Raw genomic sequence first — 69,993 nt, 5'->3', positions numbered from 1 at the left:
CCCGACATCCTTCCTCATGGCACATGCCCCCCGGCCTCTCCCTAGGTACACCCATTCTCCAGAGGCACCAGGCCACCCCCTTCCTTCCCACCGCAACCCCCAACACTCCCCGATCAGTCCCTCCTGTGCCCCCACCACTTGGGCAAGCCCCCTTCTTCCTCACAGCCCCCACCCCAGGCAGGGGAGAACCGACCCCCAGCACAGGATGGGCAGAGCCTCCCCCCTCTGGAGAACAAAACATCCCATAAACCAGGTGGGTGGGGCCTCCTCACCAGGCGTCGATGGCGGCCTGCACCTCGGGCCAGCGCTCGATGCGTTGCCCGCACTGCTCCGTGACCAGATGGATCCGCGGCCCCAGGGCTCCGGCCTGCTCCCGGTCATGGTCCCGCAGGGCCTGCACCAGGGCTGGGGGAAGAGACGTCGGTGAGGCCTGGAGGAGTTATGGCTTCGGGGGGGCGGGGGGGGTGCTGAGCTGCTGGGTGGATGCCATGGTCCTGCGGCCCCTCAGGCTGGCTTGTGTGCCAGGAGGGTGCCCCTTGCAGACCCTGGGAAAGGTCCTCAGGCGGGGGGGGGCGTCCCCCTGTCCGTCTGGAGCCATGGAGGGGATCTCACCTTGTGCGTCGGTCCCCGGGGAGCCCTGGCGCTGCTGCAGGCTGGCCAGCACCTGGCTCTTGTAGCCCAGCTGGGCACGCAGGGCCAGCAGCTCCTTCTTCAGCTCAGCCATGTGGGGTAGGAGGTGCTCCGGGGCCTGGGCAGAGACAGACAGAGACGGGGGGTGAGGGGAGACAGGGCCTTGCCCCCCCCCCTCCAAGATCACTCCCCATGGGACTCAAGGGAGGTTTAATGCAGAATAAACTAGGGGGGTGCTCCTGCCCCACCCCCTCCTCCAGGGACAACCATCCCATCTCCCCCCAGAAGAGGGTCTCACTCCTGCCCTGTGGGGAGACCTCCCCGTTCCCTGCCCCATTGCTCCACCAAGTGTGCGTCTCACCTTGTAGAGAGGGAAGCCGGAAGCTTGGCACACAGTGAGAAAGGCCCGGTGCTGGGCGAGCGCCGTCCGGCCCAGCCTATGGATGGAGAGCTCGTGGGCCGGGACCTGCTGGGACCTGGAGGCGGGGGACGACTGGGTCAGGGCAGCCAAGGATCAGCCCCTGAATCCCCCACCCTCCGGCAACCCCATCCTCACCAGGTACCCCAGCCCACCTCCTCCCCTGCTCCCCGGGAAGGGCTGCGGGGCCCCGTCGTAACAGCCGCCTGCCAGGGTAGTACAGCATTGGTACCCCAGGGAGAGCAGGTACCAGTGCAGAGTATTAATACCTCAGAGAGTATCAATGTTCCTCTCACCGCTATAGGCTACCAATGCTCCTAGAGCATTATCAGCCCAGAAAGTATTAATCCTCCCACCCCAGATGTCGGGTACCGATGCTCTCAGAGTATTATTACCCTGGAGGGAGTATTCATGCTCCCACCAGAGTATTAAAGCCCCTGCCCCATTCTCAGGGTATTAGCTCTCCTCCCAGAGAACACCGGGTTTTCATTAGTATTCCCCAGCACCAACGCTTCTGCTTGTCTCGATGCCGCTACTGCAGCATTAATACCACTGCCCAAGTACTGATGCTCCTTGCAGAGGACCAGCAACCCCAGCATGGGGCAGAGAAGCAAAGTATCAGTACTGCTCGGCGGGCACCTACCCCCTCCAACCTGCAGATCTCAGGGTGGGTCTGAGCCCCGTTTCAATGGGGCACAGGTGGGGGGAGGGGGGACAAGATCCCAGGAATCTGGCATACCCCAAGTCCAGTAGTGGGGGATTGGGGGCACAGCCCTCCATCCAAGGTACTCCCACCTAAGGCCAGGGGGCTCCCTCCATATGGGGATCCAGCCCCTGGGGCACCCCAAGAGGGGATGGGGGGGGATAGGGCAGTTCAGACAGAGCGGGGGGTGGGAGCCCAGGAGGCTGCGGCGCAGAAGGCAGGGGAGGGCGATGGCCCCCAGCTGCCGGACCTCACACTCCACCCCCCCGTGCAGCCGCTGCGACTCCAGCGTCACGTCCTGCTCCAGGCCCAGCAGCTTCCTCTGCACGAAGGCCTGGACCTGAGAGAGAGTGGGGGGAGACCATGCTGGTGCCCCTAAGTCCCAGCCCTGGGCCCCACTTCCCCAGCCCTGCCAGTGCCCCTCAGTCCTGCCCCACAGCCTCCTGCCCTCCCAGCCCTGAGCCCCACTCCCCCAGCCCTGCCGGTACCCCTCAGTCCTGCCCCACAGCCTCCTGCCCTCCCAGCCCTGAGCCCCACTCCCCCAGCCCTGCCAGTGCCCCTCAGTCCAGTCCCACAACCTCCTGCCCTCCCAGCCCTGAGCCCCACAGCCCCCTGCCATGCCCCCTCAGTCCCAACCAGCAGCTCCCTGCCATCCAAATCCTGGGGCCCACTCCCGCAGCCCTGCCAGTGCCCCTCAGTCTCGCCCCACAGCCTCCTCCATAGTGCGGGCGGGTGGGGGTGTCTCACCTCGGCCTGGTCCTTGCGGAGCTGGGATTTGATGTAGGAGGTGCCTTTGATCAGCGCCCGGACGTGCTGCTGCTTTTCGCGCTGGGTGGATTGGGGGGGCGGGGGGTTTCAGTCCTGGGGCTGCTTCGAGACAGTGTCCCTGCTCCCCCCGTGCCAGCAAAGCACCCCTATATTCAGCCCCGCAATCCCTCCCTTTCCCACCAGAAGGCACCCCCATCCTCCCACAACTTGTCCACTCCCTCCCTTCCCCCATCATCCCCACACCCCTATATTCCCCCCCAGCATGCACCCCCTCTACTTCCTTCCCCCTAGGCCAGCCATGTACCCTGTGGATCCCCCTCCAAGAACCCCCCACCCATGGGACCCTTCCCAGCCAACCCCCCCATATCCTAGTGTGTGCCCTATTGCCCCCCTACCCCCTAGGCAGATCCCATGTCCAGAGGTTGCCCTGCTCTAACCCCCAGATTCCCCCCCCCCCGACTCACCACCAGGTGGCGGAAGTCCAAGATGCGCTGCCGCTTGCTCTGCAAGGCCTGCAGCTCGGCGTGGCGGGCACTCGCCTCCCGCTCCAGCTCCCGGCAGCCCCGGTGCAGCCCATCCCGCAGCCCCGCCAGTCGCACAGCCCGCAGCTCCAGCACTGCCCTGGGGCCGGGCGGGATAGGCCGGCTCAGCGGGCGGATGGGGACCAGCAGGGGGCGCACTCTGTAGGTCTGGGGGTGGGGGGAACCACATGGGCAGGGAATCTTCCCAGCAGGGGGCACTCTCCCAGGGGTGGGTGGTCACTGACTGTGCAGGAGGGACCCTGGGTGGTGGGGATGTCTCCCCAGCAGGGGGTGCTCACCACAGGGCCCCAACAGCACAGGGGGACCCCTGGAGCGGGAAGTCTCCCCAGCAGGGGACGTTCTTCCAGGGGTGGGTGGTCACCAACTGTGCAGGGGTGAGCCGAGGGGGTGGGGTGTCTCCCAGGGCCTGGGGCAGCTACCTGGCGAGGATGGCGCGCTCCGAGCTGTCCGCCAGCAGCCGGTGCATCTCCTGCAGGAGGGAGGCCAGCTGGGCCGTGCCGTGCTGCTCCCGGGCCTGTAGGGGGAGCTGTTGCACCCACAGCTCCTCACACCTGCTCCAGCCTTCCTGCAGCCAGGGGGAAGGAGCAGGTAAGGAGGGGCCAGGGGACACTAGCCAGCTATATCCCAGCCGGAGATATGGCCCTGAGGTCCCCCCGCAGTCCCTGGGACCCCCCAGCACTGAGATACAGCCCCCTCCCCTGCTATATCCCAGCCCCCAGAACCTCCAGCCCCCAGATGTGCCACCCCTCCCCCCGCGCTATATCCTAGCCGTTGGGACTGCCCAGCCCCCAGACGCAGCCCTGCCTGCCCCTCCCCATGTCCCCACTCACCTGTATGAGGCCCCGGACCGAGGGCAGGGCTGCTGGCGGCCCCGCCAGGTCTTCCAGGCGGGCGCTCTCGTAGCGGAACCTGCAGGCCAGAGGGCAGAGGTACAGGCCCCAGCACTGGTGCCATGGGTAATTGCAGCACCGCTGGGGTGACAGCCCCCCAGAGCCCTGACTCTGCCACCTGTAGTACAAACTGCCACCACCAGGGGGCCAAAGCCCCACAGCAGCTCCTCTCCTGAGCTCTGACTCTGCCCCTCCCAAAACAGGCCACCACCACTGGGGGGCGACGGCTCCATACAGCACCATGCACCCACACTGCCACCCCCTTAGTGGTACCCACTTGAGCGCCTCTACGTCGCGGGAAATGTCAATGCGGCTGGTGAGCTCTTGCATCTGCAGGGTGTTCTCCAGGGCCAGGTGCTCCAGGGCTGCCAGGACGTGGCTGGGAGGGTGGGAACCCACGATGTCCTGCATGAGCAGAGAGGCGGGATGAGCCACAGCGGGCCTGGGACAATGTACCCTCCCCATCAGGGCAGGCTCCAATACCACAGTGCGGTGCTAGGGGGCGCTGTGCTGTAGGGAGCAGGGCAGGGGGCTCTCCCTGGGCAGTCAGGGCTGGCCCCGATGCCCCAGCCCAGCATTGGGGGTGCTGTGCTGCAGGGAGCAGGGCGGGGGGGGAATCCCCCCAGCAGTCAGGGCTGCCCCAATGCCCGGCGCTAAGGGGCGCCCAGCTGTGGCTGCACCTTAGCACCAAGTGAGCTGACCCAGCGCAGTGTTATGTGCAGCTGTTCCCAGCTCAGAGGTGGCTGCATCTCTGCACCATGCGAGCCGTCCCCAGGGTCCCTACCCTAATGCGCCTCCCTCCCCCGTTACCTCCACCGTGCTCAGCCAGTGCTGGTAGGATGCGTCCAGCAGCTCCTCGCTTGTCCCGCTGCTGAGAGACACACATGGGGCGGGTCAGAAACAGAGCGGCGGAGGGGGAGGGGAGGGCAGGGGAGCTCGCAGGGTCTTACGGGGGGGCCCCAGACGTGCTGTGCTCGAAGAGCGACTTCAGGAAGTGGAAGCGCAGCTGGCAGGCCGTCCGCACGTCCCGCTGTGGAGAGACGGACAGACACTTGGACGGGTTACCGGGGTGGGGAGGAGACGACGGCCCTCAAGAAAGCTGCAGATCACCAGGAATCACTGGTGGAATCACCAGGATCTACTGGATCCCCCCCTTTATTGGGATCCAGGCACCAGGCTCAGTGAGATCCCTCAGGATCCCAAGTCCTGATTGCCAATGGCCCGACAGACTCCCCCCGGGTCCCGGCACCAGGCTCAGTGAGATCCCTCAGGATCCCAAGTCCTGATTGCCAATGGCCCGACAGACTCCCCCCGGGTCCCGGCACCAGGCTCAGTGAGATCCCTCAGGATCCCAAGTCCTGATTGCCAATGGCCCGACAGACTCCCCCCGGGTCCCGGCACCAGGCTCAGTGAGATCCCTCAGGATCCCAAGTCCTGATTGCCAATGGCCCGACAGACTCCCCCCGGGTCCCGGCACCAGGCTCAGTGAGATCCCTCAGGATCCCAAGTCCTGATTGCCAATGGCCCGACAGACTCCCCCCGGGTCCCGGCACCAGGCTCAGTGAGATCCCTCAGGATCCCAAGTCCTGACTGCCAATGGCCCGACAGACTCCCCCCGGGTCCCGGCACCAGGCTCAGTGAGATCCCTCAGGATCCCAAGTCCTGATTGCCAATGGCCCGACAGACTCCCCCCGGGTCCCGGCACCAGGCTCAGTCCGATTCGCTCCTCCCCAACCAAACCCCATCACCAGATCCCACGGTGAGATCACCAGAGCCCCATGTGGCATTCACAGGGCTCAGATCACCGGGTACCCTGTGTCACTAGATCCTGCCTTGGGATCTCCAGATCCCCTCAAGATCCCAGGACTGGGACCCCCAGATCACCATCCCCAACTAGCACAGGGGAGCAGGATTCCCAAATTCCTCTCTGCCCACCCGGGAATCTACCCCACTGTCCCCTCCCCACTCACCAGTACTTCAGGCTCCACGCCAGCAAGTCCGAGGTCAGGCACCTTCCCTCCCACCGTCAGCTCCACCTTGGCCTTTCTGCAGAGACCAGAGGAGGCCGTGAAAATGGGGTGGGGGAGGGGGGAAGCACAGTTCAGGACATCCCCCCACCCTCACCCCAACCCAGGCCCCATCCCCAGTGGGACTCTGCCATGGAGCAAAGGATCCAGAGAGACGATACCCAGGATGGGCAGTCCCCTATCCCTAATGCCACACACCATGGGACTCCCTCCCAAGGAGCAAAGGATTCTGGGAGTTACTACCCAGCAGAGATGTTCACTGGGTAGTGCTTCGGGAGCAAAGGATTCTGGGAGATGTGACCAGGAGCAGTGGGGACCCCATGCTAAGGACGGAACCACCCCCCCACACACCTGCTGATGTCCTGCAGCTGCTCCAGCCGCCCCCCCGCTGTGTTATGCTGGCCTGCAGCTGCTGGCGCTCCTTGGCCGTGCGGGCCGCATAGGCCTTGAGCAGCAGGGAGCGGCGCTGGGCGTCGCGGATCCGCTCCTGGGCCGCCTCCAGGGAGACCTCTGTGGGGTGGGAGGACAAAAAGTGTCAGGGAAACCCCACCCCGAGCCCCAGACGCTAACCGCTAGGCCCCACTCCCCTCCCAGAGCTGGGGATAGAACCCAGGAATCCTGAGGTGATGGGTGTGAATCCCACAGGCAATTGTCTGGGGAGGGAGCATGGGGGGAAAAAAGCAGCAGCCCCATGGGCCACGGGAACCTTGCGGCTGGGGAAGAGACCACGTGGGGAGATGGTGCCCCCAAGGAGGGCAGGGTAGGGGAACAATCCTGCCCCCCACGAAGAAGTGGGGGGAAATGGATCTGGGCTGCAGGGGGACGGTCCCACTGTGTGCTGGGGGAGAACAGATGGGAGGACTGGGGTGGACTTTGTGCCCCCCACCCCCACAGTGATGGGCTGGGGTAGAGCGCTGGGGGCACACACTATGCTGGCCCCACAGATCCTTGGGGCTCCCCCCTTACCGTTAGCCATGACCTCGCGCTGGGCCATCTCCATCTGCAGGTCCAATTGCTGCAGCTCCCCACGCAGGCGAGCCACGCCCTGGGCCAGCTGCCGGCGCCGCTCCTGCTCCGGTTCCGACCTGCTGGGCTTTCCCTGTGAGGAGGGGGAGACACCGACTGGGGGCGGGGCTTCTCCTGGACAGCCTGAGTGTGTCCCCCATCCACCCACTGCTATAGACCCAGGCATCCTGCTCACCCCATGGCAGGGCCCCTGTTCCACCCCACAGCACCCCAATCCCCCACCCCACTGATCCCACCTCCATTTCCAAGACCAACAGCTCAGCAACAAGGCACCCACTGTCCCCTACCCTATCCCACCCCATAGCAGGGCTCCTCCCAGGACTCCGGCCGCCCTCCCCTCCGGCCGCCGGGGGGAGAGCGGAGCCCCCCCGGGGCTCGCCGCCCTCCTCCCAGGGCTCCGGCAGCCCTCCCCCGCGGGGGGAGGGGAGGGGGGCGGGCCGGAGGCTTTTTTGCCTGGGGCGGCAAAAAAGCCAGAGCCGGCCCTGCCTCGGTTCAGGACTGTATATTCCCCCCCCGCCCCGGCCCTTTTCCTTCTCTCCCCCCTCCAGGCCTGGCTCATCCGGGTAACCTCACAGGGCTCGGGGGTAACATCTCCGGGGCTGGCAGGCCCTTTTCTGGGGGAGAGCGGAGGGGGGGCGCTCTGGCCCCACAGCTGGGCCATAATGAATGGGGCCAGGTGGGGTGGGGGCCATAGGGCAGGGGGGTTGGCAGGGAACCCACGCGGAAGAGAGGTCCGGGGGGGTATGATAGGCGGGGGGGGCGGGGGCAGGAAGGGAGGGAGGTACCAAGGAGAGGGGGCAAGGGGGGTCCAAGGAGGAAGGAGCGAGGCCGCCCCCCAAAGCGGGGACCCCGAGGGAGCAGGGGAAGGGGGGCCGGGGGCCGGAGCCGCAGGAGCCCGGGGAGGACAAGGAGGGAAACGGGAACCCGGGGAACAGGAGACGGGGGAAGTCCCGGGGAGCGGGGGGAGGAGCCGGGGGGATCCCGCGCTGGGGGGCCCGGGGCTCTCACCGGCGGAAGGCCCCGTCGGGGGGCACCTTCGCGGGGGGCAGCCCCATCTCCTGGGCCGCCCAGAGCTTCAGCTCCAGCGCGGGTCCGCCCCGCTCCATGCCGGGACCCGAACAGCCGGGCGCGCCAGCCGCTGCCGCAAAGCCCGATGGGAGCCGCGGGGCCTGCCGGGAGCTGTAGTCGGGGGGAGGGGCCTGCTGGGAGCTGTGGTTCGCGGGGCGGGACCCGCCGGGAGTTGTAGTCCGGGGGGCGGGGCCCGTAGTTACGTGGGGGCGGGACCTGCTGGGAGCTGCAATTTGCATTTCCCCCCATTCACCTGGGTCACACCATAGGCCCCAAGGTGGCCCCTAAGCAATTTGTAACAGCGCCACCTGGAGGCTTCTGGCAGAACAAAGATAAGGCGCAGCTCACGTGCCCTGGAGACTGAATTCCCTCTGGGGTCTTTGCTGAGCCATTCTGTACCCCAGGGGTTCCCAAACTGGGGGTCGTGAGGTTATTACATGGGGGGGGAGGTGTCGCAAGCTGTCACCTCCAGCATTTATTAAAATGATGTTAAAAAATAAATATCAGGGGGTAGCCGTGTTAGTCTGTATCTACAAAAACAACAAGGAGTCTGGTGGCACCTGAAAGACTAACAGATTTATTTGGGCATAAGCTTTCGTGGGTAAAAACCTCACTTCTTCAGATGCATAGCTAAAAATTAAATAGTGAACAGAGTTTGAGCATAGAAGTTTCTGGTTATCAGGGAATAACATACAGATTATCGAGGGTGCAAAGTTTGGTTTAAGATCAGGTGGCATGAGGAATACATAATCTGCAATATCCCCGATTGGGGGTAAAAGGTTGATGGGTCAAAGTACAGACATTGAGATATGAGGGTATGAAGTTCATAGACTGGTTGTGTTCGGGTGTGGAGTATAATGAGTGGATATGATGAGGATGGATTGACCCTCATTTGGTGAGATTTAATGTTTATGGTTCCAGTTCATATGATCCAACGGAGAAGGTCACTTGGTCCCTTTCGCATAGTGGGAGAACGATGTCACTCTGGCTCACGCCTCCTGGTACTGTCGGTGACCGGTGATGTGCTCGATGTAGATGTCCCTGGACCATTGGATGGCGTCTGAGACCATGAGGCGCCGCATGAGACGTGCGTAGCGTCGACCGATCCCGCAGGTCCGCAGCACACGCTCGTTGCAGGGGTCCCAGGCGCCCAGGGCTCCGACAGTCAGGGCGTCCATCTGCACCTCATAGCCCTTCGCTCTCAGGGTGTCAGCCGGGGGCGTACTTTTCCAGCTTACAAGCTCGGGCTTTGCAAAAAGCCAGAGTCCTGTTCTCAAAGGAGACCGTGACATTGACGAGGATGATCTTTTTCTGGGCCTCGTCGGTGACGACCACGTCAGGTCGTAGCTGGCTGTCAGTACCGGCGATGGTGCAGTTCACGGAGATCTTCCCCAGGCGTGGCACGATGGCTTTCACCAGGCGGTTCTGGATGGCATTGTGGTGCAGCTGCCAGGCTCTGGAGTGGGGTTTGCAGCTGCACAGGACGTGGGGCAGGGTCTCGTTGGGGTAGCCGCACTTCCTGCAACGCTTGTCTCGGTTCCCGTGGCGGACGGCTCCGTTGAGCGGGACGCAGTTGAGCCGGGCACGGTGGATGAACCGCCAGTCGGCGAAACGGGTGAAGCCACCCCCGGCGAGGAAGTGGTTGCTGGCGTCCCACTTGCTGGTCAATATAAGTATTCAATATAAAAAAGGTGATTTTAATTTCTAAGGGGGATTGCACTCAAAGGCTTGCTGTGTAAAAGGAGTCACCAATACAAAAGTTTGAGAACCACTGCCATGGCTTCCCTGCTAATGCCCACCTCCCCTCTAGGGGGCAGAGGAGAGCTCTGTCCCCATGGCCTGTTCAGCTAGGGTTACCATATTTAAAAATTTTAAAAAGAGGACACTCCACGAGGCCCTAGCCCCGCCCCTTCCCCGCCCCAACTCCGCCCCTTCCCCAAAGTGTCTACCCCCTCCCCCGAGCACCCCGCATTCCCCCTCCTTCCTCCCAGCCACGCGAAACAGCTGCCCGAGCACTACCGGCTTCACGGTTTGCCGGTCAGCCCCCAGACCTCCAGACCCTGCGCCCCCGGCCGGGCGCTTCCCCAGTGCAGCCAGAGCCCGCGAGGGGAAGCGCCCGGCCGGGGGCGCAGGGTCTGGAGGTCTGGGGGCTGCCCGGCAAACCATGAAGCCGGTAGTGCTCGGGCAGCTCGGCTCTTCAGCTAGACAGAGCTGAGGTGTCTGGGGGGAGCAGCAGCCGCCGCCGCTGCGGGGGAATTCGCCTGCAGCTCGCAGCCTGCCGGAGCCGCTCTAAGGTAAGCAGGGGACTAGTATTTTCCCGGACATGTTTGGCTTTTTGGCAATTCCCCCCGGATGGAGATTTGAGGACCAAAAAGCCGGACATGTCCGGGAAAATAAGGACATATGGTAACCCTATGTTCAGCCAGCCCTGGTTAATACCTCCGGGGTGTTGATTTTGTGCTTCAGACACATGTTTGCTAGGAACAGAGCTGAGATGCTCACAGCTCACTCCACCCAGCTGCCTACCAGGGAAAAGCTCCTGCCCCCTCTCCCCATCTAACCATTAGATCCCACACCCCTCTCCAAGCCAAGCATAGAAACCCAGGAGTCCTGACTCCCAGTCCCCCTGCTCTAACCCATTGGACCCCCACTCTCATCCCAAAGCCAGAGATAGAACCCCAAGTCCTGACTCCCAGTCCCCCTGCTCTAACCCATTGGACCCCCACTGTCATCCCAAAGCCAGAGATAGAACCCAAAAGTCCTCACTGCCAGTCCCCCTGCTCTAACCACGAGATCCCACTCCCCTCCCAGAGCGAGGGAGAGAACCCAGGAGTCCTGGTTCCCCGTTCCCTGCTCTAACCTGTAGACCCCGCTGTGACGTTCCCCTCTGGTGCTATCCGGACTGGTGATCTGCTAGGTCACTCCTATCCTTGCCTCTGGGAGCCAGCCTTACCCTGCTCTGCTATGAGAACCCCCACTCCTGGGCTGTTCACGCACAGCCTCTGGCCTAAAGTTGCTCCTTGGATTGTGCAACCGAATGACACTAGCCAATATCTCCGGTCCCAGATACAACCCTAGGAACCTCCATCTTGCAGTGTCCAGTTATGCCTGCTGGTGGTGGTGGTGTCTGTAGATGTAGGTAGAAGAGAGAGAGCATGACAAAATGTCTTTTCCTTTTATCATGTTCTTTCTTTCCTCTTGGCTTTGCGCCCCCCCCCCCCTCCAAGAGTCAGGTGAGCATTAACCTCATCGCAGTCCCAAACTAACCAAAGGAAAGGGGGTGACTCACTCGAGGGTCTAACAGATACTTTTGTTGCTGCCTAGCCAGTGTCCTTTGTTCCTGTGGGGCTGGGCTGGGTTTGTCCCATCCATGCCCTGATGAGGTGTGAACTGCCTCTCTGCTCTTGGAGAGTTTTTCCCTGGGCTTGCTTTAAGCCTTGAGGATACATTTTCAGTCTCATAACTGTATACATGAAATTATAACCTATAACCTTACTGTAATATTACTGTAACAATTACTATAACATCACTATAACAACCATGCTCAGTGCATCATGACCCTTCCGAAGACACCCAACATGACAAACTTTGCATTCGATACCACACAATCATTTTATAAGGATGAACATGGGGGTGCTGGGTGTTCCCCCGAGGTACAGAGTGTCACACCTCCCGCCTCCCCGATCTGGCCTGCCCCTGGGTTGCTGGGTGGTGCAGGGGCGGGGCCTCAGGGGAAGGGGCGGGCTGAGGGTGAGGCCTTGGAGGAAGAAGCGGCACGGGGGCAGGGCTGGGTCCTGGGGAGAAGGGGAAGTGCGAGGATGGGGCCTCGGGGAAGAGGTGGTGCAGGGGCGGTGCCTCAGGGGAAGGGGCGGGGCGAGGACGGGGTGTCGGAGGAATGGGCAGTGCGAGGACAGGGTGTCGGGGGAAGGGTCAGCATTGGGGTGGGGCCTTGGGGAAAGGGGTGATGCGGGGTGGAAGCTTGGGGAGAAGGGGTGATGCAGGGATGGGACTGGAGAAGGGGCGGAGCGAGGGCGGGGCCTCGGGGTAAAAGGCAGTGCAGGGGTGGGGATTAGGGGGAAATGGGTGGTGAAGGGGCAAGGCCTCCGGGGAAGGGGCAGTGCGGGGGTGGGGATTCGGAGGAAGGGGTGATGCAGGGGCGGGATCTTGGAGGAAGAGGCAGTGCAGGGGCAGGGCCCGGAGGGAGGGACAGTGCAGGGCAGGGATTCGGGGGAAGGGGCGGAGTGAGGACAGGGCATCGGGGAAAAGGGGCAGGGAGGAACCACCCAGCGAGTCTGCAGGCACAACAGAGGTCCGCCCCACAGAGAGTAAGGAAGGGGAAGAGGACTACACCTACCTCCAGTATCCGATCCCAACAGACCTCCTCCTCTGCCCTTTCTGCTTTCCCTTCCGTGAAGTCCAGACCGTCGGGGCCCTCAGCAAGCACGTTCGGAAAGCCCACAACAAGCTGATCGCCTTCCAGTGTAGCCGCTGCGACCTACCCTTTGAGACTCAAAAGAAATGTAAGTATCATCAAACCACATGCAAGGGACCCCTCATGACAGCGACGGCCAATTCTGACGACACCCTGTGGGTCCCAACTCTGACCCCCACCGATGCTCTGGCTTCAGCACGCCAGCCAGTGTCCCCAGAGCCACAAGGCGTAAGGGGGGACCAACCGCCAACCGAGGGAAGCACGACCTCTGTCTCGAGGACCGACCAACAGGACGACGCCACCAAAAGAGCCAGCCCTGTCTCCAGAATCCCCACGCTGGACCCTGCCGTGAGGGGGATTACTGCCATCTCGCAAGTCAGCAACCTCACCAGATGCCTCAGCAACCTCATAGAGACCATCCGGCACAACATGGATGGGAGCCGGGACAGCGCTCCCCAACGGGTAACCTGATACCGCCCTGCTGTAGGAGCAACCAGCGCCGCCCCCCAGGCCGCCCGGCGAGATCCAGCCGACGGAGGAGCCTCCCGCAGCCCCCAGATCCCACAGCGAGACCTCACCCCTGGGAGACCCAACACCTCCTCCAGGCTTGTCCAGCGACACCCCAATAACAAAAAGTCCTGTGCTCCAGCTGGATACCGCCTGCAGGAGAACCAGCACTGTCCTCAGCGCTTCCAGACACGCGTCCCCCCAAAATCCAGCACCGGTGCTTCCAGAACCCCGCTCCCTCCCAAAAGAGCCAGGGCTGCCTCGGAGACACCGAGAGCTGCCCCCTCCCCCGCACACTGCACCAGGACCCCCACCTCAAGATCCGCCTGAACACCGCTCCCCACTCTGAGAGACAACGAGGCCGCAGATCGTCCCCGCAGCACCTGAACCTGCGGAGACAGCACAGCAGGAGGAGCGACGGCCGCGAGCGAGGGGCACCACGTTGTGGCAAACCGCCTGGACGGAGGAGCTGGCGAAGGCTGACAACGTCGAGAACTTTGACACCCAGCAGCCAGGAGGTCCAGGAGGCAGTGCGCCGTAGCATGGCTCAACCTGGCCAATGCCTTTGGGTCCATACCCCACCATCACATCTTTGCCACTCTAGGAGAGTTCGGGATCCTGGAAACCTTCCTTCAGATTCTCTGGGACTTTAAAAGGACCCTCGTCCCAAATGCTGCCTGGCTGGTAACTGCGGAGGGATTGCACAAGAGAGAGTCAGAGCCAGGGAGAGAACCCAGGAGTCCTGGCTCGCCCCTCCCCCCTCCACTCTAACCACTAGACCCCCACTCCCGTTTTAGATTTTAGGCTCGCTGCCTCTTCTATCCACCCACCCCGCCTGTCCATCCCTTCGCTGCAGGTTTTTGGGTTGTCACCCCTGCTCTGCACTCCCCCGGTGCAGCACAAGGCCTTCCCTCCCCCCAACCACATATCCTCTCCCCCCTGGTGCTGGATCATCTGCCTGGCCTCCCACCCACTCTCGGGGCACACTGTGCGGCGTGGCTGGGGATTGTGCAACGGCCCAGCACCAGGCAACACAGAACGGAAACCACAGGCCCTGCCCCGCCCCACCCGAGCTGCCCTCCAGGTGCATCAGAGCCCAGTGCCCCGCACCTGCACCCTCCTGTGCCACAGGGGGCGAGCTGCAGCCCCCACCACATTCCAGAGATGGGCGAAGGGTCAGGCTAGCCAGCCCATGTAGGATGGGGGAATCGCCACCGGAGTCGACAGTATTTGGGCTGTGACACACGGAGAAGCGGTTGTCACTGCAGCCGACAGAGGGCAACAGAGCATGCACACACACACACACACACACACACACACACAATTGCAAACAAACACAAACACATGCATGAATCCAGCCACACACACACATTATTACTAACATACACAAACACCCGCACAAATCCAGCCACACACCAACACAACTGCTAACAGATGAAAACACATGCAGAAATCCAGCCACACGAACACACACATCTGCACAGCCACACACACACGCATCGCCCCGTGACATTACCTATGCTTTATAAAAATACACCTCTACCCCGATATAACGCTGTCCTCGGGAGCCAAAAAATCTTACCGCGTTATAAGTGAAACCGCGTTATATTGAACTTGCTTTGATCCACTGGAGTGCGCAGCCCCCGCCCCCCCGAGCGCTGCTTTACCGCGTTATATCCGAATTCGTGTTATATCGGGTCGCGTTATATCGGGGTAGAGGTGTATGTTTATAAGTGTGAAAATGATGTAACTGGAATATGCTTTATGCAAAAGGTCTCTTGTAAAGTATCATTACAAAGCTTATAATCTACTGAGTGTGCTCATCCTAGTTGTATGTATGTATCATTCTTGTATCTGAAGCTAGAAATAAGAAGTATTACTCTAAAGTCCTATTGTAATTATGCAAAGTGTGGGCCATTAATGGTGGCTTGGAATCTTGATGGCTCCCATTGACTAGGGCAATTGGTTGTAAATGGCTCTGTTTACTTGCAAGCTTCCTGGGTTCCTGTGAGTCAGGCTGGGAAGAATGGAGGCTTGGGGTCTCACAGGACATGTGACCATGTCACCTGATACTGGAATCCATCTTAAACCTGGTGCTTTTCCATTTAGAAGGAGGGGTGGGGACCCAGAGAGAGACAAAGGATTCCCACCTTGTGCCAAAGCTATAAAAGGAGGTGGAGCCAGGGCCGGCTCCAGGGTTATGGCCGCCCCAAGCAGCCAAAAAAAAAGCCGTGATCGCGATCTGCGGCGGCAATTCGGCGGGAGGTCCTTCGCTCCGAGCCGGAGTGCGGGACCGTCTGCCGAATTGCCGCCGAATAGCTGGACGTGCCGCCCCTCTCCAAAGTGGCCGCCCCAAGCACCTGCTTGACAAGCTGGTGCCTGGAGCCGGCCCTGGGTGGAGCAGGACAAGGGGGGTCCCAGTCATGTGAAATCCCCTGCTTTTCACCTAAGATGCCTGCTGGAACTAACAAGGTCTGTACCAGGGGAAAGGATTGGGCCCAGCCTAGGAAGGCGTCCAGTCTGTGAAAGAAGCTTATTGGAACATCTCTGAGGGTGAGATATTACCTGTATCTGTTTCTTAATGTATTAGTCTTAGACTTGCGTGTTTTGTTTTATTTTACTTGGTGACTTACTTTGTTCTGTCTGTTATTACTTGAAACCACTTAAATCCTACTTTTTATACTTAATAAAATCACTTTTGTTTATTAGTAAACCCAAAGTAAGTGATTAATACCTGGGGGAACAAACAGCTGTGCATATCTCTGTCAGTGTTATAGAGGGCGAACAATTTATGAGTTTATCCTGTATAAGTTTTATACAGAGTAAAACAAATTTATTTGGGGTTTGGATCCCATTGGGAGCTGGGTGTCTGGATGCTGGAGAGAGGTAACTTGCTAAGCAGTTTTTGGTTAAAGTCTGCAGCTTTGGGGGTGTGAACCAGACCTGGGTCTGTGTTGCAGCAGACTAACATGTCTGACTCAACAAGGCAGGGTTCTGGAGTCCCAAACTGGCAGTAAAAAACAGGCTCAGAGGTAATTCCAGCACATCAGGTGACAGTTCCAAGGGGGTCTCTGTGACCGAACCCGTCACAGCCCCTTCCTCCGACGCCCCGCCCTTGCCTTCACCTGAGGCCCTGCCCCCGCACTGCCCCTTTTTCTGAGGCTCCACCCTCGCCTCGGCCCTTCCCCCGAGTTCCCGCCATTGCGTTTGCCTTCTCCTGCCTATCCTGCACCGCCCCTTCCCCCAGGCCCCGCCCCCACCCTGCCTCTTCCCCTCAGACCCCGCCCTCATGCCACCCATTCACCCTGAGTCCCCGCCCTCACGCCGCTTCTTTCGCCCAAGATCCCACCCCCCGCTTGCTCCTCTCTGCCCCTCCCCCATCACTCCCCCTTATGGCAGGTATAAAGTGAGGGAATCCTGGCCCCCTGTCTGGCACCCCTGGGTGGGTGGCAAGCCTCATTGCGAAGAATGGAGGAGTAGGGAGAAGTAACTACTTTCGATGTAAACTAGAGCCTGGTACATGAATGAGTGGGATTGTATTCTGTGATTGGCTGACTGGGGTGTGCCAGCCTCTTCCCACAGTGGGGTGGGTAAGGGGGGCTAGACAGAAAATTGTAGGGTGCGCCCCCCCTCACTACAAGGCCCTGCCCCTTTCTGTGGTCGTGCCTCCCTCCCCCCAGACTCCGCCCCCTAGGGAGACCGGAAGCCGGAGCTGGGTAGGGGCCAGCTGCCAAGGCCGCCCCCAGCAAGGGTATATTGGCTTCTTTGTGTATGTAATTGCCTATTCATTTCTTTAAGTAGCGCCTTGCTTCTTTTGGGGCATTGGGGGGAGGGGCTTCTGCTTTTTTTTTTTTTTTAAATTCCCCACCAGAGAGCGTGATTGGCTCCCGTTGCGCAATCTGCTAAAAAAAAGTTTTGGAAGGCTGCTCACAGCATCATTTTTTCCTTTAGCTTTCGAGCCTTGGAGTCCGCTGCCTTCGGCAAACCCTCCCTGTCCGGCAGCAGTCACCCAAGCTGATGGTTTTGTAAAACCGCTTTATTATCCAATAACAAGAAACAAAACAAAGGCAATTCCCTGACGAAAACTGTGTTAAAGCTGAGAAAGGGGCTGGAACTGAAAGAAAACAGCAGTGGGGTCGGTAACGACACCCTGCCCGTGTCTAGCGCTTTCCGGCCAGAGATCACCAAGTGCTATACACAGGAGGGCACTCAGGGCAGGATCATTACCCCTCTTGCACAGACAAGGAAACTGAGGCACGGAGCAGGGCTGTGAGTTGCCCATGGGCAGGCAGACTCCAGGTCGCCTCCCTCCCAGTTCTATTCTCTATCTGCTAGGCTGACCTGCCTCCCGAAAGCCAACACAGCCTGGAAAATCGAAGCAACAATTAAACTGCCCCAGAAATGCCCAGTTCCAGTGGCCCAAGTGGGGCCAGCCCCCGGGCTCTGCTGCGGGGTGGGAGGAGGGCTGGGAGTCAGGATTCCTGGGTTCTCGTGGGTTTCCCCAGCTCATGGAGGAGGATGAACGCTGCCTGGGGCGTGAGCGGTGGACTCTTATCGAGATCCGGGTTGCGGCAGCGCAGAGAGGACTGCGGACGGCAGGGATCTCAGCCGTGCTCAGTTACAATAGTCCTTGGGGCTGTTATAATAGTTGCCGTCGTCATCCGAGGGGCAGGGAATCTCCCCGGCACATGGGATTTCCTGCCAGGGACACAGGAAGAGAGACAGATTGTGTGAAAGAGGGGACACTCCCCCAGCAGGAGACCTGTGTGTGATGTCTGCCTATACCTGCAATAATTGGGGCGGGGCGGAGGAGTGGGATTCAGGACTCCTGGGTTCTCTCCCCAGCTCTGGGAGGAGAGTGGGGTCTGGTGGTTGGGAGCAGGGGGAGCGGCTGGAAGCCAGGACTCTTGGATTCTATCCCCAGCTCTGGGAGGAGAGTGGGGTCTAGTGGTTAGAGCAGGGGGCAGGTCTGGGAGCCCAGACTCCTGTGTTCCAAGCCCACCTTTACCGCCCTGCAGAGCTGTGAACTGCAGTTACCTGGCGCACCAAAAACGAGCATCCCCGACTGTATTTGGGGAGAGATCTTCCAGCCTCCTGTGCCAGGGCAGGACCTGGCTATTGGATGTGAAGGAGAATCTCCCCTGAGCCATTAGCAGGATGGGGTTTATGACACATGCTCAGGTAGTGCTGATTCCGTCCAGCTGGGGTCAGGGGTTCACCCTGGGGGGGGGCACAGGCTGCAGCTGCCTACTCAACTCCAGCCAGTATGTGGGGGCAGTGGGGACCCAGGGGTTCAGGGCCGACGCTTCCATTTAGGCGACCTAGGCGGTCGCCTAGGGCACCAGGATTTGGGGGGCGGCATTTCGGCGGTGGGGGGTCCTTCCGTGCTCTGAGTCTTCGGCGGCAATTCTGCGGCGGGTCCTTCACTCGCTCTGGGACCCGCCGCTGAAGTGCCCCGAAGACCGGGAGCGCGGAAGGACCCCCGCCTAGGGCGCCAAAAACCCTGGCGCCGTTCCTGCAGGGGTTAACAGACCTCATAGAGCGAGTCTCTCTGTGGGGCGCTGGGGTCCTCTCTGCTGCCCCCTGGGGAAGGAGACACAATTATCCCCTTTCACTCTTTATTTTCCTTCTTTAAACATTTCCCCCCAAATCGATTGTTTGCCCCTTCTGGCAACGCCCCCCCCCCCCCCCCACAAAGCAGGCTGCTTCCTCCAACCCTCCCACACACAGTGCAGGGCTCAGCCCCTCCAGCAGGGACTAGACGGACGGACGGACGGACGGACACACACACACACACACACACACACAGAGCAGTGGGTTGATTTCCTTCACGCGCCCACACTCCAGGTTTTCCACAATGCAGCCAGAGGCCCCCCATTTCCTGCCCCTCCCCCAATTCCCACCCCAGGGGGCCCCTTACCCTGCTGACTCCCCCCCAGTTCTTTTCGTTGGCGGATTCTCCTGGCCAGACAATAAACCCCGAGGTTGCTCAGGAGGAAGAGCAGCAGGACCCCTGCTCCGAAGCCTGCCATGGGGCCAGGGCTCAGCTGGTACCAGTCACTGCTGTCTGTGGGGGCAGGGATGGAGAATAGGGTCATTAGCTCCAGTGTCATGCAGGGTGCAGTGGGGCAGGCACAGGGGAGATGGGGAGGTGGGAGCTGGTTGAGGGGGCAGCATAGTCCTAGGGGGTACAATGAAGGCCAGTCGCAGAGGAGGGGGCAGGAAGGAAGCTGGGTTTTTAACCAGGAGAATTTTCCTCCCAAGAGTTTATTGGACATTGGAGTTTCTTCCAGGTTCATAAAACCTCCAATCTCCTCTTATTACAATAGCACCTAGAAGCGGTGGGGGCGAGAGACCTCTCTGGCTTTAAGATTAAGCTTGATAAGTTTATGGAGGGGATGGTTTGATGGGATAACGTGATTTTAGTCAATAGGTCAATAACGTGCCATCACAGGTAATTAGTATCAAAGGTCAATGCGGGTCTCGCTGGAGAATCTTGCCCGCATGCTCGGGGTTCTGCTGATCGCCATATTTGGGGTCGGGAAGGAATTTTCCTCTAGGGTAGATTGGCAAAGGCCCTGGAGGTTTTTCGCCTTCCTCCGCAGCATGGGGCAGGGGTCGCTTGCTGGAGGATTCTCTGCGACTTGAAGTCTTTAAATCATGATTTGGGGACTTCAACAGCTGAGTCAAGGGAGAGAATTATTCCAGGAGTGGGTGGGTCAGCTTTTGTGGCCTGCATCATGCGGGAGGTCAGACTAGATGATCATAATGGTCCCTTCTGACCTTAAAGTCTATGAGTCTATGAGTCTATGAGAAGCCTCCGCTGAGATCAGGGCCCCATTGTGCCGGGCGCTGCCCCGACACACAGCCAGAGACAGTCCCTGCTGAGATCACAGACTCAGAGCGAGAGACAGACCCTGCCCCAAGTGAGACCAGAGCCCCCTGGTGCGGGCAGCTGCACAGGCCAATGGAAGAAAAAATGTGAATGATCACAAAAATGTGTGTTTCTGTTTTGCTGGGTACAAAATGGAGCCGTTTCCCCCACTTTTGCCCCAAAAAGTTTTGGGAATTTGGTATTTGAAACTTTTGCTAAAAATTGAATCAAACCAATAAGGGGACAAGATACTTTCAAATCTTGGGGGGGGGGGGGGGGAAGGCTTTTGTTTGTGTTCTTTGTTTTGGTGAGAGTTCGCTCTTGGGACTAAGAGGGACCAGACATCAATCCAGGCTCTCCAAATCTTTCTGAACAAGTCTCTCATATTTCAAACTTGTAAGTAAACAGCCAGGCAAGGCGTGTTAGTTTTATCTTTGTTTTCTCAACTTGTAAATGTACCTTTTACTAGGGTGTCTACCTCTGTTTGCTGTAACTTTGAACCTAAGGCTAGAGGGGGTTCCTCTGGGCTCTTTAAGTTTGATTACCCTGTAAAGTTATTTTCCATCCTGATTTTACAGAGATGATTTTTACCTTTTTCTTTAATTAAAAGCCTTCTTTTTAAGAACCTGATTGATTTTTCCTTGTTTTTATATCCAAGGGGGTTGGAACTTGATCCACCAGGAGTTGGTGGGAGGAAGGAGGGGGGATGGTTAATTTCTCCTTGTTTTAAGATCCAAGGGGTTTGGATCTGTATTCACCAGGGAATTGGTGAAGAGTCTCTCAAGGCTACCCAGGGAAGGGAATTAGCACATTGGGAGTGGTGGCAGCAGACCAGATCTAAGCTGGTAGTTAAGCTTAGAAGTTTTCATGCAGGCTCCCACATCTGTACCCTAAAGTTCAGAGTGGGGAAGGAGCCTTGACAGGGGCCCATGGGCAGGTCCTCGTAGTTGTGAATCCAGAAGTAGACCTGGTCCAGTGACCTGCTGTCCCCCACGCATCTCAGCGTGAACAAGTCGCCCTCCCTGATCGGGCCTGGGAAGTCCGTGTCCACCAGGACCTTCGGGGGGGGGGCCGGCCTGAAAAGGCCATTGGAGATGGGTCAGAACCAGAGCTCCCTAGAGGGGAAAGGCCCCGTGCCCCATTCCCTACCCCTCTGAACCAGTCAGTTCCGCACCCTGGGGCCGGATGGGAGCTGGGGCCCCCTACAGGGGAAAGGTCCCGTATCCCATTCCCCATCCCCCGCGCCAGCCAGACCCCTGCCCTCGGACCTGATTAGAGTCAGTGCCTGCTAGAGGGGAAAGGCCCCGTGCCCCATTCCCCGCCCCGCCCCCCAGCCAGCCCCTACCCTGGGGCCTGATGGGAGCTGGCGTCCCCTAAAAAGGGAAGGCCCCATACATAATGCTACTCACCTGTGGCTAGGGGCTGGGACTTTTGGGGAGGCACCTATTCTGGTAGCCCCGCACCCGGCACTCCAGCACCTCCCCCCGGTGCTGCCAGATGGTGTCCAGGCTCAGCCTGCTTTTGATTTTGCCAGGTTCAGTTTCCTTCGGGATCCGCGCGCTGGCTCCGTTGTACCAATACAGGCCGGAGGAGTCGCAGTGCTTGGAGATGGAGCAGACCAAGGCTTGGTCTACACTAAACCCCCAAATCGAACTAAGGTACGCAACTTCAGCTACGTGAATAACGTAGCTGAAGTTCGAAATACCTTAGTTCGAACTTACCTCGGTCCACACGCGGCAGGCAGGCTGCCCCGTCGACGCCGCGGTACTCCTCTCGTCTAGCTGGAGTACCGCAGTCGACGGCGAGCACTTCCTGGTTCGACTTATCGCGTCCAGACAAGACATGATAAGTCGAACCCAGAACTTCGATTCCCAGCCGCCGAACTAGCGGCTGGGTGTAGACATACCCCAAGTTGCCGTTCAGGGCACCGGGGGCCCTAGTCATGCTATATTTGACCCTGCAGGGATGTTCTGTGCAGGGTGGGTGAGGGGGGAGCCAGTCACTGCTGGGGGCACAGCCACGGGCACAGCCACCTCCAGTCACCAGCCACTGCCCCTTCTTTGAGAGCGTCCTCAAGACCAGGTGGCGGTGTGACCTGTACCAGGCTCCCCTCCCAGAGCTGGGAGAGAACCCAGGAGTCCTGGCTCCCAGCCCCCCCTGCTGTGACCACTAGATCCCACTCCCCTCCCAGAGCTGGGAGAGAACCCAGGAGTCCTGACTCCAGTTTAGGCTTCCTCTAACCATCAGACTCCACTGTTTCTTCACAGCTCTGCAGAATGTGGTCATCTGATTTGAGTGAGTTCTTATGAGAGGTGTACAGCAACCGTCCTTGGGGATGGCTCGATGGGCGCTGAGGTGCAGCCACCTCTGGGGCAGGGCATCTGGGGAGCAGCCACACATAACGCCGCACCGGGCCAGGCTGGGTTGTTGGTGAACCATTTCTGCAAGAGGAGCCGGGGATTACCTGACACCATGAGGCGCACGGCTCGGGGGCTTCTCCAGCTTTGGCTCTGGGTCTGGAACTCAAAGGAGTAGGCGCCCCCGTCTCTGAGCGCCAGCGGGTTGAGGCGCAGGGTGCAGTTGTGCTGCAGGTTGCCCAGGAACTTGGCGTGCTTGACCTTGTCATAGCCCTGCCCCGCTGCTGTGGTGAGCTGCACAATTCTCTCCTTGTCCCGGCTCCAGGTCACGGCTCTGACGAGCTGCCCCTCGGGGTAGGTGTAGGAGCAAGGAATCGTCACGCATGAGCCGCTCCATCCAGCTACAGGGTCTGCGGGCAGGGTCACCCCCCAGTCCTGGCAGCCGGCACCTGGAGGGGAAGCAGCACCCTGCTATCTGCAACACCGTGCCCCCTAGTCCTGCCCTGGGACATCGGGGCTAGCCCTGACTGCCAGGGGAGAGTCCCCACCCCGCTCGCTGCAGCACAGCACCCCCTAGAGGTTGCAACTGAACCCCAGACGTTCCAGATGCCCCCTGCTGGATTCCAAGCATCGTGGAGCTGTCGCCATGGCAAAGTCTCCCGAATTCCCGGCTCCTTGTTCATCCCCATTACTGCATTGCATCCCAGCCCCAGCCCCAGCCCCAGCCCCAGCGCAACCAGAACCACTCACCGGTCAGGATGGAGAGGGCCAGCAGCAGCAGGGCCTCCATCTCCTCCAGGGTGAATGTTGACGTGGGGCCTACAAGAAAAGGGAACCAGATTTGGGCCCGGGAAAGGTTCCTATGAAAAGGTTTTCAGCACAAAGGGTGTCCCAGAAAGGCTACGGGTTGCAGAGAGAGGCTGGGCTGGGGGCTGAGGCAGGAGATCTGGGATCTAGTCACAGCTGGAGCCCGATGTAGGAGTCGCATATTCATTCTATTGATTACTTCAGAATTCCCAGTGATCCCGGTGAGGTTTGGCAGGTTCGTGTCCCCAGGTCAGGCCCAGGATTATGGAAACTGGGGTTCAGCTGGGAGCCCCGATGGGCACAGCTGTGACACTCGCACTTGAGGAATTATTAGCACATTTAGCAGAGTCACAAAGGCTCCAGCCCAGCGAGGTAGATGGAGAGACGGCAGCGTGTCCCTCGGAACCGTCCCGTGCAGAACAACCTAGTATCTTCCTCCTCAGCATCACCTTCCTCATCGTCACCCCGGTCGTCACCCCGGCACCTCCCAAGGGCTACATCGCGCTCTCCTCCTGCCCGCAGGCTGGGATGCGATTTGTACATGACGTTACGCTGACATCACCCTGCCTAATGCCTGTTCCGTAGGGGTGTCTCCCCTCTTCCTTATGTGTATCTCCTCCCACTACCAGTGCTGGGGGCCCTTCTCCCATAGGTCATGGCTCTCTGGTGGTCAGACAGCTGCCGATGGTCCCATGCTAAACTATCCGCAAGCTGGTGTTAGCTCCTGTTCCTGGTGTCGTTGTGGACAAAGCTCCCCATTAAACGCTCTGTTCCCACGTCCCCAAACTTAGGGGTCACGGTTGGGCCATTTATTTGTGCCAAAGTTCATAGGCCCCAAGCCTTATGCTAACTGCTGACGCCAGCGTCTCACAGGAGACAGGCCTGTGGGTTGCTTGCATTACTGCCCCATCAAATAAATGCTAAAACTAGTTCTATGGGCTACACAACGCTGCCACAGGGCCCCATGTGACCACGAGCAAGCCACTGCAGCGCTCCGTGCCTCAGTTTCCCCACCTGTACAAGGTGGATACAAATCTTACTTTTGTCTCTTTAGCCTTCAAACGTTTTGTGGCAAGGACTGTCTCTGGCTGTGCATGGGCAGCGCCTGGCACAACAGGACCCCAATTTCAGCTGGGGCAGGGCCTGTCTCTCGCTGTGTGTCTGGGCAGCGCTTGGCACAAAGGGGCCCTGATCTCAGCTGGGCCATTAGACGTGACTGTAACACGTGTGGTAAATTGTAATAACGACCCCGCAGTGTTTAGCTTTATTCAGCATCGCAGCTTCCTGCCTCGCCGAGGAGAACCGAGAAGCTCCCAGCCCAGCTGCTTACTGCTGCGTTCATTGATCTGCCCATCTTAACTCCAGAAGGGACCGTTGTGCCCACGCAGTCTGCCCAGCCCAGAGACCTCCCCTTAGGGATCCCGGCCTCCAGCCCAGATCTGATGGTCGAGCTAGAGCAGCGCTTTTAGGGATGTCCGATCTCCATAGAAAGACTCCAAGGGCTGGAGACTCTGCCCTGTCCCTGGGGCAGTGATTCCCAGGGTCAGTTCCCCTCCCTGGGGAAAATGTGCCCCTTATTCCCAGTCTAAATTTCTTTGGCTCCATCCCCCAGCCGTCAGCTCTCACTCTGCCCCTGTCTGTTGGGTTAACGAGCCCTCTGCTCCCCGAAACCTCCCCCCCACCAGCAGGGAGGTGCTGACAGACCAGAATCTTGTCCCCTCTGAGCCTTCTCCGGGTTTAACTCACTAGATCGAGCTCCTTCAGTGCTTGGCTCTCAGGCCGGTTTTCCAGCCCTCGGATCGTCCCCGTTGCTCTTCTTTGACACCTCCCCCATTTCCGGACACCGTGTTTGACGTGCGGCCCCCCAGAGCTGTGCACAGTCTCCCCAATGTCACGTCGAGCGGGGATCCCAGCTCCTACTCACTATTCCCCTGTGTCTCCAGCCCAGGGTCAGCTCACCCTCTTAGCCATAGCATCGCCCACGGAGCTCATGGGCCATCTGGCTCCACCAGGACACCTGGGTCCTTCCCAGAGTCGCTGCTGAGCAGGGTACAGCCCCCCAGCCTGGACATGATGGGCTCACCCAGTGTCGCAGGGGGCTGGCTCCCCCGCTGTGATACACAGTTCCTCTAGCTGGGGCCTTCTCTCTCTCCCCTACTGGGGCCAGAGATGTCTCGGAAGATCTGATGTGACACAACAATTCTAAGAACAGGATCTCTAGAGAAGGCGGAAGGGGCCAGCGATTATCTGCTGTCTGGATCTTGCTAGTGGTGAAAGCAGGCCTCCTGGGTTCTTTATCCAGCTTTGGGAGGGGAGCGGGGTCTACAGGTTAGGATGGGGGCTGGGAGCCAGGACTCCTGGGTTCTCTCCCTGGCTCTGGGAGGGGAGTGGGGTCTCATGATTAGAGCAGGGGGACGGGTAGTCAGGACTTTGGGTTCTATCTCTGGCTTTGGGATGAAAGTGGGGATCCAATGTATTCCCACAGTATTCTTGCCAGCAAGTTAAAGAAGTATGGCCTGGATGAATGGACTATAAGGTGGATAGAAAGCTGGCTAGATCGTCGGGCTCAACGGGTAGTGATCAACGGCTCCATGTCTAGTTGGCAGCCAGTTTCAAGTGGAGTGCCCCAGGGGTCGGTTCTGGGGCTGGTTTTGTTCAATATCTTCATTAATGATCTGGAGGATGGCGTGGACTGCACTCTCAGCAAGTTTGCAGATGACACTAAACTGGAAGGAGTGGTAGATACGCTGGAGGGTAGAGATAGGATACAGAGGGACCTAGACAAATTAGAGGATTGAGCCAAAAGAAACCTGATGAGGTTCAACAAGGACAAGTGCAGAGTCCTGAACTTAGGACGGAAGAATCCCATGCTCTGTTACAGACTAGGGACCGAATGGGTAGGAAGCAGTTCTGCAGAAAAGGACCTAGGGGTTACCGTGGACGAGAAGCTGGATATGAGTCAACAGTGTGCCCTTGTTGCCAAGAAGGCTAACGGCATTTTGGGCTGTATAAGTAGGAGCATTGCCAGCAGATCGAGGGATGTGATCATTCCCCTCTATTTGACATTGGTGAGGCCTCATCTGGAGTACTGTGTCCAGTTTTGGGCCCCACAGTACAAGAAGGATGTGGAAAAATTGGAAAGAGTCCAGTGGAGGGCAACAAAAATGATTAGGGGGCTGGAGCACATGACTTATGAGGAGAGGCTGAGGGAACTGGGATTGTTTAGTCTGCAGAAGAGAAGAATGAGGGGGGATTTGATAGCTGCTTTCAGCTATCTGAAAGGGGGTTCCAAAGAGGATGGATCTAGACTGTTCTCAGTGGTACCAGATGACAGAACAAGGAGTAATGGTCTCAAGTTGCAGTTGGGGAGGTTTAGGTTGGATATGAGGAAAAACTTTTTCACTAGGAGGGTGGTGAAGCACTAGAATGGGTTACCTAGGGAGGTGGTGGAATCTCCTTCCTTAGAGGTTTTTAAGGTCAGGCTTGACAAAGCCCTGGCTGGGATGATTTAGTTGGGAATTGGTCCTGCTTTGAGCAGGGGGCTGGACTAGATGACCTCCTGAGGTCCCTTCCAACCCTGAGATTCTATGATTCTATGATTCAATGGGTTAGAGCAGGGGGGACTGGAAGTCAGGACTCCTGGGTTCTATTCTTGGCTTGGAGAGAATTGTGGGATCTAATGGTTAGATCCGGGGAGGGGGCAGGGGCTTTTCCCTTGTAGGCGGCTGGGTGGAGTGAGCTGTGAGCATCTCAGACCTGTTCCTAACAAACGTGTCTGAAGCACAAAATCCACACCCCAGATGGCGTTAACCAGCCCCTCGCTCGCTGAACGGGCCATAGGGACTGAGCTCTCCTCTGCCCCCTAGAGGGGAGGTGAGCATTAGCGGGGGGGGGGGGGGGAGAAGGGGGATGAGTATGGAGTACAGAATGGCTCAGCAAAGACCCCAGGGGGAATTCAGTCTCCATGGCACATGAGGCGCTCCTTATCTTTGTTCTGGCAGAAGCCTCCAGGTGGTGCTATTACAATTTGTCCTTAGTATGCAAGCAACTGTTCAGGCTTTGGAAGACATTTGTTTTTCATTTGCTTTTGCACTTTAGTTCTCTCTGGGGTGCTCGCTGCCTCAATCCCTCAGTCTATGGAGAGTTATTTGCTCCCTGGGAACCTGGCCTTGGTGGTTTCTGCTGAGAGTCCCCACAGAAGGAGTTCCCTGGATGCTGTTTACAACCACGTCTGTCCAGGCAGGGCCGGTGCTACCATTTAGGCAAACTAGGCGGTTGTCTAGGGCGCCAAGATTTGGGGGCACCAAAAAGCGGTGCCCCCAATTTTTTTACAGCATTCCTACGCCCCCTCCCCGAGCTTGCAGTTGCCACTCCACTTCTCCCACCTCCCAGGCTTGCGGCGCCAATCAGCTGTTTGGCACCGCAAGCCTGGGAGGGGAGGAGAATTAGAGCGGGGGCGGCATGCTTGGGGAGGAGGCGGAGCAGAGGTGAGCTGGGGTGGGGGCACCTCAGGGCAGGGGGGCGAGCCGCCGCAGGGGGGCACCTCAAGGCGGGGGGGGGGGGGGAGCTGCCGCAGGGCTGGGGGCAGGACACAAGGTGGAAGTTTCGCCTAGGGTGCGAAACTTCCTTGTACCGGCCCTGTGTCCAGGACTGGTGCACATATAGCAAAGAAACAAGTTGCACTGAGAATATACCCAGCTGCCACGGTGCTAATTTCTCCTCCTTCGGGTAACTGACCTACAAAGCCCTGGATTCTGCTCCCACTTCCCAGAGGGGCAGCGGTATTCCTGTGTTTGCGCAGCTCCTAGCGCACTGGGGTGCTTGCCCGGGCTTGGGGCTCAGCACTACTACAGTGCAAATAATAACTAATAATAAACCTACAAGATCTTATATTTAAAAATTCAATTACTCCTTCATCCAAACACCATATAACCCAGTTACCAGCTGCACACAGATGCTGTGCGGGGACAGCTCCCCTGGCACTGAGATGCAGCCTCCTCTGGGGTGGAGCAGCCGGGAAACACCACACATAACACCAGGCAGGGACGGCTCACCCGGTGCTAAGATGCAGCCATCTCTGGGGTGGAGCAGCTGGGTAAGAGCCACACATAATACCAGGGAGGGATGATTCACCGGGTGCTGAGCTGCAGCCACCTCTGGCACAGGGCAGCCGGGGAACAGTCGCACATAATGCCCCATGGGGATGGCTCGCCCAGCACTAAGATGCAGCCACCTCTGAGGTGGGGCAACTGATTTAAATTTTATTAGAGAATATTTGAAAAATAAACAATACAGAAAATTTGAGGTGTCAGTTATTGGTCATTGGGGGTAACATACAGAGTATAGGGGGGATGGTAGTGTTTTGGGGTTGGGCAGCACACATAATATATATATACAGACTGCAATGTCCCCAATGGGGGGCTAAATGGTGGGCGGGATCAAGATATAGCCGACGAGCGGTGAGGGACCATCGCCAATACAGAAAGTACAGACAGTTATGGGTATAAGTAAGTGGGCTGGGTAATGGGGATGGGGTGGCCTTCACGTGGTGGGATTCAGTTAGGTTCGGTGGGTTCAGGGCTCAGGGGATAAAGTCCAGCAGGGGGGGTTTATAGGTCTCTTCCCCCTTGCGGCAGCACGAGGTCTCCCCGGCTCACTCTCGGTATTGGCGGTGGCCGGTGATGTGCTCTGTGTAAATGTCTCGAGACCAACGAATAGTGTCCAAGACCATTAGGCATCTCATGAGCCGCGCGTAATGACGGCCCACCCCACAGGTCCTCAGCACGCGTTCGTTACATGGGTCCCAGGCACCCAGGGCCCAAATGAGCAGAGCGTCGGTGTGCACCTCGTAGCCCTTTGTCCGCAGGGTGTCAGCCAGGGGGGCGTACTTTTCGAGCTTGCGGGCTCGGGGCAGCGATTTCCATTTAGCTAGGAAGGTATGAAAGCAGGTCCTGGTGATATCGAAAGCAATGGGAGCGCGAGGGGAGCGTGCTGTTCCGAGGCAAGGTATCGCTTCTCGGCTCTTTGAGCTAAGATCAAGTGTAGGTAGTCTCTTGGTCTATCCAAGGCCGTGATCAAGTGTCTTGATGTTTTTGGTCTTTTGGTCTCGAGATTAAAACCTTGCCTTTGTTTCTGGGACCTTGAAGTGAAAAAATTCTCTAAGTTATATCTGTTCTTATCAGTTTAATATCTGATATGTTCTCGATGGGGGGGCGGCCACGTTCCGGCGCTGGTGTCCCCCGCACCCCCATTTTTAGGGACCGGAAATTCCATCGCTCCTGCACACTCCCCGCCCCCAGAAAACTCCCCTTGATACACAGCCCGGCTCTCGCTGCCCGGCTCCCTGCGCTGAGCGCAGCCGCTGGGGGGAGCGCAGGGCAGGGACGGTGCGGGCCCGGGGGCTGGATCAGTGGCGGAGGGACGCGCCCCGACGGGCTGGTTCCGAGAGCGGGGCTCCGGCAGCAGGTGGCACACAGCGTCTGTTGCAGGCAGCGAGAGTAGTTGACCCCGACGGGAGGCGTCACACGTCAGTGGGCGGGGTTATGCAGATCAGCGGTGTCTGGCGGCAACACAGACCAGCTGGCTGATCCCAAGGAAGCGGGCGGAGAGAATTCTCTGTGTGGGAGCAGAATTCGGTGTGGAGAGTTGGTGCTTTGAGTGACTGTATCGGAGTCACTTCGGGGCGGCGATTGCCACTTAGCTACGAAGGTATGAAAGCAGGTCCTGGTGATATCGAAAGCAATGGGAGCGCAAGGGGAGCGCGCTGTTCTGAAAAAAGGTATCGCTTCCCGGCTCTTTGAGCTCTGGTCAAGTGTAGGTAGTCTCTTAGTCTGTCCAAGGCCGTGATCAAGTGTCTTGATGTTTTGGTCTTTTGGTCTCGAGATGAAAACCTTGCCTTTGTTTCTGGGACCTTGAAGTGAAAAAATTCTCTAAGTTATATCTGTTCTTATCAGTTTAATATCTGATATGTTCTCGATGTGAGAACTTTATATTAAACGCATTTTTGGAACAGGGAGATGGAATAGGAGCTTGCTCCATCCACTCCATGCATCAACCTGGTATTGCAGTACTGCCGGGTACGGTGCGCCTCCCCCTGGGGGAGATCGTGCTGGTTCAAAAAACAGAAGAAAAAAACGTTATGCTATATCGGTGCACATAACGTTCAGCTGTGTTTTCTCTCGCTTTGTCTGTTTTTTTTTTCTGATGGGGGTCTACCCACTTTGGCAGCTGCTTTTTTCATTTCTACTCTACTGTTGTTTTATAAAATTTTGAAGAGGCTGGTTCTCACGCGTTACGGAAGTGTGGGCTTTGGGTCAGTGTCTCTCAGCGGTGTCCCCACAAGAGAGAATTGTTCCATTCCTTTCCCCTTGTGAAAATATTCCCGTTGTCATGCAGGGAGCAGGATGAGATCACATGGAGGAGAGAGGACTGTTCCCGGAGCTCCAGTACGGAACCTGTCCAGATCCAAGCAAAACAAGTGGTAAAACTCCCACTGACTTCAGTAAAACAAGATCAAGCCCTTAGAAGAGAACTGTGAGTCAACGCTGCAAATGTTGCCAGCGAAGGACTTCCCAATAACGATGGCTTGCACACTAAGGAATGGGGTTCCGTGGTGACCCTGTTAAAAAGATGTGCCTCTTCCATTATGGGAACCATAATTCTGAATCAGTGCAGCCCAAGCAACAATCCTTTGCAATTGTATTTGTCTCTGTACTCAGGGTAAGAAATTAGTTATCTCCCTAAAACAAGCAGGCAGTTTCAAATGCAGTATTTGTGTAATTTGCATGCCTCAATAATGTTTTATGTATTATGCTGCTTATAAGCTGTCATGAATATTTAAGTGGACAAGGATAAATCCTCTTCCTACAGTGTTACTTAGAATCATAGAATATCCGGGTTGGAAGGGACCGGAGGAGGTCATCTAGTTCAAGCCCCTGCATCTTCCCAATAACGACAGACCCCCGAAGACGCCTCTTCCCCTGAGTTCACCTCCCGGATGGTGTCTCCGGGGGAAGAGGCGGTGCGGGATTGGGGATTCGGGGGAAGAGGCGGTGTGAGGGCGGGGGATTGGGGAGAAAGTGAAGCGCAAAGTGGGGAACTCGAGAAGGGGCGGTGTGAGGGCGGGGCCTTGGAGGAATGGGAGGGGCAACGTGGGAGCGGAGATTCGGGGAAGGCGTGAGGGCGGGGACTAGGAGGGAAGGGCGGTGTGAGGGCGGGGCATCGGGGAAGGGGCGATGCGGGGACGGGGATTAGGGGGAATGGGCGGAGCGAGGGCGGGGCCTGCAGCTGAAGGCGAAGCATGAGAGAGGGGGCTCGGAGGAAGAAGCGGCGCGGGGGCAGGGTCCTGGGGAGAAGGGGCGGTGTGAGGCCGGGGCCTGGGGGGAAGGGGCGGTGCGAGGGCGGGGACCCGGGGGGAAGGGGCAGCGTGGTGGTGGGGACTCCGACTCGGGGAAGAGGCGGCGCTGGGGTGGAAGCTCGGGGAGAAGGGGCGGGGCAAGGGCGGGGCTTCATGGAAAGTGGCGGTGTAGGGGTGGGGATTAGAGGGCGGGGGCAGCGCGGGGGCGGGGACTCGGAGGAACGGCAGCGTGGCCGTGGGGACTCGGGAAAGAGGCGGCGCGAGGGCGGAGTCTTGGGGAAAGGTCTGGTGCGGGGGCGGGGCCTTGGGGGAAGGGGCGGTGCAGAGGCGAGCCCTAGAGGGGAGGGGCAATCCGGGAGCAGGGATTGGGGGAACGGGCGAGTGAGGGCGGGGGATTGGGGGAAAGGGGTGGGGGCGGAGTCTTGGGGGAAGGGCTGGTATGGGGACGGGGCCTTGGGGGAAGGGTCGGGGCAGGGCCAGGCTTTCAGGAAGAAGGGGAAGCACAAGGGCGGGAACTCGGGGGAAGAGGCGGTGCGGGATTGGGGAATCGGGAAAAGGGGCGGTGCGGGGGCGGGGATTCGGGGGAAGAGGCGCCGTGAGGGCGGGGGATCGGGGAGAAAGTGAAGCGCAAGGGGGGGAACTCAGGAGAAGGGGCGGTGTGAGGGCGGGGCCTGCAGCTGAAGGCGAAGCGTGAGAGAGGGGGCTCGGAGGAAGGGGGGCGGCCACGTTCTGGCGCTGGTGGCCCCCCCACCCCCATTTTTAGGGACCGGAAATTCCATCGCCCCTGCACACCCCCCGCCCCCAGAAAACTCCCCTTGATACACAGCCCGGCTCTCGCTGCCCGGCTCCCTGCGCTGAGCGCAGCAGCTGGGGGGAGCGCAGGGCAGGGACGGTGCGGGCCCGGGGGCTGGATCAGTGGCGGAGGGACGCGCCCCGACGGGCTGGTTCCGAGAGCGGGGCTCCGGCAGCACGTGGCACACAGCGTCTGTTGCAGGCAGTGATAGTTGACACCGACGGGAGGCGTCACACGTCAGTGGGCGGGGTTATGCAGATCAGCGGTGTCTGGCGGCAACACAGACCAGCTGGCTGATCCCAAGGAAGCGGGCGGAGAGAATTCTCTGTGTGGGAGCAGAATTCGGAGTGGAGAGTTGGTGCTTTGAGTGAGTGTATCGGAGTCACTTCGGGGCAGCGATTGGCACGTAGCTACGAAGGTATGAAAGCAGGTCCTGGTGATATCGAAAGCAATGGGAGCGCGAGGGGAGCGCGCTGTTCCGAGGCAAGGTATTGCTTCTCGGCTCTTTGAGCTAAGATCAACTAATAAAATTAAACCTGTTCTTATCAATTTAATCTTCATTTATTCCATATGATAAGCTATTACCTTGATGCACTATATCTGCCACTTTAAAAAAGAGCTAATGGGATGCATCCTGCTGGCTGTAAAACACAGCCCAAAACGCAGACTGCTGCCCCAGCACATCACAGGCTCCTGGGCGTCGCTCTGCACAGGCTCCCGGCTGTTGTCCCCGGTCCTCCCGTGAGAGCTCCTCAGACCGCTGTCTCAAGGAAGACCCCTGGGGTCTCAGAGCCGCGGCGAACCAGCAGCTGCAGAGGAAAGGGCGAAAGTGGAAAGGACCCCTCTGGAGATGCTGCCACAAAAAGCTCCTACATCCCGAGACCAGCCTGCCGGGACATCACGGAGAGGAGGAACATCCACCCCGCTCTCCAACCACCGAGGGGTCGCCCCGCCGAGGTCCTGCAGCCCGAAGACTCTCCGTCCGACCACCAGCGGCTGCAGCCACCGGGAGTCTGTCCCGCCGCGCTCCTGCCGCCAGGGAAGCCCCGCACCGATGGCCAGCAGCGGGGAGCCTTCCCCACCACGCGCCTACCGCAGGGAGCATCGCGGACTGATCGCCTGCCCCCCGTGCCCCTGCTGCCGCCCAGCTGCTGCTCCCCCCGCCGGGGGACTGCCTCCTCGGGTCCCAGCCGCCTGGGAGACCCCCCGTTGTCCAGCTGCTGCTCCTGATGCCGGGTAAGTGCCCCACTGAGCCCCAGCACCTACCCACACGAGGGGGCTCCTCCACAGCCCCCACCACCACCCATGCCACCGGGGGACCCCTGCCCCGTGCCCTGGCTGCCGCTGCCTGTGCGGCCCGAGGAACCCCGCCACGTGTGACGCCTTTCGTCGGTGTCAACTACTCTCCCTGACCCTAACCCTAATGGAAAGAAAAAACACTCCTGAAAAATTAGTGATGCTGTAGCAGCAAAATAAATATTTTATTTTAGCTACAGAAGTTTTAAAATTAATCAAGCACATGGCTCACTTGCTGTAGCAGCTATTTTTTTATTTCTTTCTATATTAATGGAAGACACAAGTTGGACGACTTCTGGGTGATTAAATTTTCCTGTAAAACAAAAAGAAAATTCATTATCATGCTCTTATTTCCCTTTATAATAATTTGTGCCTGGAGCAACAGTATAATCTGTTACATATTCTATCACAAAAGAAACCATTAGTACATATGTTCTCCCTTTAATTGTGAACACTAGCTGTGATGTTTCAGGAATAACTATAGCTACAAAGAAGAGCAACTGTTCATCTAGAGTGTATCTGTTCCATATACTATTTGGAGGGAGGAAGAGTCTAAATATTAAAAATTCATGCTATGGATCCTGATTCAGGATGGTATTTAAACTTAAGGTTCATGTTTGACTGCAGGGGGATGTAATGGGCATTAATTCCATTTTATACTCTGGATTTGGAACTGGTGCTCACAGTTCAAGAAGAGCTGGAAAAGGTTGAGCAAAAACCCACAGCAATGATTGACGGTTTGGAAAACATGCCTTATAGTGAGATTCAAGGAGCTCAATCTGTTTAGCTGAACAAAGAGAAGGTTAAGGGGTGACTTGGTCATCTGTAAGTACCGATATAGAGAACAAATACTTGACAATGGGCTCCTCAGTCTAGCAGCAAATGGTATAACAAGATCCAGTGGTTAGAAGTTTAAGCTAGACAAAGTCAGATTAGTAATAAGGCATAATTTATTAACACAGAGGGTAATCAATCACTGGAACAACTACCAGGGGTAATGTTACCCTTCTTGCCCTAGATCCTATGAATCATGATGGGCATAAGTACATGATTTCTTTTCTGAACTGGAGCCATAATGAGGTGTAAAAGTTAACAGGCATGTTTCATAGTATGTTATGCAGGCCAGTTGCCAAGAAAACTCACTGCATATAGCCTTTCTGAAGCTTCCCTGGCAGGAGAAAAAATTAAATCATTGGATAAAGGCTTGGCAGCAAAAGCTTAAATTAAAGCTTGCCTGATGATTGGGCAGAATATTTGACTATAAGAATCTATTTCAAACACCAGATCAAGCTGAAGGTTCACTGATATAGCTGGTGAGGGGTAGCATCTCCAGTTTCACAACACTGAGTTTGGAAGTAGGAACACTAGTAAAATCGCAGCTAGGGATATAGTTACCACTTACACTTTCAGATATTTCAGTCTGATGTTCTCCTCTATATACCGACCCACTGTCCACTGAAGTCTTTCCACTGACACTGTGTCTAACTATATAGTGCCGGTTCTTTTATTCTTGTGTTCTTATTTTTCAAAACACGTTGAGTTCTCTCTCTTTTTGAACATAGCCCTTCATTAGTGTTAAACTCTGTATATACAAGTATCTATTTTCCCTTATCCTGCAGAGATTAAGTAAAATGAACAATAGTAAACACTATAGAAGGGAACCGAACACAATACAAGCACATCTGAAGCAACCTGTTCATTAGGCTTGATTCTCATTTAGACTATTTTACACTGCTCTTACAATGTAAAGAGACTTTAAATGTGTATATGTAGTTTATCCCCACTTTCAGGCCTCTTTACACTGACAGTGCTTTAAAGGAGACTCAGGGCTAGATTAACAAAAATGACATAAGCAGCTAACTGCCACTTTAAATCCAAGAATCATGCCCCACTGGGATTCACAGACTCCTCTCTCTCGTTTACAAAAATCAAATTTCATACCTGAAGTTGAATCATAAAAGTCCTGCAGTCTTCCAGGCATTTTTTCCAACTCTTCATACTCAGATGCTTGGAGTATCATCTCACACTGATCCAGCTCTTTTACAAATCTGGCTTCTGCTGTAGACTGGTGTTCATATTCCTGAGCAGATGTGCAATTAGAGAGATTTGATTCACTATGCTGGCACAAATGCTGGAACATACAGTGCCAGAACTAAAAGCCCTTTTTTACACTTCGCATTTCTTCATCTGTATCACAGATATTCAAGAGTACAGTAGACCTCATGTCTTTTTAAGGCTCTGATTCAACAAAACATTTCAGCACATGCTTAAGTTCCACGAGACTTAACACGTTTGTGTGCTTTACTAAGTAGGGATATTATTATTCACATGCTGCAATGCTTTGCTGAATCTGAGCTCATATAAAGAAACCCCAGAATTTAGATTCATTAAAAATCCTTGGGCTGCAGGCTTCAGAGGGCTTCTGGAACTTTGACAATGTAATTCCATGCCTCCTCCACTTTCAGATCCTTGAGTTCTTCAGTCCAGTCCACTTCCCTAACTAGTGCCCTTAATTTTTTGAAGTTTGCCCTTTTGAAATCAGGGACCCTAGTTGCAGACCTATTTTTGTTTATCCTTCCATTTAGTTTAAATTGAATTAGCTCAGGATCACTTAGACCAAGATTATCCCCTACAACCAGTTCTTCTAGGAGGTTGAATCTAAAATGGCATCACCTCTTGTTGGTTCAGTGACTATCTGGTGAAGAAATCTGTCAGCTATCACATGCAGGAAAATCTGGGCCCTACCATTATCAGTAGCACTTGCCCTACAAGCTATTGCTGGGAAATAAAGTCTCCCACAATTATAAGACTTCCAGTAGTATTTATTTCATTAAAACATTAGAGATCTCTATCCATAGACAAATCAGATCTTGAGGGTCTGTAAGATATCCTAAGCACTAGCCCAGAGGAGCCTTCTTCCCCAGTGATTTTGACCCAAACAGACCCTTTTATCCATTCCATCACTTTTAATTTCTTTACAGTCTACCTCATCATTACACTCCACCACCTCTACTTCTGTCTTTCCTGAACAGCAAATACTCTTCAATAACTGTACTCCTGTCATTACTACGATTTCATCAGGTTTCTGTTATCCTTATAATATATGGGTCCACTTCCTGCACCAGTGGTTCTAGTTCCTCCATTTTGTTATCCAGCTACTTGTATTTGTCATTGTTCTCAAAAGGTATTTTTTAAATCTGTCATTCCTTCTTGATCATTTTAGCTTAATCTGTCTGAGCTGCTAATGTCTTTGTATCTCTTCCTATTTTTTTCCTTTTAAGTCCTTTGATTTCCTTGCTATTTCCTCCCCCTCTCAGTTGCATGCAACAACTCCCACTGATTTTGAGGAGAGCTGTGCACAAGTGAAAGCAGAATTTCACCTACTGACCAGAGAACAGGTGCCTATTTGGGCAGGGCCGTGAAACAAACAAAGAGGAAACTGGGCTACCGTTGGAACTTACAGCCCTTAAAACAGAACTTCTAGTTCCCAGGATGTGGGAAGCATGAACACTGATTAATATACATTACCTCCTGCCTCTAACCAGACAATAGTGGAGCTGTCATGCCTAATGGCAAGATCCTAATTTGTAATTCCAGCACAGTTGTGTTCAGATAATGAACTTGTCACGCTTAACTGGATGTGTGACATATTCTGCTCATTTATTATGTTCTTTGCTCTAGGTTCCAAAATCGGGGATCTGGATTTTGACAGCAGTGAAATACTAGTGTAAGAATCAATTTGAATTCAAATTACATTTTGAAATTTCAATTCAGCTTTAATTATCAGTTGATTTGAAGTCTTCATTTTAACATTTTTATATCCCCCACCCCACTTTTTATTTTTTTTTATTTTTATTTTTTAAGTCTAGGGCTTTTCTTCAATTCACATTTATATTTAAAATGCTGTTCAACACTGCCTCTCATTTTCGTGAATCTATTTAATCCTATTATTTTCATATTCTGCGTTTTATCCATTCTGTCAGTAAACTTCACGTTTTTGTTTGGCAGTATCATAAATGATAACTTTATCATGGTGTCTTCTTGCTCAGAAATGTCTGTCTCAGTGCAATATATTAATCATGGGTAACATTGATCAATTGAGAATAATTTTATACTTGCCTCCTCATGCACATAGTACAATGGGGGCTGCTCACATTGCAGGTCAGTTTACTCTAATGAAGCACTGTACCATATTGTAATTACATGTACAGTGTCTCCACGCGAGTATTTGAATTTCCCTATACTTCTAACAGGAAGTAATTGGTTTCTCAGACAACATAGAATAGTAGCTATTGACTTAAATTATGACTATTGTAGTTGTACACATTAAAAATTAAAACTAGTGGGGAAAGAGGGAAGTAACTCAGTGTGCTAATGTCCTCATTTGCCTCCAGTGAGTTATATTCACGTCCTAAATTAGTTGACAAAGTGAAAACAGCTTTGGTGGTCTCCTTCTGCTACCTCTTTCTTCACACTTCAAAACCATCCAGCCGGTTGGCACAAATGGAAACAAGTGACAGTCGGCTCAAGGACCAAGCTAATGAGGATGTCACAAGTCAGGAACCAGCTGTACTGTCAGAGCTGTGGGAGGATCTTCCACAACCCCTGTCCACCCTATCCCCAGCTCAAACCTGTGCTAATTCATTCTCACTTCCCATAGGGAACACTGACGTCAATGGTATTGCCTTTGTAGAACAGTAGATTTTTGATTGAATATTTCAGAGATTTTTTTTTTAAACAGCACTAGCTGCTTAGCAGCAGTGAAGGCTAGGGTTTGTGTCTATTTTCAGTGTGGTACACGGATACTCCTATGCATGAAACCCCATGCTGATTAAGTTACCCTGAAGGTAGAAACAAAAATAAATGATACAAATAACAATATGAACTACAAAATGTGCATATGAGAAATGATATTTAATGAGAAAGGTAAAAAGCGAATGTGTGCTGTCGTTAGGTGAGGTGGGGATGGGGAATCAGCTCCTGTACAAGTCAGGACAGGAGCCCAAGGCCAAAAAAAAAAAAAAAAAAGTATGCGAGAAATCCCATGGTATAGTTCAACTCTTTCTATAATGACTTCCTGCCTGTCTGCTAGAGGAGTTTTCCAGTGAAAAAGGCTAAAGGAAAGGGCTAATTTTATGAATACACTATAGTTTTCCATGATTCATTATTTTAACCTTGGAATGTAACTTTGAAAATCCAGTTCTGCTGTCACTTAAACCAATACAACCCAATTAAAATCAATGGAGATATAACTGTGGGCAGAATTTATCTTCAAATATCTGGAAACCTATTTAAATACAATTCAAGTGGAACCGGAAGAATATCAGTATTAAATGCAGCCTCAGGTTACAGAGGTCAAGGACTGCACACCTACCTGCTTACAATAAAATATACAAAAGCAGACAATTGGTGAGGGAAAGTTACTATATGTTGGGGGAAATAATAGCTTTTTTTTTTCCCCAACACACATTTTTGGGGGAAAGCAGCCTAATGTTTCCTGACTTGCAGTTAATGCAAGATCACAATTGTGACAGCGTACCCCATAAGGCTTTATGGGGGGGTGTTTATAAATGTATGTAAGATATAACTGGAATATGTTTTGTGCTGCCTGTGCCATGTAACATATCTCCGTAAAGGTTATGGTCTACTATATCTATTCAGCCTATTAGTACATATATATCATTTTCTACTTGAGGTTAAGAATATGGGCTGTATGCTTGCTTGGTTTCTAAGTAAGCTTTGTGAGGCATTTGGTCAGCTTCTTTAGGAAGGAATTCGCCAGGTTAAGTACCTGATCAGGAAACACTTGGGGAACAATGCATCTTGGAACGGCTAGCCAAAAACTCCAAAGGTAATAACAAAATGTTTTTTAAGTACATCAGAAGCAGGAAGCCTGCTAAACAACCAGTGGGGCCCCTTGACGATGAAAATACAAAAGGAGCGCTTAAAGATGATAAAGTCATTGCGGAGAAACTAAATGGATTCTTTGCTTCAGTCTTCACGGCTGAGGATGTTAGGGAGATTCCCAAACCTGAGCTGGCTTTTGTAGGTGACAAATCTGAGGAACTGTCACAGATTGAAGTATCACTAGAGGAGGTTTTGGAATTAATTGATAAACTCAACATTAACAAGTCACCGGGACCAGATGGCATTCACCCAAGAGTTCTGAAAGAACTCAAATGTGAAGTTGCGGAACTATTAACTAAGGTTTGTAACCTGTCCTTTAAATCGGCTTCGGTACCCAATGACTGGAAGTTAGCTAATGTAACGCCAATATTTAAAAAGGGCTCTAGGGGTGATCCCGGCAATTACAGACCGGTAAGTCTAACGTCGGTACCGGGCAAATTAGTTGAAACAATAGTAAAGAACAAAATTGTCAGACACATAGAAAAACATAAACTCTTGAGCAATAGTCAACATGGTTTCTGTAAAGGGAAATGGTGTCTTACTAATCTATTAGAGTTCTTTGAAGGGGTCAACAAACATGTGGACAAGGGGGATCCGGTGGACATAGTGTACTTAGATTTCCAGAAAGCCTTTGACAAGGTCCCTCACCAAAGGCTCTTACGTAAATTAAGCTGTCATGGGATAAAAGGGAAGGTCCTTTCATGGACTGAGAACTGGTTAAAGGACAGGGAACAAAGGGTAGGAATTAATGGTAAATTCTCAGAATGGAGAGGGGTAACTAGTGGTGTTCCCCAAGGGTCAGTCCTAGGACCTATCCTATTCAATTTATTCATAAATGATCTGGAGAAAGGGGTAAACAGTGAGGTGGCAAAGTTTGCAGATGATACTAAACTACTCAAGATAGTTAAGACCAAAGCAGATTGTGAAGAACTTCAAAAAGATCTCACAAAACTAAGTGATTGGGCAACAAAATGGCAAATGAAATTTAATGTGGATAAATGTAAAGTAATGCACATTGGAAAAAATAACCCCAACTATACATACAACACGATGGGGGCTAATTTAGCTACAACGAGTCAGGAAAAAGATCTTGGCGTCATCGTGGATAGTTCTCTAAAGATGTCCACGCAGTGTGCAGAGGCGGTCAAAAAAGCAAACAGGATGTTAGGAATCATTAAAAAGGGGATAGAGAATAAGACTGAGAATATATTATTGCCCTTATATAAATCCATGGTTCGCCCACATCTCGAATACTGTGTACAGATGTGGTCTCCTCACCTCAAAAAAGATATTCTAGCACTAGAAAAGGTTCAGAAAAGAGCAACTAAAATGATTAAGGGTTTAGAGAGGGTCCCATATGAGGAAAGATTAAAGAGGCTAGGACTCTTCAGTTTGGAAAAGAGAAGACTAAGGGGGGACATGATAGAGGTATATAAAATCATGAGTGATGTTGAGAAAGTGGATAAGGAAAAGTTATTTACTTATTCCCATAATACAAGAACTAGGGGTCACCAAAAGAAATTAATAGGCAGCAGGTTTAAAACAAATAAAAGGAAGTTCTTCTTCACGCAGCGCACAGTCAACTTGTGGAACTCCTTACCTGAGGAGGTTGTGAAGGCTAGGACTATAACAATGTTTAAAAGGGGACTGGATAAATTCATGGTGGCTAAGTCCATAAATGGCTATTAGCCAGGATGGGTAAGAATGGTGTCCCTAGCCTCTGTTCGTCAGAGGATGGAGATGGATGGCAGGAGAGAGATCACTTGATCATTGCCTGTTAGGTTCACTCCCTCTGGGGCACCTGGCATTGGCCACTGTCGGTAGACAGATACTGGGCTAGATGGACCTTTGGTCTGACCCAGTACGGCCTTTCTTATGTTCTTATGTTCTTATGTTCTCCAATCCACATAAGAAGTCTTCCTGGAGACATGCAAGATACCAGGTGGACAATGGCTTCGGCCTGTAAAGACTGAGTCATGCAGGGGCATGTGACTTGCCCAGGTGACTCCAGAACTCCATCCTGGAGCTGGACTTTGCATAGGGGGGTGAAGGGGGGGTCTCCACCCACAAGAGAGGAGCCATCATGAAGAATCCCCTAGCTATCACCTGAGCTGGAACAAGAGCTGTACCAGGGGAAAGAATTGTGCCCAGGCCTGGAAGGTGTCCAGTCTGAGAAAAACTTACTGAAGCATCTCTGAGGATGAGATTATCTGTATTTAGCTTGATTAGACATAGATTTACGCATTTTATTTTATTTTGCTTGGTGACTTACTTTGGTCTGTCTGTTACTACTTGGAACCACTTAAATCCTATTTTCTGTATTTAATAAAATCACTTTTTATTTAGTAATTTACTCAGAGTATGTATTAATACCTGGGGGAGCAAACAACTGTGCATATCTCTCTATCAGTGTTATAGAGGGCGAACAATTTATGAGTTTACTCTGCATAAGCTTTATGCAGGGTAAAACGGATTTATCTGGGTTTAGACCCCATTGGGAGTTGGGCATCTGAGTGCTAAAGACAAGCACACTTCTGTGAGCTGTTTTCGGGTAAACTTGCAGCTCTGGGTCAAGTGATTCAGACCCTGGGTCTGTGTTGGAGCAGACGGGAGTGTCTGGCTCAGCAAGACAGGGTGCTGGAGTCCTGAGCTGGCAGGGAAAACAGGAGCAGAGGTAGTCTTTGCACATCGGGTAGCAGCTCCCAAGGGGGTTTCTGTGATCCAACCCGTCACAACAATATTCTAACATATCACCTCTGTATGTATAACAGATTCTCTAGTATAAAGATAAGATATTTTCAGGTCAACATGGTCATTTTTCAATTTAATCCATATTTTAATTTAATTCAAATACCACCTATTATTTCACTGTATTACTTCCCAATTCATATTTCATTTAGTTGAAATTCTCATTTAAGACACTGTCGAAGTTAAAACCATAGTCCTTTTTAAGGTTATGTTGCTTATGGAACAGCACTGTCTGACCAGGTAAATACACATACTGGGCCAAATCCCACCCTGTTATGTAAATCAATCCCTCAAATGCAGTGGGGCTACACAGGTATAAGAGCACAATTTCGGTCATTATACCGAATTATTTTGTTTCCTTTATGAAAAAGAGTTCAGAAAGTTGCTGCCATACAAACGTACCCCCAAAGAACAATTCCAAACCCATCTTGCTCTAAAGATTTTAGAATAAAGATTATGAACTTCACTAGGCACCAAACACCATGAAAATAAGACAATTGGTTGGTCCTGTTGTCAGCAATAATGTGGAATAAATGCATCAAGTGATTTATACTTACTTCCCAGAGTTCATAGATTTCTTTTCTCAGACCTTCTGATAGCAGCTGGGTCAAATGTTTCATAGCTGCCTGAAAGACAGACTCCTGCTTTCATTTGGCCATTATCTGAGTACAATATCTTTTCCTTTGTTTTCTGGAAAACAATTTGTCCACCACCACCTTTGTATAAACAGTGAATCATCTCTCTCTCCACAGCTGCACACGTACAGTACTAACTCTGCTAATGGAACAATAAAAGCAATGGGTACAGAATAGCTTCTGCACCCCAGACCTGCTCAATAAATTGCAGAGGACTAGCCCCAAGCAGCAGAAAATAATCTGACGCACCATCCACTGACCCCAGGTACCAGATACAGTTTAATACTGTTTTGATGCAATACCAAATTATTGGTATGAACAGTGGAATCCTCTTTGCATGTTGTTCCAATTAATCAATTTCATTCTAGTCCTACTCTGTTTCCCCAGTAATACTTGGGTCCTAATTGGAAACAAATAACAATAAAAGCAAGGCCAAGTTTTATGCCAATATACAGTTATGTCGAAACTTACCACTCAAGGTGTTATTTTATACAAAGATAGCACTTAAGAAGTATAAATATTTAGGGCTCAATCCTGCACCCGAAGAAATCAATGACAAGACTCCTGTTTGCTTTAATGGGACCAGGAGGAGCAACAGGCACGTAGGGCCAGATTTTTATAGGTATTTGGTGTCCTAAAGATGCAGACAGCTCCCTAGGCCCTTTTCCTACTAGGCACCTACCTGCATCTTTAAGCATCTAAATGCCCTTAGTCTGGCCCTTAGTGGAGAAACATTCCCAGCAGGCATTAGGGAAACAATTTTTATATATATATATATATATATATATATATATATATATATATATATATATATATATATATATATATATATATATATATATATATATATATATATATATATATATATATATATTATTTTTTAAAAAAATCTAAATAAAACAGTAAGCATAAGAGTGGCAGAGAATTCACAGTAAGACTGTTTTTCTTTTAGACTCTTTAAACAACTTATTTGTATCCCTTGGAAAAGATTGTTAAGTAAGGTGGTGCCCTCTACCTGTAATTGTAGGGAAACTTTTCCCTTTTAGCTTTAAATAATACAGAGAGCCAGAAATGACAAAACTGTGATTAATGGATATGTTTGTGGCCATCATTAAAGCCAAAGACTATGTACTCAGACAGTTGCATTTGTTTGTCAGGCTCACTGATTACCTGCCACACAGGCGTACTGTAAGAATAAACAGGTAAAGTTTGTATGATACTTTGGAAGTGTCCAGTGCAGGGGTTCTCAAAGTGGGGGTTGTTACCCCCACTTCATTTTTAATTTATAAGGGGAAGTCACACTCAGAGGCTTGCTATTTGAAAGGGGTCAACAATACAAAAAGTTTGAAAACCACTGGTCTAGTGCCATGTGTCAAGTATTAACTATCTGTCCCTCTCTCTTCTGACCTGTGCCTCTACTCCCCAGAAAATAAGCATGGACATACATGAGCAACTTCACTAACATCTCAGACTACTGAAAATCCAGTCAATTCATTTGGCAGGTGGCTGATGTTTGGGTTCTTTCAAAAAACTTCCCTTTTATTATCCTGCACTTTGTGGTGTTATGTAGACAAGTCAAATTAGCAGGGTTTTTTAGTGCTACTCCGTGGCATACATGCACAAATTCATGTTCTGTATTATGTTGTTTTGAGGGTCTCCCCAATAACTAGTTGTTCACCTCTACAAATAAAGTGCAAAGCCTTTACAAAGTTCTACAGAGTACCAGGCTGCATCTGCAACCATACCAACCTCCTCTCGCTGATGTTTCTCCTCTTTGGAGATGTTATCTGCAGGTGCTATATCTCCAACAATGCATTCAGCCATATCATGAACCAGAGCTAGCCGTACACATCTGATAAGGAGAGAAACACTGCATGATTAGCCAATAAACTTTATAGTTACACTTTGTTTATTAATAAGCAGTATTGATAAACTCTCCCTCCCCCTTATATTATAATAGATCAGTATTAGTGAAATAATTTTCCATCCCACAGTATATTTGAATCCCAATTTCTAGTTACTGTTATGTATGAAAAGATATTTGGATAGATATCCAAAACCAGAAAGCCTTGTTTGGGGGAGGTGTGCGGGTGGAGGGGGGGAAGCAAAAGATACTAAGTGACAACAGTGTAGTTACCTAGCATATCATTTACCAATCCCTACCGCATAAAAGCTAAGGACATTATCCATTATACACTACTCACATGATGATAATGTTTGCATTTACTAAGTATAAAGATATAAGGAGCCCTGCCAAATTCAAAATGCCACCTGACAAAATACACATATATTATGTAGCTAAGTTAGCAACTCATGGTGGCACAGCCCAGCCTTCTTTAACAGAGTGCAGTAAAAAGCATTCAAAGCAATCAGCAAATTAAGTGCAAGTTGCAAGACTAGAACACAGATCTACGTAACGCACTAGGGCTCACAGGCTTCCAGCCAAGTCAGTGAACCTCTCTGTGCCATAGCAACCTCATCCAAAAAAATGTGGCTGTCAATGATGCTTTGTGCTCTGACCACATCCTGTAGATCTCGAAGCACTTTACAATGGTGGGTAAGTATTACTAGTCTGATTTTTCAGTTGGCTTCAAGTTCATTCATTCCTCTGGCACAATGAAATAAGGGTGAAGCTTGTTCATGCAGAAGACAGAGCTTCTCAGGGTCCTGCCCAAGACTGTGGAATGAACTCCCCCAGAATCTAAGAACCATCACAAACCTCACCACCTTCCGATCTACATGCAAGGCACATTTTTTCCCCCACTTTGCCTTCTCTAGCATATACCTATAGTGGGAGCGGGGCCAGGAGGTGGAGGAAGAGGAGGGAGAAAAAAAATGTATATTTTATTTTTAAAAAACTCCAAAACAAAACACTTCACTGCAGGCACTTCCCCCCTAGGAAAGAACGAGAAGAAAAACATGTGACAGCTGTTAGTAATGTTGCTTAACGCACTTACTTGAAGGCACTGAGATACTACTGTGCTGAGCATGATAATAGAACAGGGCAATTATCAAGTGCATCCAGTCCCAGCTTCTGGCAGTCAGAGGCTTAGGGAGTTGCATCCCTGATGATCTTGGCTAAAAGCCATTGATGGACTTATCCTCCATGAACTTATCTAATTCTTTTTTGAACCCAGTTATACTTTTGACCTTCAAAACATTCCCTGGCAATGAGTTCCACAGGCTGAGTGTGAGTTGTGCAAAGAAGTACTTTTTTATGTTTGTTTTAAATCTGCTGCCTATTAATTTCATTGGGCGACTCCCTGGTTCTTGTGTTATGTGAAGGAGTAAATAAACCTTCCTTATTCACTTTCTCCACAAGTCATGGTTTTATAGACCTCTATCACCCCCACCCCCCCCCTTCGTCATCTCTTTTGCCTGGTACTGAAATTAGGCTTACCAGCTTGTAATTGCCAGGATCACTTCTGGAACCTTTTTTAAGAATCAGCATTTATATTGGGTATCCTCCAGTCATGTGGTATAGAGGTTGATTTAAGTGATGGGTTACATACCACAGTTAGTGGTTCTGCAATTTCATATTGGAGTTTCTTCAGAACTCTTGGGTGAATACCTTCTGGTCCTGGTGACTTATTACTGTTTCATTTATCAGTTTGTTCCAAAACCTCCTCTATTGACACCTCAATCTGGGACAGTCCTCAATTTTATCACCTAAAAAGAATGGCAATCTCCCTCACATCCTCTGCAGTGAAGACCAAAGCAAATAATTAATTTAGCTTCTCCCCAATGGCCTTCTCTTCCCTGAGCGCCCTTTAGTACCCTCAATCATCCAGTGGCCCCACTTATTGGCAGGCTTCCTGCTTTTGATGCACTTAAAAAAAAATGTTGCTATTAGTTTTTGTATCCTTAGCTAGTTGCTCTTTATATTCGTTTTGGCCTGCTTAATTATACTTTTACATTTGACTTGCCAGAATTTATGCTCCTTTTTATTTTCCTCAGTAGGATTTGACTTCCAGTTTTTAAAAGATGTCTTTTGGTTTCACCACCTCTTTTACTCTGTTGTTTAGCCATGGTGGCTTTTTTTGTTTTAATTTTTTTGGCCCTCTTGCTTTTTTGGGGGTTGGGAGGGGCAGGAGAAGAGAGGCAGGAAAATACATTTAGTTTGAGAGAATTTTTTAAAAGTTTCTATGCAGCTTGCAGGCATTTCACTCTTGTGACTGTTCCTTTACATTTCCATGTAAGTAGCTTCCTCATTTTTGTGTACTTCTCCTCTTAGAAGTTAAATGCTACTGTGGTGGGTTTCTTTGGTATATCTCCCCCCCAGGTTGTTAAATTTAATTACATTATGGTCACTATTACTGCACATCTTGGACCAGATCCTGTGCTCCACTTAGAACTAAATCAAGAATTGCCTCTCCCCTTGGGGGTTCTAGGACTAGCTGCTCCAAGAAGCAGTCATTATTGGTGTCTAGAAATTTTATCTGTGCATCCCATCCTGAGGTGACATGTTCCCAATCAATATGGGGATAGTTGAAATCCCCCATTATTGTTACATTTTCTGTTTTTGTAGCCTCTCTAATCTTCCTGAGCATTTCACAATCACTATTACCACCCTGGTCAGGTTGTCGGCACGGTAGAACCTATAGTTACGAACACCTCAGGAATGTTCACAACTCTGAACAAAACATGATTGTTCTTTCAAAAGTTTACAACTGAATATTGACTTAATACAACTTTGATGCTTTACTTCAGAAGAAAAATGCTGCTTCCCTCCTCCCCCTTTTTTTTGTAATTTATGTTTAACACAGTACTGTACTGTATTTGGGTGGGTTTTTTTTTCTGATCTCTGCTGCTGCCTGATTGCATATTTCTGGTTCCCAATGAGGTGTGTGGTTGACTGGTCAGCTCGTAACTCTGAGGTTTTACTGTAGTATATTCCTACTGCTATACTCTTGTTATTCAAGCATGGAATTTCTATCCATAGAGTTTCTATGGTATAGTTTGATTCACCTTTTTTTTTTTTCATTTAAACTATATTTGACTCTATGCTTTCTTTCACGTATAGTGTCACTCTCCCACCAGCACGACCTACTCTGCCATTCCTATATATTTTGTACCCTGGTATTACCACATTCCATTCCAGCAAGTTTCTGTGATGCCTATTATATCCATATCCTCATTTAATACCAGTCATTCAGGTACACCCATCTTAGTATTTAGACTTCTAGAATTTGTATACAAGCACTTATAAAATTTGTCAGTATGTAGTTGTCTGCCTCCATGTGGAGATGAATGGGACTTTTCCCTTTGTTTCTCTTCAGTTCCTATCTGTATTTTGTCAACTTCTATCCTCTCCTCTCCTCTTCACTAGGATGTAGAGTGTCCCCGTTAACAGAGCATCTCCTAAGGGATGCCTCTGTCCAAAGTGTGTGCTCCTCTGCACCTGTTGGGTCTCCCCCAGCCCGTAGGAGGAAATCAAGAATCTGTTCCACCTCTGCCACAAATTAGCTATGGAACTTCTGCCATGTCAGTCAACTCTCTGGGCCTGATTCTACAGTGCCTTGCACCTCAAATTTATTGACACCTGTGCAAAGCAAGTCTAAAATGCTACCATTCTGATGCTATTGTTTTATAACCTTTTCACACTCACTTCTCACTGATGTCAATAACTACACAAGGTATAAGGCAGTAGACAATCAGGCCCTGTGTTTCTGAGTTATCCATTGAAAAAGGAGCCATGCATGTTCTCTGCTAGGCCAATGGACCATTCTGGTGGGCAGTGCAGGAGTCAGTGTCAGTAACATGATTTAAAGTGGTTTATACTTCCTGAAGCTTCATTAGAAAAGATGAGTTCCAAGTTACAGAAGTCTATTATCATCACTTCAGAAAGGTGACAAAGCAAATATGATACTGTACCACTCTTGACAGCTGATACAATGCTAATTATGTTTTCCTTTATATGCTAAATTAATTACATTTTTTTATTTCTCTCAAGTGTTAATAGAATCTCTGTCAAAAACTACATAAAATATGGATTTTGCTTCACCATGCACTTCAAACTCCTCTTTGAACGGGATTCTTCAGCCTTCTTATGTACATCTCTTGAGAGAGAAATCAAGCTGGAACTATTCTGTGTTAGCAGCCTGTCCAAGCCTCCACTTTTAGCTAATAAAACAACTCCGCAGTCTTCAACTCCAGAAGGCACATAGCAACTTGTGAAAGAATGGAAAAAATATCAATTTTGATTCCCCCTCTGTATTCTAAAACTCCTTGCCAGGGTGTAATGAATAATTAGTTTTCAGTTCCCAAATCTCCAGACAGGCCTGATCATTACCATTAGTATTCTTACCTGTCTTTATTAAGTTGTTTATCTTCAGTTACCAAAGCCATGACTGCCATCCTGTACATATGATCTGATACACTCTCTGGTTTCTCTACATTCCTGTACACCCAGCCTGTTCGTGGTACTCTCTGCTTGGAGATAGTTTTAACAATATAAAACATTTGAATAAACGTTCTGAAGAATTTAGCTTAAGAGATACCAATGGAAATTTGTTCCATTAAGGGTAACCATTTCCTTCTCATGCATAAATGAAGCCTCAATGTTAGTGAAAAATAAATGTTACAAAGCCAGAGTTAGTTTGAAAGTACAGGCGATTGATCCTGTGAAAAACTCTATTGCAATATACTACACACACAGCACATACCACCAGAAAATCTGTCCTTTTCAGCTTTCAGAGACCATTTCAGCTTGATTAACCACATGCATTCAGTATGAATAAATAATATTCAACATTTAAATAGCACTATACCTCTTCAAAGCATTGGTCACACATTAACTACTGTAATTAAACTTCACTCCATCTCTGCAATGTAGGTGTAATTTGTATTATCCCCATTTTACAGAGGTGGAAATTGATACTACGTACAGTTAAATTACTTGTTCAGAGGAACTAGAATTAGGGTTTGTCTTCACTACCCGCCCGGATCGGCGGGTAGAAATCGATCTCTCGGGGATCGATTTATCGCTTCTCGTTGGGACTCGATATTCAATCCCCGAATCGAAGCGCGTACTCCACCAGCACAGGTAGGAGTAAGCGCCGTCGACGGGGGAGCTGCAGCGGTCGATTTGCCGCCGTCCTCACAGCGGGTAAGTCGGATCAGATACGTCGAATTCAGCTACGCTATTCCCGTAGCTGAATTTGCGTATCTGAAATCGATCCCTCCCTCCCTCCCCCCGTAGTGTAGACGTAGCCTTAGATTCAAGAGCTTCTGAGGTAAGCCCCATGCTCAGTCAATGACACTTTTTGGATCAGCCTTCCATCCCTCAGCTGTCTGCCAACCTGCACGTGTTTCTGCTTCAAATGGTTTTTGCCAGGACCACTCTGTTCTATACTGGGAGCAAAAATCTTTGGGTTGGGCTAAAAACGTTAAAGCTGGGACTAAAGAATTTTTCAATTGATCTCATATTTTAATACGTCATGGTAGTTAAAGCGAAGTCCAGAGAAAAATATATTGCATGTGTGTAGGTTTCAGAGTAGCAGCCGTGTTAGTCTGTATCCGCAAAAAGAACAGGAGTACTTGTGGCACCTTAGAGACTAACCAATTTATTAGAGCATAAGCTTTCGTGGGCTACAACCCACTTCTTGGGTTGTAGCCCACGAAAGCTTATGCTCTAATAAATTGGTTAGTCTCTAAGGTGCCACAAGTACTCCTGTTCTTTTTGCATGTGTGTAGCTATCTATAGGGACTTGGATCCAGGCTGTAGTCCTATAACCCCCTGAGGTGTCACAAGACCAGTGGTGCAGGCAACACAAACGAGTCAAGGAAACCTAGGAGCAGCATATGCTTCAGGCAGGCTCAAGCACACAAACTCCTGCAGGAAAAGACGACATGGGCTGCTGCACTCAGCCTTCCCTGGAAGCTAACAAACTAACATACAAAATGAGATACAGCAGCAGTGGGGTTCTCAAGCAGAATGTTCTCTAACAGATCACAGACTGATTTCATTTTCTTACCCAGAGACTTGCACTGACATTTAGCTCAAGAGCGCTAGAAAAGACCCACCTACCGACATTTTAAATGGGAGTCGATGGAGAAAGGGATGTGGACTCAAGTGTGATCCTGCAGCAAATTCCTCGCAGGGGTCTATTAACTGACCAGGAAACCAGGCACCAGGCTTTGGTTAACTGAGCACAAGCCTGGGAACCCAGAGCTCCCGATCCTAGCCCCAGCTCTGCCTCCGACTCGCTTTTGTGGCCTTGGGGCAAGTCAGTTCCGCTCCCCCCGGGCAGCGAAGGGGAGGCGATGATACCCAGCACCCGCTCGCGGGGCAGTCTGGAGCCTGGCCCGGGCATGGCTACCGGCGGATTAAGCCCCGTGCCGAGCACACTGACCCGGCGGGCACTTGGCGAGGCCGGGCGGGCAGCGAGTCTCGCAGGGCTTGGTTTCCATCCCGAGCGCGGGTGGCTGAGTTAAACCCCCGGGTCTCCGGGCCCTGGACTTCCCTCCCTCTGGTCAGGGCCTCCCCCTGCCCCGGCCTGAGCGCCGTCACCTTGAGCTGCCCCACCAGCCTCAGGAACTGCAGCAGGCTCCCGGCGGCGCCGGCCAGCGGGGCCGCGGCCATGGGGCTGCCGGCGGAACGGGCCGAGGAAGAAGCAGCGGGGCTCGCGGAGTCCGCCTCGCACGGGGCTGCAGCTGCTGCCGGGACCCGCCTCCCCGCTCGCCCCGAGCTAGTCACCGCCTCCCGCGCTGCACGGGGGGGGGACCGAGCCCCTCCCCTTCCGCTTTGTCCCGGGCGAGCTCAAGCACCCGCCGGGTGTAACGACACCGGCAGCACGTGGCACACAGCGTCTGTTGCAGGCAGGGAGAGCAGTGGACACCGACGGGAGGCGTCACACGTCAGTGGGCGGGGTTATGCAGATCAGCGGTGTCTGGCGGCAACACAGACCAGCTGGCTGATCCCAAGGAAGCGCCGCCAGCCCCATTTCCCGGACAGGAGAACTGAGGCCCAGAGAGACTGAGTGATGTGCCCGAGGGCACCCGGGAACCTCTAGGGGGTTCTCCTCTGGCAGGCTCATGCTCCCACACCTACCCCGAGGGGCAGCTCCTCAGAGCCGTGACCTGGAGCCGGGACAAGGAGAGAATTGTGCAGCTCACCACAGCAGCGGGGCAGGGCTATGACAAGGTCAAGCACGCCCAGTTCCTGGGCGACCTGCAGCACAACTGCACCCTGCGCCTCAACCCGCTGGCGCTCAGAGACGGGGGCGCCTACTCCTTTGAGTTCCAGACCCAGAGCCAAAGCTGGAGAAGCCCCCGAGCCGTGTGCCTCACAGTGTCAGGTAATCCCCGGCTCCTTTTGCAGAAACGGTTCACCAACAACCCAGCCTGGCCTGGTGCGGCGTTATGTGTGGCTGCTCCCCAGATGCCCTGCCCCAGAGGTGGCTGCACCTCAGCGCCCATCGAGCCATCCCCAAGGAAGGTTGCTGTACACCTCTCATAACATTTCACTCAAATCAAATGACCACATTCTGCAGAGCTGTGAAGAAACAGTGGAGTCTGATGGTTAGAGGAAGCCTAAACTGGAGTCAGGACTCCTGGGTTCTCTCCCAGCTCTGGGAGGGGAGTGGGATCTAGTGATCACAGCAGGGGAGGCTGGGAGCCAGGACTCCTGGGTTCTCTCCCAGCTCTGGGAGGGGAGTGGGATCTAGTGGTCACAGCAGGGGCGGGCTGGGAGCCAGGACTCCTGAGTTCTCTCCCAGCTCTGGGAGGGAGCCTGGTACAGGTCACACCCCCACCTGGTCTTGAGAACGCTCTCAAAGAAGGGGGAGTGGCTGGTGACTGGAGGTGGCTGTGCCCGTGGCCATGCCCCCAGCAGTGACTGGCTCCCCGCTCACCCACCCTGCACAGAACATCCCTGCAGGGTCAAATATAGCATGACTAGGGCCCCCGGAGCCCTGAACGGCAACTTGGTCTGCTCCATCTCCAAGCACTGCGACTCCTCCGGCCTGTATTGGTACAACGGAGCCAGAAGGTGGCAAAAGCAAAAGCAGGCTGAGCCTGGACACCATCTGGCAGCACCGGGGGGCGGCGCTGGAGTGCCGAGTGCGGGGCTACCAGAATAGGTGCCTCCCCAAAAGGTCCCAGCCCCTAGCCACAGGTGAGTAGCATTATGTATGGGGCCTTTCCTTTTTAGGAGGCGCCAGCTCCCATCAGGCCCCAGGGCAGGGGCTGGCTGGGGGGCAGGTAATGGGGCACGGGGCCTTTCCCCTTTAGCAGGCACTGACTCTAATCAGGTCCTAGGGCAGGGATCTGGCTGGCGCGGGGGATGGGGAATGGGATACGGGACCTTTCCCCTCTAGGGGGCCCCAGCACCCATCCGGCCCCAGGGTGCGGAACTGGCTGGCTCAGAGGGGCAGGGAATGGGGCACAGGGCCTTTCCCCTCTAGGGGGCTCTGGTTCTGACCCATCTCCAATGGCCTTTTCAGGCCGTCCCCCCCCGCCTGAAGGTCCTGGTGGACACGGACGTCCCAGGCCCGATCAGGGAGGGTGACTCGTTCACGCTGAGATGCGTGGAGGACAGCGGGTCGCTGGACCAGGTCTACTTCTGGATTCACAACTACGAGGACCTGCCCATGGGCCACTCTCAGCAGATTGAAGGGGCAACCTTGTCTCACGGGGGCAATTACACCTGCATGAAGTGGATCTCCGACATAGGGCGTGCCTACCTGGCTATATCCCCCACCACCTATGTGGCCATCCTTGGTGAGTAGCCAGTGCCAGGGCGGGGCCACAGCCCTGGGGGTGGGGCCAAGGAGCACAGATGGGAAGGGTCCTTGTCTCACCTACATTCCAAATGGGGGCAGGACCACAGCCATGGGGGCGGAGCAGGAGAGCACAGTTTGGGGGCCTTTCTGTCATTGACATTCCAGTTGGGGGCAGGGCCACAGCCATGGGGGTGGAACCAGGTTCACAAATGGGAGGGGGCAGGGGCCCTCCTTTCGCCACCACTTGGATATGGGAGCGGGGCTAGAGCACTGGGGGCGGAGCCATGGAGCCCCTCCGCCCCATGCCATGCTGCGCCTAAGCCCCCAGCTGCCGTCCCACGGGGGCGTCATTAGCTCATATCTCATTCCGCTTCCTCTGCAGTCCCCCCTGTGGTGCATGTGGTGGCCACCCCAGGCCCTCATCGCAGCACGGGGGAACCTCTGTCCCTGACGTGTCGGCTGGACACCAGCGCCTATAGCGGATTGGACTTCTCCTGGTACAAGGATGGCGAGCAGCTGGGGTTGACACAGGCGGAACTGGCTTTCCCGGGCGTCCAGGTGGCTGATGGGGGAGAGTATCAGTGTGAGGGCACAACACCCTAGGGAAATGCACCTCCCTGCCACTCACCATCACTGTTGTGTGTAAGTACTAGGTGCATTTGACTCCACGTTACGCATTCCATAGCCAGGGAATGGCTTAGAGTTCCCCATGCACGATAAGTGAACCCCGCACAGTCCTTCTGCAAGTCCAACCAAAATAAACAAGCTCCCAGCTCGTGCTCCAGCTGGGTCCACTTTGTTGACCAGGCTCCAGTATCTCTGTCCACAGAGCCATCTAGCGGCCGAATGACATTGCAAATCAACCTGTCATCAGGCCGAGAAACACCCGTTCAAATAACGTACATTTAGTTGAAATTTAATATTTTTTAATCATCAGGAAAAATGTCTGGTTTGCCCCCCCTCAAAATTAGCTCTTTGCCGCACTTTTCATTACATTTTTCACCTCAGTTTTTACCTACAGTGTTTTCAAAGAGCAATTCATGGGCGGTGGGTGAATGAGCTGTTGGGGGAGCCTGGCCCCAGGCCCCTCCCCAGGGACTGTCTCTGGTTGTGTGTCTGGGCAGCGCCCGGCACAATGGGGCCCTGATCTCAGCGGAGGCTTCTAGGTGCTATTGTAATAAGAGGAGATTGGAGATTTTATGAACCTGGAAGAAACTCCAATGTCCAATAAACACTTGGGAGGAAAAGTCTCCTGGTTAAAAACCCAGCTTCCTTCCTGCCCCCTCCTCTGAGACTGGCCTTCATTGTCCCCCCTAGGACTATGCTGCCCCCTCAACCAGCTCCCACCTCCCCATCTCCCCTGTGTCTGCTCCACTGCACCCTGCATGACACTGGAGCTAATGACCCTATTCTCCATCCCTGCCCCCACAGACAGCAGTGACTGGTACCAGCTGAGCCCTGGCCCCATGGCAGGCTTCGGAGCAGGGGTCCTGCTGCTCTTCCTCCTGAGCAACCTCGGGGTTTATTGTCTGGCCAGGAGAATCCGCCAACGGAAAGAACTGAGGGGGAGTCAGCAGGGTAAGGGACCCCCCGGGGTGGGAATTGGGGGAGGGGCAGGAAATGGGGGGCCTCTGGCTGCATCGTGGAAAACCTGGAGTGTGAAGGAAATCAACCCCCGTGTGTGTGTGTGTGTATGTGTGTGTGTGTGTGTGTGTGTCCCTCCACCCCCTGCTAGAGGGGCTGAGCCCTGCACTGTGTGTGGGAGGGTTGGAGGAAGCGGCCTGCTTTGTGGGGGGGCGGGGTTTGCCAGAGGGGGGAAATGATCGATTTGGGGGGAAATGTTTAAAGAAGGAAAATAAACAGTGAAAGGGGATAATTGTGTCTCCTTCCCCAGGGGGCAGCAGAGAGGACCCCAGCGCCCCACAGAGAGACTCGCTCTATGAGGTCAGTGGGGGGGGGCGGTCTGTTAACCCCTGGGTCCCCACCGCCCCCACATAAAAAAGAACAGGAGTACTTGTGGCACCTTAGAGACTAACATACTAGCTGGAGTTGAGTAGGCAGCTGCAGCCTGTGCCCCCACCCCAGGGTGAACCCCTGCCCCCAGCTGGACGGAATCAGCACTACCTGAGCATGCGTCATAAACCCCGTCCTGCTAATGGCTCAGGGGAGAGTCTCCTTCACATCCAATAGCCGGGTCCTGTGCTGGCATAGGAGGCTGGGAGATCTCTCCCCAAATACAGTCGGGGATGCTTGTTTTTAGTGCGCCAGGTAACTGCAGTTCACAGCTCTGCAGGGCAGTAAAGTTGGGCATGGAACACAGGAGTCCGGGGTCCCAGACCTGCCCCCTGCTCTAACCACTAGACCCCACTCTTCTCACAGAGGTGGGGAGAGAACCCAGGAGTCCTGGATCCTACTCCTCTGCCCCGCCCCCATTATTGCAGGTACAGGCAGACATCACACACAGGTCTCCTGCTGGGGGAGTGTCCCCTCTTTCACACAATCTGTCTCTCTTCCTGTGTCCCTGGCAGGAAATCCCATGTGCCGGGGAGATTCCCTGCCCCTCGGACGGCGACGGCGACTATTATAACAGCTCCAAGGACTATTGTAACTGAGCACGGCCGAGATCCCTGCAGTCCACAGTCCCCTCCGCACTGCCGCAACCCGGATCTCGATAAGAGTCCACCGCTCACGCCCCAGGCAGCATTCACCCTCCTCCATGAGCTGGGGAAACCCACGAGAACCCAGGAATCCTGACTCCCAGGCCTCCTCCCACCCTGCGGCAGAGCCCCAGGACAGGCCCCACTTGGGCCACTGGATCTGGGCATTTCTGGGGCAGTTTAATTGTAGCGTCGATTTTCCAGGCTGTGTTGGCTTTCGGGAGGCAGGTCGGCCTAGCAGATAGAGAACAGAACTGGGAGGGAGGCGACCTGGAGTCTGCCTGCCCATGGGCAACTCATAGCCCTGCTCCGTGCCTCAGTTTCCCCATCTGTGCAAGAGGGGTAATGATCCTGCCGTCCTGTGTATAGCACTTGGCGATCTCTGGCCGGAAAGCACTAGACACGGACAGGGTGTCGTTACCGACCCCACTGCTGTTTTCTTTCAGTTCCAGCCCCTTTCTCAGCTTTAACTCAGTTTTCGTCAGGGAATTGCCTTTGTTTTGTTTCTTGTTATTGGATAATAAAGCGGTTTTACAAAACCATCAGCTTGGGTGACTGCTGCTGGACAGGGAGGGTTTGCCGAGGGCAGGGGACTCCGAGGCTCGAAAGCTAAAGGAAAAAATGACGCAGCAAGCAGCCTTCCAAAGCTTTTTTTTAGCAGATTGCGCAACGGGAGCCAATCACGCTCTCTGGTGGGGAATTTAAAAAAAAAAAAAAAAAAAGCAGAAGCCCCTCCCCCCAATGCCCCAAAAGAAGCAAGGTGCTACTTAAAGAAATGAATATGCAATTACATACACAAAGAAGCCAATATACCCTTGCAGGGGGCGGCCTTGGCAGCTGGCCCCTACCCAGCTCCGGCTTCCGGCCTCCCTAGGGGGCGGAGTCTGGGGGGAGGGAGGCAGGACCACCGAAAGGGGCAGGGCCTTGTAGTGAGGGGGGGAGCACCCCACAGTTTTCTGTCTAGCCCCCCTTACCCACCCCACCCCCAGTGGGAAGAGGCTGGCACCCCCCCCCGGTCAGCCAATCACAGAATACAATCCCACTCATTCATGTACCAGGCTCTAGTTTACATCGAAAGTAGTTACTTGTCCCTACTCCTCCATTCTTCGCAATGAGGCTTGCCACCCACCCAGGGCTGCCAGACAAGGGGGCAGGATCCCCTCACTTTATACCTGCCATAAGGGGGAGCGATGGGGGAGGGGCAGAGAGGAGCAAGCGGGGGGGGGGGTGGGATCTTGGGCGAAAGAAGCGGCGTGAGGGCGGGGACTCAGGGTGAATGGGTGGCATGAGGGTGGGGTCTGAGGGGAAGAGGCAGGGTGGGGGCGGGGCCTGGGGAAAGGGGCGGTGCAGGATAGGCAGGAGAAGGCAAACGCAATGGCGGGAACTCAGGGGAAGGGCTGAGGCGAGGGTGGAGCCTCAGAGAAAGGGGTGGTGCGGGGGCGGGGCCTCAGGTGAAGGGGAGGGGCGAGGGTGGGGCGTCGGAGGAAGGGGCTGTGACGGGTACGGTCACAGAGACCCCCTTGGAACTGTCACCTGATGTGCTGGAATTACCTCTGAGCCTGTTTTTTACTGCCAGTTTGGGACTCCAGAACCCTGCCTTGTTGAGTCAGACATGTTAGTCTGCTGCAACACAGACCCAGGTCTGGTTCACACCCCCAAAGCTGCAGACTTTAACCAAAAACTGCTCAGCAAGTTACCTCTCTCCAGCACCCAGACACCCAGCTCCCAATGGGATCCAAACCCCAAATAAATTTGTTTTACTCTGTATAAAACTTATACAGGGTAAACTCATACATTGTCCCCCCTCTATAACACTGACTGAGATATGCACAGCTGTTTGCTCCCCCAGGTATTAATCACTTACTTTGGGTTTACTAATAGATGAAAGTGATTTTATTAAGTATAAAAAGTAGGATTTAAGTGGTTTCAAGTCATAACAGACAGAACAAAGTAAGTCACCAAGTAAAATACGCAAGTCTAAGACTAATACATTAAGAAACAGATACAGGTAATATCTCACCCTCAGAGATGTTCCAATAAGCTTCTTTCACAGACTGGACTCCTTCCTAGGCTGGGCCCAATCCTTTCCCCTGGTACAGACCTTGTTAGTTCCAGCAGGCATCTTAGGTGAAAAGCAGGGGATTTCACATGACTGGGACCCCCCATGTCCTGCTCCACCCCCTTTTATAGCTTTGGCACAAGGTGGGAATCCTTTGTCTCTCTCTGGGTCCCCACCCCTCCTTCTAAATGGAAAAGCACCAGGTTTAAGATGGATTCCAGTATCAGGTGACATGGTCACATGTCCTATGAGACCCCAAGCCTCCATTCTTCCCAGCCTGACTCACAGGAACACAGGAAGGCTTGCAAGTAAACAAAGCCATTTACAACCAATTGCCCTAGTCAATGGGAGCCATCAAGATTCCAAGCCACCATTAATGGCCCAAACTTTGCATAATTACAATAGGACTTTAGAGTAATACTTCATATTTCTAGCTTCAGATACAAGAATGACACATACATACAACTAGGATGATCACACTCAGTAGATTATAAGCTTTGTAATGATACTGTACAAGAGACCTTTTGCATAAAGCATATTCCAGTTACATCATTTTCACACTTATAAACATACACCTCTACCCCGATATAACGCGACCCGATATAACACGAATTCGGATATAACGCGGTAAAGCAGCGCTCTGGGGGGGGCGGGGCTGCACACTCTGGTGGATCAAAGCAAGTTCGATATAACGGGGTTTCACCTAGGCGATAGTGCGGTAAGATTTTTTGGCTCCCGAGGACAGCGTTACATCGGGGTAGAGGTGTATTTTTATAAAGCATAGGTAGTGTCACAGGGGCGGTGCGTGTGTGTGTGGCTGTGCAGATGTGTGTGTTCATGTGGCTGGATTTCTGCATGTTTTTGCATCTGTTTGCAGTTGTGTTGGTGTGTGGCTGGATTTGTGCGGGTGTTTGTGTATGTTAGTAATAATGTGTATGTGTGTGGCTGGATTTGTGCGGGTGTTTGTGTATGTTTGCAATTGTGTTTGTGTGTGTGCATGCTCTGCTGCCCTCTGTCGGCTGCAGTGACAACCGCTTCTCCATGTGTCACAGCCCCCATACTGTCGACCGGGGTGGCGATTCCCCCATCCTACATGGGCTGGCTGGCCTGACCCTTCGCCCGTCTATGGAGTGTGGTGGGGGCTGCAGCTCGCCCCCTGTGGTGCAGGAGGATGCAGGTGTGTGGCGCTGGGCTCTGATGCACCTGGAGGGCAGCTCGGGTGGGGCGGGGCAGGGCCTGTGGTTTCCGTTCTGCGTTGCCTGGTGCTGGGCCATTGCACAATCCCCAGCCACGCCGCACAGTGTGCCCCGAGAGGGTGGGAGGCCAAGCAGATGATCCAGAACCAGGGGGAGAGGATATGTGATTGGGGGGAGGGAAGCCTTGGGCTGCACCGGGGGAGAGAAGAGCAGGGGTGACAACCCAAAAACCTGCAGCGAAGGGATGGACAGGCGGGGTGGGTGGATAGAAGAGGCAGCGAGCCTAAAATCTAAAATGGGAGTGGGGTCTAGTGGTTAGAGTGTAGGGGGGAAGTGAGAGCCAGGACTCCTGGGTTCTCTCCCTGGCTCTGACTCTCTCTTGTGCAATCCCTCCGCAGTTATCAAACTCGCCAGCCAGCATGTGGGAGCGAGGGTCCTTGTAGAGGTCCTGGAGAATCTGGAGGAAGGTTTCCAGCATCCCAAACTCTCCCAGAGTGGCAAAGATGTGATGGTGGGGACCTCCTGGCCACTGGGTGTCAAAGTTCTCGAAGTTGTCAGCCTTCGCCAGCTCTTCCATCCAGGTGGTTTGCCACGACGTGGTGACCCTCGCTCGCGGCCGTCGCTCCTCCTGCTGTGCTGTCTCCGCAGGTTCAGGTGCTGCGGGGACGATCTGCGGCCTCGTTGTCTCTCAGAGTGGGGAGCGGTGTTGAGGCGGATCTTGAGGTGGGGGTCCTGGTGCAGTGTGCGGGGGAGGGGGCAGCTCTCGGTGTCTCCGAGGCAGCCCTGGCTCTTTTGGGAGGGAGGGAGGGGGGTTCTGGAAGCACTGGTGCTGGACTTTGGGGGGACGCGTGTCTGGAAGTGCTGGGGACAGTGCTGGTTCTCCTGCAGGTGGTATCCGGCTGGGAAGGTCCTCGTGCGGCACAGGACTTTTTGTGGTTGGGGTGTCGCTGGACAACCCTGGAGGAGGTGTTGGGTCTCCCAGGGGTGGGGTCTCGCTGTGGGATCTGGGGGCTGCGGGAGGCTCCTCCGTTGGCTGGATCTCGCCGGGCGGCATGGGGGGCGGTGCCGGTTGCTCCTACGGCAGGGTGGTATCAGGTTACCTGTCAGGGAGCGCTGTCCTGGCTCCCATCCATGTTGTGCCGGATGGTCTCTCTGAGGTTGCTGAGGCATCTGGTGAGGTTGCTGACTTGCGAGAGGCAGTAATCCCCCTCACGGCAGGGTCCAGCGTGGGGATTCTGGAGACAGGGCTGGCTCTTTTGGTGGCGCCGTCCTGTCAGTCGGTCCTCAAGGCGGAGGTCGTGCTTCCCTCGACTGGCGGTTGGTCCCCCCTTACGCCTTGTGGCTCTGGGGACACTGGCTGGCGTGCTGAAGCCAGAGCATCAGTGGGGGTCAGAGTTAGGACCCACAGGGTGTCAGCAGAATTGGTTGTCGCCATCGTGAGGGGTCCCTTGTATGTGGTTTGATGATACTTACTGTTCTTTTGAGTCTCAAAGGGTAGGTCGCAGCGGCTACACTGGAAGGCGATCAGCTTGTTGTGGGCTTTCCGAACGTGCTTGCTGAGGGCCCTGAGGGTCTGGACTTCACGGAAGAGAAAGCAGAAAGGGCAGAGGAGGAGGTCTGTAGGGATCAGGTACTGGAGGTAGGTGTAGTCCTCTTCCCCTTCCTTACCCTCTGTGGGGCGGACCTCTGTTGTGCCTGCAGACTCCCTGGGTGGTTCCTCTCAGTCTGGCAGAGTAGCTTAAAGAGGTGAAGTCGCTTCTGGAGCGGGGGCTAGACTTGCTGGCCGTGATCCTGGGCCGTGGAGTGTGTTCCCCTTGGAGCAGCCTTCCTCCGGGCAGCAGGGCAGTAAGTAGCTTTGGGGTCCCGGGTCGAGGAAGTGGTTCCTTCGGGAGCATCCCTCTCTGGAGCAGCAGGGCAGCAATTGGCATCCTGGTCCTGGGTCATCGGGGGTGGGGCTCCTCTAGTAGAAGCCTTCTCAGGAGTAGCAGAGTGATGAGTAGCTTCTGGGTCCTGGGCAGTAGGAGAGGTACTCCAAGGGTCCTCCTCCTCCTGAAGAGCTGGTGAGATGTTGTTGCTCCAGACTGTGAAGTCCCAAAGAGCCGACTTTGTGGCGCAAAATCTCTCTGCAGAGGTATCCCCGGGGTTTCCTTCAGCCAGGTGCTGATTTTTTCATCCTTGCTGGTTGTCCGCGTCTTCCTAGAAGCACCGAGGGTGGTCTTTGAGGTCAATTGGTTCCCGCTGAGTTTTCCAGGAGGCAGTAGATGCAGGAGCAGCAGCAGCTGAAGATTTCTGTGGAACCGCAAGGGAGCGATCCTCACCTTGGTCTGTCCTGGAGCGAAGTGGTCTTCCTTCCTAGTCCCCCGCAATGCCCCTTCCCGAGTTCTCGAGCTTGTGCTTCCCCTTCTCCTCAAGACCCTAGCTCTGCACCACCCCTTCCCCCAAGGCACCACCCCCACCCTGCCCCTTTTCCCCGATGCCCTGCCCTGCATTGCCCCTCCCCCCAGGCCCCGCCCCTGCACCGCCTCTTCCCCCAAGGCAGGGCCGGATTAACTTTTTGTGGGCCTGGTGCCAAACATATTTGTGGGCCCCCATTGGGGAAGTAGGGCATGTGATGGGGTCGATCCGCAGAGCAAGGGGCCGGTTGGGGGGCAATGAGGCGCAGCGGAGTGGCCCCACTCAGCCAGCACAAGGGCACTGTTTACAAACCCAAAACTGCTAGATGCACACTGGCCTGCCAGCCCTGCGCTGCCAGCGTGCCCCTTCCACACTGCCCCCGGCCCGGTGCCCTGCCCTTATGCCACTGCCCCTTCACCCAGAGACTTCCTCCACAGATCCCTATGCCCAGCACCCCCTGCCTAGAGACCCCTCCGGCTACAACTGCACAGCACCCTGCACACCATACCCCCTGCCCAGCTCCCCCACCCACAGATCCCCTACTGTCCAGCACCCCCTTCACAGTCCCACCATCACAGCTGTACAGTGCCCCATATTCCGGAGGGAATTCTGCATCAAATTCTGTGCATAATATTTTAAAATTCTGATTTTTTTTTAATAATAAATAGATGTGGAAGCTCCACCATGGCAGTGGGGAGCACAGGCCACTGGCTGCATGGAGGTGGGAGATCACCCTGCAGCCTCTCCCACCCCTCTGGGACAGGGACTTGGCAGTGAGACTGAACCTGACCCTGTCACAGCACAAGGGCCGTGCCTGCCACAGAAACACCCTGGGGCCCTGCCCCTTTTGTGCCAGGCACACCAGATGTGGGCAGGGAGGCTCAGCCCGGCAGCAGGATCCAAGTGCAGAGGGACTTAGTGTGGGGGTTCCAGATGGGGGTAAGAGGGTTCTGTGGGGGGGGCAAGAGGGTTCTGTGGGGGGGAAGTCTGGGTGCAGGCACCTCAGTGGGGGATCTGGATGCACAGGGAGGTGCCAGGTGCAGGGGCAATGGGAGTCTGCAGGGGGGACCAAGTGAAAGTGGTTGGAGCTTGGGGTGGGGTGGGGGGGAGTCTGGGTGCAGGGGAGGTGGGGTTGTTGGACTTAAAGTACTGCACAGGATCTTTTCAGGGGGAATAAGGCAAATGCCACATTCATTGGTAATACCTGCATCAATCAATACTGTATCATATGCATATGATCTAGATTACACTCACATACACACACACACAAACACACTCCGTCTTGTTGTTGTTACCAACTAGTTGCTCCCCTTAACTTCACTGGCCAGGTGAGTGAGTTAGGGGAGGGGTGGAGCCGGGCTTCTGCCGATCTGGATCAATGCTCCAATGTTGACAAGACCCAGGGTCCTCTGCAAGACACCTCACATTTATAGCAGCTTCCCTCTCATGCAAATCTATACCAGCTTCAAAATCTGTGTCCGTTGGTCCTTTGTGCTGCTTCCTTCTGGATGTTGTCCCAATACTGTTCAAAGCGGTTGTTTCCAAAAGAAGGTGCTTGATTCTAACACCCCTCCCCCCCCGCCAGGCCGTCAATATATCTGCTCTACTTTAAGAACAGGAGTACTTGTGGCACCTTAGAGACTAACAAATTTATTAGAGCATAAGCTTTCGTGGGCTACAACCCACTTCTTCGGATGCATATAGAGTGAAACATATATTGAGGAGATATATATACACACATACAGAGAGCATGAACAGGTGGGAGTTGTCTTACCAACTCTGAGAGGCCAATTAAGTAAGAGAAAAAAAAACTTTTGAAGTGATAATCAAGATAGCCCAGTACAGACAGTTTGATAAGAAGCAAGTGTGAAAATACTTACAAGGGGAGATAGATTCAATGTTTGTAATGGCTCAGCCATTCCCAGTCTTTATTTAATCCTGAGTTGATTGTGTCTAGTTTGCATATCAATTCCAGCTCAGCAGTCTCTCATTGGAGTCTGTTTTTGAAGTTTTTCTGTTTTAAGATAGCCACCCGCAGGTCTGTCATAGAATGGCCAGACAGGTTAAAGTGTTCTCCCACTGGTTTTTGAGTATTATGATTCCTGATGTCAGATTTGTGTCCATTAATTCTTTTGCGTAGAGACTGTCCGGTTTGGCCAATGTACATGGCAGAGGGGCATTGCTGGCACATGATGGCATATATCACATTGGTAGATGTGCAGGTGAACGAGCCCCAACCTAAAGCAAATACTCACCAGCAACCACACATCACTGAACAAAAACACTGACCCAGGAACCTATCCTTGTAACAAAGCCCAATGCCAACTCTGTCCACATATCTATTCAAGTGACATCATCATAGGGCCTAATCACATCAGCCATACCATCAGGGGCTCGTTCACCTGCGGGAAGATGTCAGGGTGAGGGTTTGATGGGCCTGCTTAACAGGGGAGCCCCAGCTGCCGCTGGGCCCCTATTTTCCCTATCCCAGGGATCGGTAACCTTCAGCACGCGGCCCACCCAGAGCACATGGACTAAACACATACTACAGCAGCAGATAGTTCCAGCTTCCCTTGGGAGACAATTCAATCCACACCCCAAGGCAGAGATTGCACTGCTAGGACACTTTCCCCTGATAGCCTCAGTTTCCCTTTCCTACCCATCCCCCCATCCCTCTTCCCCACTGCCTCTTTCCTTCCAGCCCCCTAAGAGGCAGTCACCCAGATGCCAGGGAGGGGGACCAAGCGCACTACACATGTGGCCACACTGTCTCTGAGAGGCAGGCGTCTCTGCCTGGGGAGGGAGGGCAAGCAGGAGAGACCAGGAGATGCCCCCCCCCATGCCTGTCCTGGTCCAGCTGCCCAGCAGGGCCTGGTACTCTCAGTCTCTCTGTGCTGCGGGGGTGCAGGGGATGTTTTTGGAGATGCCTCTGGCTGAGCCCCCTGCCAAATGCAGAGAGCTGGGTGGCAGCTAGTGCCCCCCAGGTCCCCACCATGCAGACACCCACCCTGCCAGCAGCCAGCTCTCAGCACAGCCACCCTGGAAGGGGTTTCAGTCTCCCCCAGCCACCCTCGCCCCAAGACCCCCTTTGAAATACATTTACCAGCTCAGCTGCTGCTACTGGCTGCCTTTAGTTGGGTGAGAGGTTGAAGCGAGGCTGGGAGCTGCACTAGAGCCACAGAAAGCAGCCTGCTGCCCACGAGAAGCAGCAGGTAGTAGAAGGAGGTGGGGTTGCACCTGTGGAGTCCCTGAGTCCCTGCTCCAGGAGCAGCGTTCCCATCACTGATTGGCTGGTGGCCAAAAACACCTAAACAGCACTGCCCACTACACCAGTGACCAGCCATGCTGATCAGCAACTCAGAGCCAGAAAAACTTCCTTGATTGGTGGCTCTGCAATGATTCCTCTGGTCCCCCCCCGCCGAACAGCTGAGGCCAACTCTGCCTTTGTTTCCCTCAAACAGGGTTTGGCTTCTGCCCCCGCCTTAGGGCTGCCTGACTATTCTAAGCCCTTTACCCTTTTCTGCCACGAGCAATCTGGGTGTGCACTGGGAGTCCTCACTCAGATGCACGGAGACAAAAACCGCCCAGTGGCTTATTTCTCTGACACTTTGGACCCTGTTGCCCAAGGCTTACCCCCTGCCTGCGTGCTGTGGCTGCCGCAGCGTGCCTAGTCGAAATGTCCGAATCCCTTGTCCTCCGCTCTCCTCTTACCCTCATGGTCCCTTGCTCTGTGGAAACCCTCCTGCTACAACGTAACACAGGCCACCTCTCCTCTACCAGGTATGAACTTTTACTGCTGTTGGCTTCGTATATCACCATAAAGCATTGCTCTCAGTTAACCCCTGCCACTCTCCTTCCTTTGTCTGATGACAGTGATCACCTCAACTGCCTTGCAACTGTCTCTGCTTTTACCATTCCACGCCCTGACCTTTCTGATGTCCCTCTCCCTAACTCTGACCTTGTTTTGTTTACTGATGGTTCCTGTTTTCGAGACAACCAAGGTCGTCTCCTTGCAGGATACACTGTAGTGTCACACTCTGAAACTCTAGAAGCTGCACCTTTACCTTCTGTAACCTCAGCGCAAGTTGCTAAATTAGTTGCCCTCACCCGTGCCTGCTTTTTGGTGGAGGGACGCTCCGCCACCATTTAGACTGACTCCCGCTACGCTTTTGGAGTTGTACATGACTTTGGCACCCTCTGGCAAGCTCGGGGTTTCCTTACCTCCGCCAGTACCCCTATCAAAAATGGCCCCTACATTGCTGCTCTCCTGTACGTAGGGTGACCAGACGTCCCGATTTTATCGGGACTGTCCCGATATTTGCTTGTTTGTCCCGCGTCCCGACCAATGTGCGGTCGGGACACTGGACAAACAACCAATTTTGCCTTCCCAGAAGGGCTCTTGCTCCCCCCACCCCGACTCCGCCCCTTCCATCCCCCATTGGCTCCCTCCCCAAATCCCCGCCCTGGCCCCACCTCTTCCCCATGCATGTGGCATTCCTCCTCCCTCCCAGGCTTGCTGCTGTAATGGCAGGGCAAGCCTGGAGGGAGAGGGTGGTGGCCGGCTTCCAGTTCCTGGAGCTGGTGAGTAGGGGCACTGGGCGGGCAAGGGGGGCTGGCAAGGGGGCTGCTCCCCCCGGAGGTAGACGGGGGGGGGCTCTGGACCCCAGCAACGGCGGGGGAGAACGGCTCGGGGCCGCACGAGTGGCCATGTAAAGTTTATCGGCTTGGGGGGGACCCCGGCTGGCTCCCCACCCCGCGCCAGCATGTTGCGCCGGCCGCCACAGGCCAGGTAAGGAGCCGAGTCGCCCCCTCCCCCCTCGTCCTGGCTCCTCAGCTGAGCCCCCCCGTCACCCTCCTGGGGGAGCAGCCCCCTTGCCAGCCCCCCTTGCCCGCCCGGTGCCCGTACTCACTAGCCGCAGGAACTGGAAGCCGGCCACCACCCCCTCCCTCCAGGCTTGCGCCGGCATTCCAGCTGCAAGCCTGGGAGGGAGGAGGAATGCCGCTCAGCTGAGGAGCCAGGGGGAGGGGGGACTCGGCTCCTTACCTGGCCTGTGGCGGCCGGCGGAACATGCTGGCGCGGGGCGGGGACGCTACCCCCATACAGGGCAGGGCGAGGAGCCGGCCGGGGTCCCCCCCAGCCGATAAACTTTATGTGTCCACTCGCGCGGCCCTGAGCCGCTCTCCCCCGCCGCTGCCGGGGTCAGGAGCCCCGCACCTCCAGCTTCAGCGGCTCCTTCCCCGCGGGGCGGTGGGACGTGCCGCATGTGCCTGGGGGGGAGGGGCAGCGGCCACGGCACAGCCACCACCTGCAAAACAGCTTTTTTTTTTGCTCCGCCCCCCCGCGCGTCCCGATATCCCCCCTCCTCCCCCCCGTGTCCCGATATTTCCCGTCAGTGATCTGGTCACCCTACCTGTACGCAGTTTTACTTCCGTCTGCCCTAGCTATTGTTAAGTGCCTTGGCCACTCGATGGCGGATACTGATGTTGCTAAGGGTAACGCATTTGCTGACGCCTCTGCTAAACATGCTGCTGCCATAGAACCTTCTCCAGATGCATTCCTAGGTTCCCTTTCTGTTTCTATACCATCGCCGACCCTCACTAACCTCACCCTGCTCCAAGACTCTGACCCAGAAGCCGAAAAGGACTCCTGGGTTGCCCAGTTGCTCTCTACATCCTGATTCCCTTTGGCGTTCACCTGCTGGCACCTTTGTGGCCCCCTTTTCACTCTACCCATCCCTGGCCGCCCTGCTACACATGTCAGAAAGGAGGGGATGGTCTCTGCTGTAACTGAGGCAGGATGGTGGGCCCCCCGTTTCAGCTCTTTTGCAACCCGCCACTGTGCCGCCTGTACCACTTGCCAAAGCCACAATATTGGTAAACCTGTAAAAGTGTCTCAGGGGTTCCGGGGCCTGCCCCAAGTACCATTCTTGCATTGGCAACTTGATTTTGTACAAATGCCTAAGTGTCAACAATATGAATTTATTTTGGTTACGGTATGTTTATTTTCTGGTTGGATCGAAGCCTTTCCTTGTCGAAAGGCTGACTCACTGTCTGTTACCAAATGTTTATTAAATCATATTATGCCTGCCAAGGGAATTCCTGCCACTCTGTCCAGTGATCGGGGTACACATTTTACTGGACAACTTGTTCAACACCTGAATCGTGTATTACATATCACGCACCTGTTGCACTGTCCCTACCACCCACAGAGTGCAGGTGCAGTTGAAAGAAGAAATGGTGTCCTTAAGAATAAGCTTGCTAAACTTTGTGACTCTACAGGGTTAAGCTGGCCAGCGGCTTTACCACTGGCCCTTATGGAAATGCGATCCACTCCATCCCAAAGGCATAAATTGAGTCCCTTTGAAATTGTTATGGGACGCCCTATGCAAGCTATGGCTACCATTACTCCAGTCCCAGACTTGAACTTGACTCACAGTACGCTCCTTCAATATTGCAAGGGATTAATGCAAGCCGTAAGTCACTTCCATTCACAGGTTTGAGCCGCCTGGCCAACGGAACCCACCTCTGACGCTTGCCACGACCTCGAGCCAGGTGATTGGATCTACGAACGGCACTATCATCGAAAACACGCCTTGGAGCCCTGGTAGAAGGGTCCTCATCAGGTACTGCTTACTACCCAGATGGCTGTTAAACTATCTGGCATCGCAGCGTGGATACATGCTTCGCAGTGTAAGAAGGCACCATCTCCAGCAAACCAATCATCACCTCAGAACCACGCAGAGTCAATTTTGACTAAAGAAGAAGACGTAGAGGAACAGCCTGCAATACCTTACAATCTATACTCTCGTAAGGGTTGCCAGAAGCAGACGACGACCTAAAGCAAGGCGCAAGAAGAAGCAGTAGCGAGCCTAGCGCCTGCTCCCTGGTGGATGTAAAACCGTGACTGCGGTTCCCTCAGTTGAGGTTGTCAGAACTAGCAGGGCCTCCAACATGCACCTCTGGTGGCGCCTGTTCCTTGGCTGCTGGTGTCTTAAGGTCCGGGAAGTCCACAATGACAATTCTTTTATCCAGCAGCAAGTGTGGATAGCTCAGACCCTTAATATTTCTAATTGCCGGGTCTGCAGCCACATCCCAGCCCACTCTCAAGCTGGTGTTCCTGTCCTGGCAATCCCACTCAATTCCCCAGACCTCACTGGAGGACCTCGTCCGTTTAACAAAACATGGAACAGCAATGACACTTGGGAAGCAGTGGGAATAAATGTATCTAAATGGATAAGTGTGGTGGAGGGAAAAGGTCATTGGTGTTGGGTATGTAATGGGACAGGGTTGGATCTGGGAAAAAGCCGTTGCCTTCGGCATATTGTGGCCAATGGTGTATGGGATTATTCGAACAAAACTAAAGAGTGGCGGGCCGGGTATGGGCATATGAATTTTTTCTCGTCCTGGTATCAAACAGAAAAATCAATCTCATGTTCCCCCTATAGTAACCTTAGTGAAAACAATACAATCTTTCAATGCCATGCAAATAACACCACTCCTCGTAAGGAGAATTACCCTGTGCCCTTTGGAGGATATTACTCCTTCTTTGCAGGCACCTATGTGACAAATGGGTGCAACCGATCCTTCCCAGCCTTAATAGGCCATCATTGGGTTTGTGGGACCAAAGCTTATACTGCGTTACCAGCTAACTGGTCAGGTATCTGTTATGCCGCCCGACTCTTCCCAGTATTCCGAGTGCTAGGGTTCTTCCCACGAGAACCTAATGATTTTTGTATGTTTTCAGTTAATCTCCTGTTGTATCCAGAATTGTGTAAGGTATGCCACCCAGGTGACTGCCCCAAAACAGAGTGCTAATATGATGATTTTGAATATCGCTGATGAACAAAGAGATAAAGAACGGTTAATATGTGGAACCCAGTAATTGTTGGTCATAGCGTAGCTTGACCAAAAGGAGGGATTGTGAAAGTAGAATGAATTATATTGTAAAAATAGAATGGATTGAAGAAATGCTGTATGTACCTTTAAGCAGAAATAAGGAATGTTGAAATACAGGTGTCAGGAAAAGGAACATTAAGGCATAAACAATGAGTCCGCTTAAGCTAATGGTGGAACATTAGCCGGAGATCTGTTAAAGTTAGTAAGGAAATTGAATATGTATATGTAGCCTCCGGTAAACTTGTCAGTTCTGCTTTCTTTGTCCTCTTGTTCAGTTCTCGCC

General features: G+C 53.5%; 2 protein-coding genes and 1 non-coding gene across 6 annotated transcripts in view; 1 reads left to right on the top strand and 2 right to left on the bottom strand.

Moving 5' to 3' along the window:
* Positions 1–8,110, bottom strand: part of LOC135892193 (HAUS augmin-like complex subunit 5) — an 8,371-nt gene extending 261 nt beyond the window's left edge. Inside the window, 17 exon segments of the mRNA XM_065419904.1 lie at positions 273–405; positions 613–748; positions 992–1,106; positions 1,934–2,091; positions 2,499–2,579; positions 2,984–3,140; positions 3,481–3,626; positions 3,892–3,970; positions 4,229–4,356; positions 4,762–4,822; positions 4,902–4,981; positions 5,922–5,997; positions 6,330–6,366; positions 6,369–6,488; positions 6,945–7,077; positions 7,555–7,618; positions 8,013–8,110. Coding sequence (XP_065275976.1) covers positions 273–405; positions 613–748; positions 992–1,106; positions 1,934–2,091; positions 2,499–2,579; positions 2,984–3,140; positions 3,481–3,626; positions 3,892–3,970; positions 4,229–4,356; positions 4,762–4,822; positions 4,902–4,981; positions 5,922–5,997; positions 6,330–6,366; positions 6,369–6,488; positions 6,945–7,077; positions 7,555–7,618; positions 8,013–8,110 — 1,802 coding nt within the window.
* A 21,835-nt stretch (positions 8,111–29,945) lies between these two features.
* On the top strand, positions 29,946–30,141 carry LOC135892855 (U2 spliceosomal RNA). The gene has a single exon (XR_010562310.1). It is a non-coding gene; the product is annotated as a U2 spliceosomal RNA (small nuclear RNA).
* Positions 30,142–33,655: 3,514 nt separating this feature from the next.
* On the bottom strand, positions 33,656–51,368 carry LOC135892778 (5'-deoxynucleotidase HDDC2-like). Of its 4 annotated transcripts, none has more exons than XM_065420572.1 (6): positions 51,297–51,368; positions 49,092–49,213; positions 44,534–44,636; positions 42,707–42,775; positions 35,436–35,574; positions 33,656–33,807 (listed from the first exon to the last, which is right to left on the bottom strand). In XM_065420572.1, exons 1-6 carry the CDS (start codon positions 51,366–51,368, stop codon positions 33,710–33,712), a joined length of 603 nt encoding a protein of 200 aa, XP_065276644.1. In that variant the 3' UTR covers positions 33,656–33,709. The 4 variants fall into 4 exon arrangements, with proteins under 4 accessions (XP_065276644.1, XP_065276645.1, XP_065276647.1 ...); XM_065420573.1 differs by lacking the exon at positions 51,297–51,368 and adding an exon at positions 50,814–51,060 and having other exon boundaries at positions 49,092–49,216; XM_065420575.1 differs by lacking the exon at positions 51,297–51,368 and adding an exon at positions 50,814–51,060.
* Between the last annotated feature and the right edge of the window lie 18,625 nt (positions 51,369–69,993).

Source organism: Emys orbicularis, chromosome 20 (genome assembly GCF_028017835.1).
Source record: "Emys orbicularis isolate rEmyOrb1 chromosome 20, rEmyOrb1.hap1, whole genome shotgun sequence".
In the NCBI taxonomy this organism is placed as follows: Eukaryota; Metazoa; Chordata; order Testudines; family Emydidae; genus Emys; species Emys orbicularis.
This window is presented reverse-complemented; position numbering and strand designations above follow the sequence as displayed.

Bases quoted from the DNA above. Each gene is read 5' to 3' on its own strand.
- LOC135892778 (XM_065420572.1), bottom strand. From the start codon at position 51,368: ATGGCCGCGGCCCCGCTGGCCGGCGCCGCCGGGAGCCTGCTGCAGTTC. The intron at 42,776-44,533 runs GTTGGTATGGTT...TCTGTCTTTCAG, and splicing joins AGAAACATCAGCGAGAGGAG to GCAGCTATGAAACATTTGAC. The intron at 35,575-42,706 runs GTAAGTATAAAT...ACATCTGCTCAG, and splicing joins AAATCTATGAACTCTGGGAA to GAATATGAACACCAGTCTAC.